This window comes from Capricornis sumatraensis, chromosome 11 (assembly GCF_032405125.1).
Source record: "Capricornis sumatraensis isolate serow.1 chromosome 11, serow.2, whole genome shotgun sequence".
Lineage (NCBI taxonomy): Eukaryota > Metazoa > Chordata > Mammalia > Artiodactyla > Bovidae > Capricornis > Capricornis sumatraensis.
Genome location: NC_091079.1, coordinates 34,953,323 through 35,025,411, shown reverse-complemented (window position 1 = coordinate 35,025,411; position 72,089 = coordinate 34,953,323). Strand labels below are relative to the sequence as shown.

The window sequence follows — 72,089 nt, the reverse complement described above, 5'->3', positions numbered from 1 at the left end:
ACGGTGATCTTGAACCAGCACAACCCATTAGCTCTTGAATTTCCAGAAGACAAGGGACAAGGGTGACATCTGTGGAGTTCAAACTCATCTTTGAAGTTCTCAATTATCATAAATATCCAGCAGCTTGATTCCACCGAGTACTGGCTGTACTCCTGCTGTGTGCAGTAGTTTTGATCACATCAACTGTGAAGTTATATTGAAAAACCACAGAATGGCCAGCAAAGCTGGCAGATGACTCTCAACTTCCCAACAGCTTACATGGGATGAGTTATTTTTGTGTGTATTTGGTTGATTCCATTTTTTTGGACTGTGCTGGGTCTTTGTTGCTTTGCACGGGCTTTCTTTCTCTAGTTGCGGTGAGCGGGGCTACCCTTTGTTGCGGTGCAAGGCTTCTCATTGCAGTGGCTTCTCTTGCTGTGGAGCATGGGCTCTAGAGCACAGGCTCAGTAGTGTGGCACACGGGCTGAATCGCTCCACCGCACATAGAATTTTCCTGGATCAGGGATAAAACCCATATTCCCTGCATTAGCACGTGGATTCTTAATCGCTGTGCTGCCAGGGAAGTCCTGATTACATTTTTTGTTTAAAATAAAATTTTTTTAAAAAATTTTATTCTATTAAGGCAATATTGATTTATAACATTATATAAGTTTCATGTATTACATGACATTTCTATTTCTGTGTACCATATAATGTGCTTACCACCAAAGATTTTGTATCCATTGGTCACTGTACAGCTGATCCCCTTTATCCATTTTGCCCCCCTCCCTCCCCACTTTAGAAAAGCCTAAGTATCCATCAACAGATAAGTAGATAAAGAAGATGTAGTGTGTGTATAATATACACAGAATACTACTCAGCCAACAAAAAATGAAATTTTGCGACAACGTGGATGGACTTTGAGTGTATCGTGCTAAGTGACTTAAGACAGAGGAGGAAAGGCAAGTGCTGTTTGGTTTCACTCATATGTGGAATTTACAAAACTAATAAACAATAAATAAGTGAACAACCTAAACCAAACAAAAACACAGAGAAACGAGTTGTACTGAATTTTTTAACATTTTTGCCCAATTCTCACTTCCACCAGCAGTATAGACAGTACTTTAGATAGTAATTTAAAACAAAATGCCTGCCTGAGTTGAGAGGTTTGCCTGTCTCATCTGGTGGCTCAGATGGTAAAGAATCTGCCTGCAATGTGGAAGACCCGGGTTAGATCCCTGGGTCAGGAAGATGCCCTGGAGAAGGGAATGACAACCCACTCCAGTATTCTTGCCTGGAGAATCCCATGAACAGAGGAGCCTGGTGGGCTACAGTCCATGCGATCGCAAAGAGTCGGACACAACTGTACAGCTAACACTCTCACCAGTCACAGGCAGAGCTGAGAGTAAATACAGGTGCTTGAGGCTGATCTGGGGTCTCCTTGGCCATGTCGTGGGGTCTTATCGAGCCACAGTCTTGGTTGCTCATGGCACTGTCTGTGGCTGCTTTCTGCTTCTTCTGTTAATATTCACAAAAGCTGCTGGGTTTTCATAAAACCAGCCTGCTCTCATCTAAAATACCCACCTCATGACTTAGCTATTATCCTTTGCCAGTTCTCCGTGAAAAGCTCTATAATGGTTGAATGGCTCTAACAAGGCCTTCAGAGGTTTTGAGAATCTTCAGAATGGATGGAGAAGATTATGTGATGGTTTTAGTATTTCCACAAAGTTAGGGGAATAGCAGTTTGTGGAAACCGGGCCAGGGCCCAGATCATCCGTTCCAATTCCATGTATAATAGCGAATTTAGACTTTGGTAAGTATTTCTGTAAAACCACGCTTTCTGGAGGAGTCAAGAATTTCCCAAATTATCTAAGCAAGTTAAGGACAATCAGAGGATTTTTTTCTCTTTTTTCCCCAGAATTAATCATTAATAGTCCCAGATTCCCTCTTTCATTTCCCCCATATGTAAGGTCATGAACAGGAAATTATGCTGAGGGTCAGGAGACCTGGGTCCTAAGTTCTACTCTGATACTAAATGGCCATTCTCCCATCTGTAACCTACAGAGGTTTGCTCTAAGGAGTGAGCCTGTGGTGTAATATAGAAACCTAGGTCCTAGGGTCAAGCAGACCTTGTATTAATCCCTGCTCTGTCCCTTGGACCAGTTATTTAATTTCTCTGAGCCCCACTTCCTTCATTTATAAAACCTGTTTTAAAAGTATTAGTGAAGATTAAAGAATAAAATGGATACAAAACACTGAGCACAACCTTGATACAAAGCAATAGGTAGATAAACGGTGCGTGCTTAATTGCTCAGTCACATCCAACTCTTTGTGACCTCATGGATGGTAGCCCACCAGGCTCCTCTAGCCATGGAATTTTCCAGGCAAGAATACTGGAGAGGGTTGCCATTTCCTACTCCGGGGATCTTCCCCCACCCAGGGATTGAACCAGTATTTCCTGGGTTTCCTATATCTCATGCATTGGCAGGCAGATTCTTTACCACTATGCAACCCGGCTATTGTAACTGCTGTCAGTTTGGATAATCTGGGGCTTCCACTGGACTGTATGAACATAACTAATGAATAGCTCTTGCCTTCAATAACGATGGATTTATTGCCCAGAACAGGAAGACTGCGGAAACACCATGCAGCTGACAGATAAGCTCCTCACAATTCAATTATCAAATGCATGAATTTTTCTAGCTTTGAAGAGTTATTTACAGTGTGCCTTGAAAAAAAAAAAGTCAACCAGCACACCTTTAAATATGGCCAGTTCTTGACTGTTAGTGGAAAAGCAAATCAGAGCAAGTGGGTATAAATAACATCAACAAATAATTATTATTTTAGCCTGTGCCTTTGACTTTTAGGACAGGACATTTTACCCAAATGTGTCCCCCTGATTTGAGTTTCACCAAATACCATCCAGGCTCTTCCTTTGCTGGAGGGAATCAGCCCAAAGTAGTAAGAGGACAGAGACTGGAGGAACCCAGATTGTATTTTGTAAAATGGAGTCACCTGACATATTGCATCAGGGTCACCAGGGTTGTTAAAATGCAGATCTCCCAGCCTCAAAATGAATGAGACTATGTGGATTGGGGATTGAAAGTACACCTCTCTGACTAGCACTTCTGATGCAACCAGAACTTTGAAAACCACTGATCACAGGCCAAGTGTAACCATGCCATTATTGCCCCATATTACTCATGTGTCATCTCAGTAGGATTTCTCCATGTCTCCAGTAGTAATGCATGGTCTAGAAGGAGCAAAACATAAGCAAACAAACCATAAATAATAGAGATAAAAACAAAATATGGGGGTGGGAGAGGTCAGCCTGTTGGGAACACAGAGGACAGTTGTCAAGCAGTTCTCTCCCCAGTGGAAGCTTCGCCTGCACTTTTTCCAGGGGGATAGAGTGGGTAGAGTGTACCACCATCAAAAAGATTCTGACTAGCTGAAGACTCAGATGATGGTTAGAATTTTAGCAATAAGCTATTTTTAATTAAGGTAAAAGCAAAACAAAACAAAAAACTCCAAAACCTCCCATGATAGATGGATTTGTGGCAGGACAAGAGAAAACATTAGACTGAGAATTCAGGAAAGACCTCTCTGAGAATCTGGGGCTGAGGTCTGAATATTGAGACGGGTCCAGTCCTGTAAGCACATCGAAGAGGCGTTTTCCCCAGAGGAAACGGCATGACAAAGACTTTGAGGTGAAAAGTCTGCTGAGTGTGAGACACAGAAAGAAGGCCAATGTGGCGGAAGCATCAAGAGTGAGGGGAAGAGCAGCATGAGACAGTGTTGAAGAGGGAGTCAGTGGCAGGTCATGAAGCAGACAGTCTGTGTCTGGAAGAAAAAATTAGGAATCACAGTCAGTGCATAGCGTGAAGAACAAATCCAAACTGTCAAGGACGCTACATCATGAAATCCTCTTCGCTTAAAAGAAAGATGAAGATATAAGCCTTTATGTCTCTCTTCATTTACCCACTTGCTTGTGTATGTACTAAGCCAAATTTATATGTTTAAAAAGTGAGTGGAGCATAGAGGTTGATGGATGAATTGGGGACAGGGCACAGAAGCAGGAAGAATAACATGAACAAGGCAGAGAGATGTGAGAGCCCCTAGTATATCTGAATGCAATGATTCTTAGGAGCTTCCCAGGTGGCACAGTGGTAAAGAATCTGCCTGCCAGTGCAGAAGATGCAAGAAACACTGGTTCGATCCCTGGGTCGGTAAGATCCCTTGGAGGTGGAAATGGCAACCCACTCCAGTTTTCTTGCCTGGAAAATTCCATGGACAGAGGAGCCCGGCGGGCTATAGTCCATGGGGTTACAGAGTCAGACACAACTGAGTGACTAAGCACTCAGCACTCAACGATTCTTCACATGGCTGGAAGGTGAGGAGTGAGACTTGAGGAGGGAAAATGGAAATATGCCTTCTCAGCTGTGGAGGATTACAAATTAGACCTTCCTTCCTCAGAGGAAAACCATCTCAAGTTTCTGGCATTAAAAAGCATACACAAATCTCTAGGCTCTACTAGGACTTGATTTTTTTCCCCCTTTTCTTGATTTTAAAATGCACACACATCCTACACCAAATCCCAAGATGCTGAATATAGTCAGCATTCTGAACCTGTTCCATTTACTCTGCAGCATCAGTCTTTTCAATTGTGATTTATGCTCAGACTGCGATTGAGTCAATTTAGTCAATTAACTTCAGTCAAACCAGATATTTATTTTCCATTCTTATTCTTATAAGGTATTGTTATTACATAATGATTTTAGTCATATGCTCATGGATCCACTTTTCAAGTTGGTCCTGTTTCATATACCTATTGCTTATAGACAGACCCTCCCCAGGTTGAGTGGCTTAAAACAACTAACTTTGTATTTGCTTACTATTCTGAAATCTAGACTGGGCTTAGCTGGACAAACCCTCGGCTGATTTTGATGGTGGTCACTCACTAGCTGTATTAAGCTGTGAGTTAACTGGGGGCTGGGCGGAGTTGATACTCTGGGATGGCAGAATTTCTCTCAGGTCACTTCACATACCCTCTGGTGTGATCATCAGACTCCTTATAAGGCAGCATAGACCCTCATGAGCACTGAACCAAAGCCGTACTTCCCGACAAGGTGGCACCTGACATGCTGCCACTTCTGCCGCATTCCACTAGTTAAAGCTGGTCATAAGCCTAGCCCAGATTCATGGCAAGAAGACCACAGTGAATGCCAGAAGGCATTGATTCCTGTGGCCAGTGATCAAACAGTCTGCAACTCTTTGCTCTCTGATCCTGAATGGCTCACAATCCCCCCATATTCCAAGACCTCTAGGAGTCGCATCCTATGGCAGCACCAATCTCAGGCTCTAAGGTCTTTTATCTAATACAGGTTCAAGTGTAGGTGAGACTCCCTCAGGTATATTTTCCTTTAGATCTGAAAACCTGTGAACTTAAGAGACAAACAGGTTTTTCCCACATACTGGTAAGAAAGAGATAGGGTAATCATAATAGATATTCCCATTCAACACAGAAAGGAATGGCAGGCACATGGTAATTGCTGGCCCACAACAATTCTGAACTGCTATATTCTGGGGCTATATTGTGAATTTCCCCCCTGCTCCAGGGACAGTTCTGATTCCCGAGAGTTATATTTTCATTGCTCATCTGTTTTCTAAATGATCCTGTCTCTAGACACTTCTGAGTAGAAAATGTATTTGTCAGGCCTTCTGTTCCATGTTTGGTTGCAAGCTCATTCAGTTCAGTTCAGTTCAGTTCAGTCGCTCAGTCGTGTCCAACTCTTTGCGACCCCATGAATCGCAGCACGCCAGGCCTCCCTGTCCATCACCAACTCCCGGAGTTCACTCAGACTCACATCCATCGAGTCAGTGATGCCATCCAGCCATCTCATCCTCGGTCGTCCCCTTCTCCTCCTGCCCCCAACCCCTCCCAGCATCAGAGTCTTTTCCAATGAGTCAACTCTTCACATGAGGTGGCCAAAGTACTGGAGCTTCAGCTTTAGCATCATTCCTTCCAAAGAAATCCCAGGGCTAATCTCTTTCAGAATGGACTGGTTGGATCTCCTTGCAGTCCAAGGGACTCTCAAAAGTCTTCTCTAGCACCACAGTTCAAACGCATCAATTCTTTGGCGCTCAGCCTTCTTCACAGTCCAACTCTCACATCCATACATGACCAGAGGAAAAACCATAGCCTTGACTAGATGGACCTTAGTTGGCAAAGTAATGTCTCTGCTTTTGAATATACTATCTAGGTTGCAAGCTCATTAGAAGAGATCAAGTCTTACTCTCTTTGAAGTTCTCACTACAACAGCCCTGCATCTTCACAGTCCTCTGAGGCTCTAAGTTTTTCTCCTAACTTAGCTTCCATCCAGTGGATTACCCTCCTCATTTGACCCCACTTCTACCAATCAGGCATTATCACGGCTGTAACCCCTCCTGGTCCCTTCAGGGCTGAAAGTGGCCTGACTGCCCTGCACATCCAGAACTTTTGCTGGGACAAAGCAATAGGTGTAACAATGTAATTTACCAATGTGCAGAGACACAATTTAAAAAGTTGCGTGTGTACTCTTCTCTTTTTCCTAACACCTCCTTTCATCTGATGTTTCCCACCTTTCCTTGGCTATCATCTAATCTTCCCTGTAGGCTCTGAACACATGCATCCCAATCTGGTATTCTTTTTCACCTGCAGTACCACCTCAGTAGCATCTGGGTGTAAGAGACTTCACTATCTATTCTATTTTCTTTAGCTCTTGTGCAATTTTGAAAAATTAGCTGAAAAATAAGCTCTAGAGAACAGAAAGAGATGGGCTATTTTTTAATTTTATTTAAAGCAAAATCCATTACTGGAACTGCTATCTGGGATAAAGAAAAAGGCTTTTGGAAAACAAAGCATTCAACTATTCCCATAGCAACAAGGGAATCAGGCTTTTCAACATGACTCAGTAGATGTTTATAAAACTACCGACTTCTAGAAAGGGTTATAAAGCAAAGAGCACAGGATTTAGAGGCCAAAGACCTGGGCACCAGAGAACCATCTCTGTCATAAATTGTATGTGACCTGGAAGTTGTCAGAATTCAAGTTCCTTGCCTATGAAACGGGGTAAGGGATATCTCAGATATGCAGATGATACCACCCTTATGGCAGAAAGTGAAGAGGAACTTAAAGAGTCTCTTGATCAAAGTGAAGGAAAGTGAAAAAGCTAGCTTAAAACTCAACATTCAAAAAACAAAGATCATGGCATCCAGTCACATCACTTCAAGATAAATAGATGGGGAAACAATGGAAACAGTGACAGACTTCATTTTCTTGGGCCCCAAAAGTCACTGCAGATGGTGACTACAGCCATGAAATTAAAAGATGCTTGCTCCTTGGAAGAAAAGTTATGACCAACCTAGATGGCATATTAAGAAGCAGAGACATTACTTTGCCAACAAAGGTCCATCTAGTCAAAGCTATGGTTTTTCCAGTAGTCACGTATGGACGTGAGAGTTGGATCATAAAGAAACCTGAGCTCCGAAAAATTGCTGCTTTTGAACTGTGGTGTTGGAGAAGACTCTTGAGAGTCCCTTGGGCTGCAAGGAGATCCAACCAGTCTATCCTAAAGGAGATCAGTCCTGGGTGTTCATTGGAAGGACTGATGTTGAAGCTGAAACTCCAATACTTTAGCCACCTGATGTGAAGAGCTGATTCACTGGAAACGACCCTGATGTTGGGAAAGATTGAAGGCAGGAGATGGCATCACTGACTTCATGGTCATGAGTTTGAGCAAGGTGTGGGAGCTGGTGACGGATAGGGAAGGCTGGCACACTGCAGTCCATGGGGTCACAAAGAGACACAACTGAGCGACTGAACTGACTGACTGAAGGGATATCTATGTCTTCAAGGTTATTGTGATGGTCAAATGAGATAATTGGTATGAAATCTGTCAACCGGAGAGCTCTAGACAAGTTATAATCATTGCTTTTGAGCAGACAATGCTGAAGTTTAGAGGGGACAGCAACCAAAGGTGAATAACCTAGCAAGGCATATGTGCATGCACACATACACATAGGCACACACACACACACTGATATGGGGTCCAAAACTTGTGACCCCAGCAATATGATGGGGCAGAACCTTGACTCTACCCTGATGCCATAACATCAGCTCTCATCAGGTATCAAAACCAAGAGGTTGGTCAGATCTGGGGGGTTACAGCAGTATAACATGGCAGAACCTCAGTATGCAGCCCAGGTCTGCCACCTTGTATCCCTGGTTGAGATGTGTGATTGAGTGTTGCGCGCTCAGTCATGTCTGCCTCTTTGTGACTCCATGAACTATATAGCTCGCCAGGCTCCTCTGTCCATGGGATTATCCAGGCAAGAATACTGGAGTGGGTTGCCATTTCCTTTTCCAGGGTATCTTCCTGACCCAGGGATTGAAGCCCAGTCTGGCAGTCAGATTCTTTACCACTGAGCCACCTAAGAAGTCCATCCCTGGCTGTGGGAACATCAGTCCAACTAAACTGCCACGCAGATTTCTGCCCTATGTTGGTTTGTCTTAAACTCTCAGCTATAGGTAGTTTGCATGGAGTTTTTCAGAGGCCACTGTGTGAGGAGCCAGTCTTGGGTAAGTCAGCCCTTACTTTTCAGTAGAGTAATAAAGAATACTTCTCCTTCCCAGTTAAATTCTTAACATTTTGAGAAACAAATAAGCCGGACAGTTGAAGATAAAAATAGCAGTCTTATTGCTGATAAAGCCTAAGGTGAAAATATGGTGTACAGAAAAAAATGGGCTTCATAATTCTGCACTCTAGAACTAGGCAGACTAGCTACCAAGTCACATGAGTCTTTTGTAAACTTGGGACTTTTTTGGCAGGAGCAAAATGTTTTCTAATAAAACTATCAAGTGGCCAATTTCTCTACAGAGAGGCAGATACCAAAGGGGACCCAGGAAGTGACAAGTTCCCCCCAAGTCCAACCATCATAAGCCGAATATGGTAGATACACACAACCTAGGGGAGAGAATGAGCCAGGTTAGTGATTGAGAAAGGCTAGAATTGTTAAAGTAGATGGCCCACTGAGAATTTAGCGCTATGAGATTAAGATTAAGTATCAATGTAAGAATCCAGTGAACCGTAGTCAGTCTTGTTTCACATGAGAAAGGAGGTGTTTCTGAAGTATTCCATTAAGTGGAGTCTCATTTCACCCCAATAGGTCTTTAGAATGATTAACAGCCATCCCAATGACAGAGTCATTCCCCATGAAATGTCTCATTCAATCTTAAACCTGTGAGATAAAAAAGTGTGGCTAGTACTCATTCTGCAGATGAGCTGAATGACTTGCTTAGGACCAAACAGCTAGTAAACAAAAGACCTGAGAACTTAGGTTTAAACATTATTTCAGTAAAACTAAAGGAGTTTCATAGGCCCTTAACAGCCTTCCACAACACAAGAAAAATATTGAAAGGCTCCAAATCATTGCACTTCAGTGCAGTTATTTTAGGGGTAGCAGTGGGAAAATAACTTCAAAACCACGTGTTTGATCTGGGTTATCTTTTGGTTGCTTAATTTTCATCAAAAATGTGTCTGATGGACTGAGAGTTCAATACTTACAGTCACACTGTAAATGACCAAAGAGAAAGTGGAATGTTTTCACATTCCCAGTATTTCTCAGCTCAAAGATATTCTACGAGTTCCATTTTTTTCCCAAAGATTTAACCACTAAATTGAAGACAGGAGTAAGAGTTCTAAAAAATGCTATCTTCACTATGACCATCAACTGAGCACTTTCTATATGCCAAGCATTCCACCAGGCATGGTACATAAGTAATCACAATCCTGTAAGGAGGTATTACTGTCTCAATTTTATAATGGGGGCACTGTGAGAGTTCAGAGATTAGTCTTCATGGGTATGTAAGTTCCCAGAGCTATGAAATGATGAGCTTAGAGCTGTAGATTCCAAATGATCAATGCTATTAACATGGCTTCAGAAAAGCAAAGGACTTCAGCTGTGAAAGGAGATCTTCCTCTACAAAGACTGCCAGATGGATCAGCAGGAGCCACTCTACTCAGAGGCTTAGAGGCTGAGGCTTAAAATGAGCATCAGAGATGGGTGCAGAATTTCAATCTATTTATGTATTTTTAATGAATTTCCAACTATCTTACCAAGCCTTCAGAAGTTCATACTTGATACCAAGACTAATAAAAAATATAGAAAGAAGGAAAACCTATAATATACCATTGTGATAAATATCAAAGACAAGAATGAATTATATATATACCCTTGGCCTCAGTGCTGAGGCATCATACAATGGATGTGAATTAATGGTATTCACAGGGAGCCATGGGATCATGGAGAATTTAACTCAATAATTCAAACTAAATTGATGCCTTGCCCTCTAAGATCACTGTGTTTCATTTATATTTTTCCTGAATTGGAATAATTCAGTGTTTTTATTTAAAAGGTTATATTAAGTCTTACTTCAGAGTAAAGATGAATATGAAGAGTGTCAAAGTGATTTTATTGCCCAATATGTTGAATTATATAAAAACAAAAAACCTCTAATAGTGACTTCCCTGGTGGTCCAGTGGCTAAGACTGTGCACTCCCAATGTAGGGTGCCCAGGATTGATCCCTGGTCAGAGAACTAGATCTCACATGCTGCAACTTAAAAAGAAAAAAAAGTGGGGGGGAAGATCCTACATGTCACAATGAAGATCAAAGATCCCGCATGCTGCAACTAAGACCTGGTGCAGCCAAATAAATATAAATTTTTAAAAAATCTATAATATAATGCATTGCAAGAACTAAATAGCAATACTGTGAACCATGTGGATCATGCACTTAGAATCACAGAATTCCAGAGCTTGCAGACACCCAAAGACTGTCCATCTGTCCAATACCAAATGATCCTCCAGGGAAGGGATCAGGTCTCATGATTCTGTTCATCTACCTCCCTCATAACCTGGTTCCTTATTGGACTCTGAACACATAATAGAAGTGAATACAGAAGATGTTTTTCTCTGAATTGCATTTTCAATTTCTGCATTTTAGAGACAAGGAGAAAGGGTGAATCTTGCATTAGTTAAACTATTTATTAGATGTCTGAGTGGGAAGAATATTGAGGGAAGATATAATTGTAAAACCTAAAATGTAGCCGGGATCCAGCCTAGAGTTTTCAGCTTGTTTACAAAACATGCCACATATCAGATGGCAAGAAAAGGGTAATGTGTTAATAGCACATAGGCAAAACATTGGCTGCCATTTCTAGAAAAGACTAAAGAACTTGGACTAAGCTTTTGGCAGAGCTGCCCTGCAACATACTTTGTCTCTTGAAATCCAAGCGCTTACAAATACAAAGGACTTGGAATAAATGAACGCTTATTTTAAGCACCTTAAGCATTGTTCTAAAATCTTTCATCTACACAGAAAAACATAAAACACAAAAAGCATGGTACTAGCCACCAGAATGTTTTTTCTGTAAATTTAAAATCCCGAAGTTATCCACCTGCTCTGCAATTATCTAAAAATATAATTCTATAAAATCTGAAGAAAAAAAAAACACCTAGAATTTCGAATCAAAGAGATCTAATTACGTAAGATCTAATTACTTAAAAACAGTTTAACTCTTCTCATCTATAAAAATTAAGGATTGCATTGCCCTTATCTATTTTGCTACAAAATGCTGTGATTATTAGGATATTCTAAATGGCTTATCAATAGCTGTGGTTTGCTTTTGCTTGCTATGGAAATTATCATTTTAAACACTTTGGGATCTTTTTCACCTTACCATGACAAAGAGAGATTTTAAATTTTAGTTTTTTCCCACTTTCCTTTTACTTCTCTCATCATCCATAAGAAACTCAGCACTTACAAAACAGTGTTCAAGGTCTGTGATGGTGGCAAAGGAAAATAAAAGATGAATAAAAGATGTGAGTTGCAAGGAACTCACAATATAACAGAAGGGATATGGGTACCAAAAAATATGCCCATGATAAAGCATAATCTGGAAGGATAGAGATGTTATCACAGTGGCCTCCAATGAACAATGCTCCCCTGTGTCCATGCCCCCCTGTGTCCATGCTCCTTTGTAACAGGCCATTCTTGATCCTCCCCTCAGAAGGACGGAGTTAGTTTTGCCACTCCTTTGAATTTGGGCTGGTTTTGTAACTTGTCCTGACCAAGGGAAGATAGTATATGATACACTGTAGAAGGTCCAGAGTGTAGGCATTGTGAGACCTCATGATTCTACCTTTACTCTCTTGGAACCCAACTGCCATGCTAAGATTTGGTCATAGACTATGAAATGATGAGAGACCACATGGTGAGAGATCCTAGTCCTCCCTCTGTTTATGACAAAACCATATTAAACCCTCTAGCTTCTGCCAACTCACCAGTTGGACTAGTCTTATGACTGAACCCAGGCAAAACCAGCAGACTAGTTGCACATCCAATCCATAGAAATGTGCTCAACAGCTTTCTTTGACTCAACTATCTCTCTGAAACTCCATTTATATCTTGCATATGCATAAATATTTTATAAACAGTAAAGCACCATATAAATGTATAGCTCTCATATTATTAGCAGATATCAAATCTTTACTGACTTTTACAGTTCTCACAGAAAATTTCTTTATCCTACAGTTTTTGAACATTCCCCTCATCTCCCTGCAAAGTAGTTTTTTTGAGTTTAACTCCTCAGTCGTCATTCTTACAATTTACTCATCTAAACAAAAGGCTTGACTTGTAGTTGTGGAGAAATTATATAATCTATCCTATGCCTATTCCATCTTTTTAATCTTCAGAAGTCAACAAAAAGTTTGCTGAAATTTCTTTCATTCATAAACTCATCAATACCATTAACCTATGTATGATGTTGTAAAATTTCATACAAATACCAATACAAAACACCATGTGCTTCATACAGCTATCAGCATAAGATCAATAGATCCTGAAAGTTCTAAAGCTTCAATGTTAAAATGTTACAAGTTCCTGCTTGAATTCCTACTTCAATCCTAAAAGTTGGAGGAAAAAAACTTATTTCAGTGTTAAAACTCATACACCAATAGCATTTACTACCTTGGTAAAAAAAATTACAAGGTTTCATTATGAGCACATAATAAACCCTAAATCATTTGCTGATAGATTGGTCACCCCCTGCTTTATGAATCCCAAGGTAGCTTCCCCATGCTTCCAAGTCATTTCCCTTTACTGCTGTCAGTAAATATGCAGGGAGTATTAATCTTAATACTTAAATATTAATATTCAGGCTTAATTCTGAAAACATGAATACTGCAAAACAAACAAGGAAATTTTTTACACGCAATCCAACTCCTGGGCATGTATCTGGAGAAAATCAATTATGAAAATTTACATGCACACCCCAATGTTCATTGAAGCACTATTTATAATACCAAGACACGGAAGCAGCCTAAATGTCCATCAAGAGATGAACAGATGAAGAAGATGTGCCACACATATTCAATGGAATATTATTCAGTCATATAAAGAGTGAAATAATGCCATTTGCAGTAACATGGATGGATCTAGAGATTATCATACTAAGTGAATTAAACAGAGAAAGACAAATATCATATAATATTACTGATATGTGTAATCGAAAGAAAAAGACACAAATGAACTTACATAGACCCACAGACACAGAAAACAAACTATGGTTACCAAAGCAGAAAGAGAACAGAAAGGGATACATTAGGAATTTGACGTTAACATAAACAGACCACTATATATAAAATAAATAACCAACAAGGACCTATTGTACAGCATGGGAACTATACTCAATATTTTATAATTAACTGTAAGGGGAGAGAATCTGAAAAAATATATACATATAAATATGTATATATAACTCATAAATATCTATATATAACTCATATATATACACATATATATATGTATATATAACTCACTGCGCTACACATCTGAAACTAACACAGTATTGTATATAACTACACTTCAATTTTAAAAAAATATAAAGAAGGAAATGGAAAAAAGAAGAGAAAGGAAATGGCAACCCACTCCAGTGTTCTTGCCTGGAGAATCCCAGAGATGGGGGAGCCTGGTGGGCTGCCATCTATGTGGTCACACAGAGTCGGACACTACTGAAGTGACTTAGCAGCAGTAGCATAAAGAAAAAAATCGTATGATGCATTCCAAAGTGAAATATGAAAATATTTCATATAGTAGAGATTCTCTAAACATCAACTTTCTGGAACCTAGCATAATACCTTCTCTTCCCTGATATATGTATTATTTATTTCTTACTTCTTTCAGGTGCTCCCTGACCACTCTGTAAAAATAACCCCCTACATATGATCACCGGTACTTTCTATTCTTCTCTTTTCATTTATTTCTAAAGAACTTATCACCACTTATTTAAGGGTACAACTGCTTTCCTGTATTCTCCTCCCTCACTTCTGCTCCCCTATAGAATAAGCTTCCTAAGGATATATGGATGTTCTGGCTGTTCATTCGGAGACTTGAACACTTCCTAGTACATAATATACAGTCAAAAACAAAAGATTTGTTAAATGAACTTGGAGAGTTTTAGTACAATTCCCTTAAGTTATAAGTGAGAAAATAACTCCACAAATATACAGGCAAAAAGAAGACTGAGCAGAGAACAGACATTACAGAGTCCATGCAACTGCTATCCTGACTGCATAGTAGGTAGTTAAAATCACAGACTGCATGCTTGGACAAAGTCAGACTTTGGTCCCCTTATTAACAGTGATGCCCTGTGCAAACTAACCTCTCCATGTCTCCATTTGCTCAACATGAAATAAGGATAATAACAGTACCAACTTAACATTGCTATTACAGAGATTAAGTGTGATAATGTATGTAAAATACTATAGTACAAAGCAATCAGTAAGTGCTTAATGAAAGGGAACTAACATTATATTTATCATCATCACCACTGCCATCATCATCTCACTCAGGCTCCATAGCCTATTTTCTAATACTTCTCAAATAATTTATGGTAAGACTGACTATCAAGTTTCTAAGTCCACACAGCCGAAAAACAGCAAATTAGAGAGAGAGAGCAGTTGCCAGAAGAGAGAGCAGCAAAAAATGGGGGGAAAATTAAAAAGCTATAAAAACCAGATATATACCTAATTTTCTGATTTTTTCCACAAAAAAAGATGTTATATTTTGTCAAATTACTTTTCTGCAAGAATTGAGAAGATAATGTGGTATTTTCTGCTTCGTTCTATTAATGCAGTGTATTACAGTGATTGACCCCCTTACACTGACCCACTACTACATCCTAGGTAAGATCCCAATTGGTCAAGAAAAAGATTATATTTAATATCAATGTAGAATAATTACATTACATTTAATATACTCTTAAAATGGCAAAAAACTATAAAATTCTAAAACTGGGAAATTTTACTTCAAAATGGTTTGCACAAGTTTTTGATACAAAAGATAAATTTTTATTACCTTCAAAATTCATTTTCTGAGGAAAAGGAGTAAAGTAAATGATGCATTCTTACATAGAAGGCCTGGATATCTCTGCTGTAAATAAACAGCCATCAGAGTAATTTATGCCAATCTATCTAAAGTTTTTTTGACATCCTATTAAAGGTCAAATTATCTCAATATGGGATCATCCTGCTCTCATAATCTATAATGTTGTATCTCAAGTGTGGACTTCAAGGAAATGGTAAATAGTTCCATTTTACTGTCTCAGTGACACTGCTAGAACCCTGAAACAAATCTGCATTTATTTATACTATTTCCTTTAAGCTACAGAATAACCAGGATTTTCTGAGATTAGAAAGAAAATCAAATTTCAAAATCAAAACCACATTCCAAAATTTCTTAAAAGGTATTTTTCTTTGTTCAATTCCTTTGTAAAAACACTGGTCACCATTTAACATACAGTGGCAACAAAATGCACCCAATTTACATGCATAAATAAGTCAATAAATCATAATACACGGACAACATGATATCAAATGAACAGTATTGATGCAGCTCATGTTGCATTTAATCATATAGTTGCTCCCAATAAAGAAATAGTTAATGTGAGAAATAAGAATTCCAGTTTCAACCTGAAATAACATTCTCCATGACAAGTAACATGAAACAATGATTATATGAAGTCATTATCTTAAAGGGAACCATTTTTCAGAAGCCACTTTGTGCAAAGCACCATACTAGAAAAAAATGTGTACCTTAGGTTAAGGATGAAAGGGCTCCATTCTTTTAAACTAATTACCTGAATTATGCAAATTGTATTGTAACCACAAATTAAAGTACTTTGCAATATAAAAAGGTTATATATTCCACATTTTGAAATCTTAAATAATTCTACAGATGCTCAGTTAAACTAAAAGATTCTCTGTAGGACTGTGTTACTTTCAGGAGCAGAAAAAAAGAAAAAGAAGAAAGTAAAATCAAAAGCCCTTTCTAAACTCATAGGTAAGGTTTCTGGATATAAGACTTAATAAAAAGAAAATTTAAGCACCACAAAAACATATGTTTTCAGAGAACAGAAAGGGCTGGCAATATAAGTTAGGTACAAAAGCACTTAAACATTTACCAAAAAAAATTTTTTAAATAATCACTCTAATCCTATTATCTGAAATAATAAAAAAAAAAATTGGTGTCTGTGATGTTATGTGGAAGATACAAACCACAATTCTATTTAAGATGTTAAGTTTTATAATTTTAATTTGATCAAACGAGACTGTCACATTATTTGTACATAAGAAGAATGTTATATATTTATTTTTATAGCATATGGTCTATTTTTCCCTCAAAAACCTATGATTACAGGATAGCTCTAAAATAATTTTGAAGTAAACAGAAAAGAATTTATCACAAACTGTCTTGTGAGAGAAACCAGCTCCTCTGAAAATAAGAGTTCAAAGTAAATGTGCAAATAAACCTTTAAAATAAGGTAGCTGTAAATACAGCCATCTTTAAGTTTCCCTTCTTTTTCATCTATTTAGCAAAGTAAATAGTTTCCGTGGCCCAAATAGTCATTTTAATTTGTTTTTCTCCTCTGTGATATATTTAAGTACTCTTACAATTAAGAGTAATTTTTTAGCATGTGTAACAGATCACATGCTAACAAACTTTACAGGTTCATAAAATTAAAATGTATGACTCACAAGTATAGATGTGAATTCTAGCTACACTTAAGTCAGATACACAAGACTGGACATAAGGAACTTCAATCTAGAATATGATTGAAACGCCACAAAAAAAGAAAGGGAACGAAAAATGGGAGAAAGAATTTCTCCTCATACATCTTTCGATTACTAGGCTATATATATATAGCAAAAAGTAAAATATAAAATATTTATTTTTCACCTCAAAAGAAGTTATCCAGAAATAAAATCTGCTAAAGAAGATATAACATTAGGATTCAAATTAATTCAACTTAGATAAGGGGACAACATTTGGAGGGGAGGAGCATTCCCAAACAATATTATTTGTACTTACTAACCTTATGAACATCACCTCAACTTCACCAGTCATATCATAGACCTTCTTAACAGTTTCCATTTTATACTTCTGTGAAAAAAACATTTTGAGCCTCGTAACTTTCCAAGTGTCATGTGAAACCTCTTAGTTGACCTAAATCCCACAATCCCCATAAAAGCACTCTTAATGACTTTCTTTCCCATAGGAGTCAAAAATCACTACGTAATCATTCAAAGTTGAGAAAATAAAAGTATAAAAACCAACTCAAAATAATGCACTTCTTAACATATATGTTCTTATGTAGTAGGGAGACTAAAAATAATTGTTCATCCTAATTAATCTCCGGCTCTTGAGACTAAGAGGTCAGAAAATCGAAATGAGTGATAAGTACTTAAAGTCTGTTCATTTTGAATAGATGTGAGAGTTTTTAAAAAAGGACTGAAACTATATGATTGTAAATGTTTACTGTGAAACAGTACAAAATTGATGTTGCCAAAAAGAGAGTAAAAAAGAAATATTCAACTGATACTAAACGTCTTAAGTAATTTGGAAAAAATTTTAAGGTTGAATTGTAACTGTAGGGGACAACAACGACAGTAAATGCTTTCATGCGTGTACACATGGTAAGTAACAAACAGGCAAATCTCAAGTTAGCACAGTACATCAACGACTGATACTTAAATGGTATTTTGGTATACAAAGAAAAAGAAAAGGTAAAATGTTGACTGCCATTGATGAAAAAGCATTTTACCAATTTACACAAAAATTTTTTTTAAAAAGATGTCCTAAGAAAACCAAGCCACAATAAGTTAGTGTTTTCCATAATACATGCTGAATTATTTGATCCCATTATCTATACACTGTTACTGTCTTAATTCCTAAATGCTGTTGACAGCATATTTGATAACTGAGGTACATTAGTTTACATCTTTTTAAAGGTATTCTATGTGAGTTAATTTTTCTTTTCCAGTTTTTCATCATCTTCACCTCCTCCAAAGAAGATCAAAGGGAACATTCCTAGAATGCAGCCAATAGTCACCCCGACAGCTTTACCCTACGGAAACAAAAGAAAACATTTTTTCAAAGTTATTTTATCCCTGTAAGAGGAACCTCTGCTTAAGTATCTATGATAAAAATTACTATGTACTATATAATTCAACTGTTACTATATTTCTTTTGATCATACTAACTTAAATTTAAAAATGACATTCAAAAAGGTTCTAGAACAAATAATATGTAAAGTTCAAGGCAACCAGGAAAAAAATTTTAAATTTTTTTCAAATTGCTATAACATTAGAGAAGTATTCAGAAAGAAAATACCTTAAAAATGTACATACATTTTAAAGTCAGAAGATAGAAAGGAACGAAAAATCTCACCCAGTACTCTCAACATATTTGGATTTGCTGTCCTTTGTACATATTCCTTTTCAGTATTTATCCCCATGTACACCTAATTATGAATGTAGGTCTAATCATTATGTAAACATAACTTTGTTTACTGCTTTCCTCCTGCCCCCCACCAGTCACACTTAGAATAAACTCTTTTCTCAAACTGTTTCATAAACTTAATACAAAAACTTCTAAGTTTCACTGAATTGATGGGCCTATAATAAATGTAAAAGCTCTTCTTACCATTAAAAATCATCGCTACTGTCAGTGATAGAACAATAAACATTTTGGTGTACAGTTCTTCCTCAATGATTTATTTAAAAATCAAATAATATGAATATCTGTGCATAATTATACTGCTTTGCTGTGTATTTTAGAAAAAATTGCAAATATATGTATATACCCACTGCAATATATTTATATGTCTACATATGCACAATTTTTCTGTGATCTCTCCTATATTATGAAAAATTTATTTAATTTTTGTAAATGATTTTTAAATGTTGCATTCCTATGATGACTATTAAGGTTAAAATACATACCAATTAAGTTTTATATCTTCATATAGACATTTATTGAGAATCTACAAAGTACCAAACTCTATGGTAGGTACCAGGGAGACAGAGATTAGTCAGATGCAGACCCTCTCTCCGCCAGGAACTTCCAGTTAGTTATCATCATACGTTTCTACTTGCTAATCAACATACTTAGAATTCTCTCTCCCACCTAATAAATGTCTCATCAATAATTTAAAAATAACCTTAGATCTGATATACACCAAGAAATCTCCCCACTAAAAGAAATTTCTTTCCACAAAGAGTTATTTCTTCTCCTGGTGCTTCTGCTATATCCAGTGTACATTTCTATTACTGAATATGTCACACTAAATTATAATTTGTTTAATATGTCTGATTCTTTACCTATACAATCCTCAAAAAGAACTATAGTTTATTACTCATTTTATGTCCTTCAGTCTCAGCACATAACTGATACTCCTCAACAGTAACTGAATCATATAAAGATTTTTTCAAAAATCTTTTTCAAGTATGCCTACAAAAAAAGTCAAAGGTTCGGATAGTTTTTGTTAAAAACTCCACTCAAATCAATTTTAATCTCAAATTTCTCAAGGGACTGAATTATATACAGTGTCTTGCTCTGGCTACCCAAATTCATTATCATAAACCACACAAAGTACTCACCAAATGTGAACTAACACGTGTCTGCCACATGTCAACTTGCTTTGGTGAGAGATCAGGAATTGATAGGCCTAACCTGGAAGCCAAAGCTTCAACATAGCCCGCAAGTCTTTAAAAATACAAGAGGACAAGTAAGTCAGAAAGAAAAACACCAATACCGTATATTAACGCATATATATGGAATTTAGAAAGATGACCCTATATCAGTTCAATTCAGTTCAGTCGCTTAGTCATGTCTGACTATTTGCGACCCCGTGGACTGCAGCACGCCAGGCCTCCCTGTCCATCACCAACTCCCAGAGTCCACCTACACCCATGTCCATTCAGTCGGTGATGCCATCCAACCCTATATGTGAGTCAGCAAAAGAGACACAGATGTAAAGAACAGACTTTTGGACTCTGTGGGATAAGGCGAGGGTGGGATGATTTGAGAGAATAGCATTGAAACATGTATCTTATCATATGTGAAACAGATCGCCAGTCCAGGTTCGATGCATGAGACAGGGTGCTCAGGGCTGGTGCACTGGGATGACCCTGAGGGATGGGATGGTGAGGGAGGTGGGAGGAGGGTTCAGGATGGGGAACACATGCACACCCATGGCTGATTCATGTCAATGTATGGCAAAAACCACTAAAATTCTGTAAAGTAATTAGCCTCCAATTAAAATAAATAAATTTAAAAAAAATACAAGAGGACAGAATGTAAGTTTTTAAAGAGACACATATGAAAAACTATGTCCTCACATATGAAAAACTCATGACTTCAACAAAGATAATTTTATATCTGTATACTCCTGAAATGGTGTAAACATTCTTTTACAATTTTCATCTTTATTGTATATACATATATTTGGTTTAAAATTTTCCAGACTGACATACTTAATACACAGGTAAATTAACTGACTTAAGAGTAATTACTCTCTACCATTACTTTAAAAAGAATAATTCAAGGTATATAAAAATTTTACAATTATAATTAATACATTTACTCCAAATTCAAAGCAAAGCACTTTAACATATAATTTAATAACTGTCACCAGAAAAAAAGTTTTCTTAAAATTTATCAGATTGATATACTAAGAAAAACAGCCTATAATTTTCAGGGCAATTTCAAGTATCTTCTAAGTGGCAATTGCTTATTGGATACAATCTTACTTTAAGAACTGGAAGAAAGAAAAAAATTTGCCAATTAAATTATGTATACCATCAATTATAAGATGGATCCCAATATTAGATATGTTAAGCTCTAAAAATCTATGCAACTAAGATTGATAAAATGTGGTATTTATTACATAATTTTTTTAAGGCAGAGAAGAAACAGTTCTTAGATGGAAGAGTCCCAACAAATCTGTAATATTATCATTATAAACCTTAATGTTGGAAACTAGGAAATGGAATGTTTAAGGGATAATATCACTGTAGGTTTACATCAGAAATTGCAGGTTACAAAATTTCTGCTTTGGCCCAGAACAAAGAAATTGTGTTTTGAACAGTACCTGTGGCCCCATACTCAAGTGCAGATGTCTAATATACAGAGTTAGATCATGTATAAAGCTGTCTTTCCCTAGATTATAGGGCTAAGTAGACTGCTCCTAGATCCAAATTCAAATCTCAAAACTTACCATCAAAATGAACCAAAAAAAAAGAGGAAGAAACAGAACCAAAGACTGAGCAAGACAGAGTATGTTTATCACAATAGTTAATGCCAACTCTGTCTAATTCATACTTCCTAGGCTTCCCCAAGCTCAGGAAGCAGCCCAGGCCATCTGCTGCTTAGAAGAGAAGATGTAAAAACAGAAAGAGAGAAAGCTGGCCTTTTCTGAGTAGGCGCCCTCAGTTTGTTTCATCATTCCTTCTTGCCACATGGAATAAAAAGAGCAAAAATTAGCCAAGTTCATGTATGCTTTGGCCATTATTCGCTTTGAAAATTCCTCTCTCTAGAAAACATGCCCAGTCAGTATCCTCACATTTGAGCCATATTTCTTATCTTTGGACTTAGTGGGAGGACGGGGGTTATGAAATAATGACAGGGTTTCTTACTTTTAGTCCTGTCTCACCTGTAGAAATATTTATAAAATACATATAAACATTTTGGGACATGAAAAATTCAACTCTGTCTGCTTACCTTACGGTAGTTTTAAAAAAAATTTTTACACATATCAGAATTGCTTGAGAAGATTCTTAAACTCAAATGTCAGGGCCCCATCCCTAGAGACACTAATCCTGCAAGACTGAGATGTGAGCTAGGCATCATATTTGATGCACACCAAAGATTTAGTGCTGCTGATTTAGAAACATTAATTTTAAAAATTTAGTTCTAAAACACACATGCAAAAATAAATGTCCCTTTTCAAAATCCTTCCCAATCAAAGGAGAATGGAGAATAGAGAGTAAGTATACACATGCACAAGTGAACCTACCCAAGGCCAGCTAAATCTGACACAAGGTTTCCCAAAGCAGCAGCTAAAAAAATGAAAAATGGACAAGTGAATTACTACATAAAAGTCAGAAAAATCACTATAGTAAATCACCGTGTAATCAATAAAGCACTGGTCTAGAAGAGTTACCACCTTTCTAAGCTACAATGACTATATCCAAAGTAACTCATTTGACAGCTCTGAACTTCAAGATCTCAAAATAGAGATCTGAGATTATAGTCTTCTACCTCCATCAATTAGTAGTTTTTTTTCCTGATGTGGCAGCCAGTTTCCATTTTGGTTTCAATATTTAAAAATTTGCATAACATTCTGTAGTTCAACTTTCAGACAATATTTAAGGGAATTTGGATACTTGAAAGTTAAAGAGTAAAGTACAGCTATGACATTCAAGAAAATCAAGGAGAGAAATGTCTCTTTCATTACTCATCTACTTCACATGTTCCATAGTAACACAACACAGAATTGTTCCCAAATTCCACCATCATGAAGAGTAGAGTAGTATTTGTGGGGAAAGAAGAAGACAGAACCAAATCGGATTTTTGGTCTTGTGTTTCCTTCCTTGATTTTTCTTCCCAACTTGAAAATAAATAATTTGATAGAGAAAATGGCCAGGAAGGTTTTAGGGTAACACTGAATTAAGAGAAAAAAAATTTTTTTACACAGTTAATATAGCAGATTATTCTTACTCATTAACTAACATAAAGTACCCAAACCTTCTCAGAAAAATGCATACTACATTTACAAAATTAAAAATTAAAGGATAGGATTAAGGAGATAAACTATTAATGACAGACATCTCAGTGAGTAAATTCATTCAAATGAAGTATCTTCTTCTATACTTAACCTACTAAAATGTTTCATAAATATACAGACAATGGAATAATAACACTACTACTATTAAATACCTGCCATAGTTGAAATTCCCAAAATAATTCCAATAGACAATTCAATATGGGTTCCCTGAAAAACAATTACAAAGAAATTAATCTTAAAAATTAAAACCAAAGTGGCTATAAAATAGCAAAGCATTAATCAAAACAGATAAAACAATGTTATTACAGCAGTTATATATATAATATACATAAATATGCATATACTATAGCAAATCACTTATTTATTACATATATGCATTCATGCAGAAATAACATCAATATTTTATTCATTACAATTAAGCCTTCATAAAATTAAAAAATAGCAACATACAGAGCAATACAATTCATCATTAATAATCTAGAATTTATATTTTCCTACTATTGAAAGGTGCTTTAATGCTTTTGAACACAAAGATAACCAACTCACCTAAATTTTAAATTCTGAATGATATAATTATATACTATTGGTATTTACCTTATAAAAGATTTAAAAGACTAGACCAGTTCCTAAGGACCCAAAAAAATCAGATTTCAAAAATTATCCTTAAAACATTTAACTCTTTAATCACTAGATAATGAGACTATATAATTCATTTACAAGCAACAATAGCATTTAATACAACAGAGATACAGCAAAAATGAAGCTCCACTGAATTTATTTATTGAGAGTTTAAGACTTTCTCTAAAGAAAACAAGGGCTCATATTTTCGCCTCTACTTTTAAAGATAAGGAACTGAAGATTAAACGATTCTGATGGGTTATTATATAGAAAAAAGAAATTCTAGAATCTATTGTGCTAATTCAGTTCTAACCCTTATGCAATGCTGCCAAAAATGGACTTTTCAAAAGTTCTCTTAAATATTGATGGCTGAAAATTTCTAAAAAAATTTTTTTAATATCAATGATACTTGTGGAGAAAAAAAAACACCCTACAAATCTCAGTATTTGTTGAGGAAAAACAAAAAAGATGCCTTATCTGGTATACAGTTATATTGCATTACTCAATTATTTACAAAATGGAAGAGAAGTTAAATTTAACTTCCTCAATTTTCCTTCCCATAGGCCTTTTGATTCCACTCCTTTAAAATATAATTCCTATAGAGTATGGACCAAATAGCCTAATGTAAAGGTTTCCCAGGCATTAAAGTTACAAGGTTATAAAGGAACGCAAAGAAACAGATTTCTGAAGGAAAAAAAAACAGGCCCAAAAAAATATCTTTATACATGGATGCAAAAAAACCCTGGAGTATTAATATAGGAGAGAAGTTCCCGACAGCTACAATGTATAAAAAATAAATACAGCATCTTTAACAGCAATGAATCATTGGAAATTACCTAAAATGAATCTGTCTGCAAACATATGTATTTATAAAGCATTTACATGCTTAATCACTTGGTTGAATTTAAGAAAACTGAAGATGCTTCTAATAGCATGAAAAGCTTCATGTTAAGTCAAAGTTGGTTTGAAGGCAATAAAATCTCTACTCTTTTCCTTTTCCCCATAATAACATCAAATTTCATGTTAACAGGTGGTGTAGAAATTATAAATAAACCTAGTACTAGTTGTCTTAAAGTTGTACTTGGTTCATCACCTCAATCTTATTCATCTATTCTAGAATTCTAATCAAGTCTATCTTAATTAAATTGTAAGAAGAATTCCACCCCCCCCACCACTCACTAAAATATAAGTTATAAGAAGCAATCCAACAACACAAAAATAAAAAAAAACTATGAAATTAAATGCTTAGTATGAACAGCAGCCAATAATAAAGGTCAAATCTACTGCGAGAAGTTATATAGGAATCTGTTTACATGATTGCAATTAGGGTATACCTAACAGGAAAAATACCAAATGACATGATACAAAAAAAAGAATCAGTTAAAAATTAAACATTTAAAAAATGTTTTCTTAACTTACTATCTTCAAACAGTCATAGCTATCCTACAACGGCAATTAGTGTTTAACAAAAAAAGGTAAAAAACATTCTTAAGATAACAATGTTCACTTATTTGCCTTTTCATAGATTCTATAGTTATATTATTTATAGATTTCTAGTCTTAGCAGTCTATTAAAAAAGTCTCTCTGGAAAATTTAACTGTTTCTGAATTATTCTGCAATTATCACAGGATATTTTGCCACACCACTTACTCTTAATCAGTTTTAAGCCGGTAGTTAAAACACTTATTTCAGTACTATATAAATAAAAAACTGGTGATGTCTGTGAAACTGGACTTCAACATAAACCAGAAAAACAAATTTTACTGAGTTAGAGTCAATCATCTCAGGCCTAGAAAAACAGTCACACTAACAATGAGACACAGGCCTGAGTAACACAAGATAGGAACATTGCAATAATTTGACTTTAGAATGTGGGTGTGGTTGTTCTGTCTTAATTGGTATCTTTATTTAAACACAGAAATCTGTTTCTTGGGGCTTCCCTGGTAGCTCAGCTGATAAAAAATCTGCCTGTAATGTGGGAGACTCCAGTTCAATACCTGGGTTGGGAAGACCCCATGGAGAAGGGATAGGCTACCCACTCCAGTATTCTTGGGCTTCCCTGGTGGTTCAGATGGTAAAGAATCTATCTGCATTGACTGAGACCAGGGTTCAATCCCTGGGTTGGGAAGATCCCCTGGAGGAGGGCATGGCAACCCACTCCAGTATTCTTGCCTGGAGAATCCTCATGAACAGAGGAGCCTGGCGGGCTGCAGTCCATGGGGTTACAGAGTTGGGCACAAATGAGCGACGAAGTACAGCACATCAGTTACTTGAGATATTTATTTCAAAGAAATAGTAAGACCATACTGAAAGTTGATGAAAGTGGAAGTCACTCAGTTGTGTCCGACTATTTGCGACCCCATGGACTATACAGTCCATGGAATTCTCCAAGCCAGAATATTGGAGTGGGTAGCCATTCCCTTCTCCAGTGGATCTTTCTGACCCAGGAATCGAACTGGGATCTCCTGCACTGCAGGAGATTTCTTTAACAGCTGAGCTACCAGGGAAGCCCCAAGACCATACTGCAAAGGTCTTATTCAGGATCTAAGAAACTACCCAGTTTCCCTATTCTGCTCCCTCTTCAAAATCTCCCTGCCCTCCCTCTTTAAGCAAAATATATCTTCTCAACACTTCCCTTTAGGATAGCCTTTCATCATTTGAATATCTAAGGTTTGCTCAACTGAGGCCAAAAAAAAAAAAAAAAAGATTATTAAGATGGTAGAATTAAAATACTGAGTGTAAAATTGTCACAAAGAAGCTTTAATCCAATCTATTCAGGAACATACCAAGACTTAAATGACAGTTTATAATTTAATCATAGCAGGTTTTTCTATAAATAGTAAATAAAATTAGATTTTATTTACATTAACAATTTAAATAATCTAACCAACTCAAGGCTTACTAAAGGTTTACTTATTTCAGAAAAGGTAGTATGGCATGGTTGAAAGTTTCTTTTACTCACAGATATATAAATTAATCAACTTGATTCATTAGGAAAATATCATTATCAGCCAAAAAGCTAGCATTTTGAAATTATATTTTAGATGCTCTTACCAGACTACTCTGCTCAAGAATTATCCATCCAATGGGTGCTTATCACTTTCAAATTATGTGCATGCTACAGTATCTTCTATGACTGTTTACCAAGCAAGATACCTTCCTGATGTGTAAACCTTGTGTTTCCTCAACCAGCTGAATGGCTAGAATTTCTGGATATCTGATCCCCATCAATCTGGACATAAAGTAAGACTATACAGCAAAGAAAACCATTCTTGAGTGAACCAATTTTAGATAGTCTTCAAGCAAATTTTATAATCTATACAATGTAAACTATACTTTCATCCCTATTTTAAAAGCAAATATTCTGTTTCTACCCACCTATAGTATATGTGACCGTCAAAACACTGAAACAAAAAACAGAACAAACAACGACAAATAAAAAAAAACAAACCCTGGCATCTCTCAACTATTTTTTTCCTCATATTCAATAATCCTAAAATCACTCCCCTTTTTAATTTTTTGAGCAGTTTTCTATACAATATTTAGAATTTTTAGACTTTTTAAAACTTTGAGTCAGTGAGGAGAATTGGATACAGCACTAGGCAGCTTCAGAAGACCTGCATTTTCCTCGTGGACTAATGATGGACGTGTATTTTCATCACAACTTTATAATCTAGACTTAAAATTGGTATCTATTGACAAAAGCTGTCACAGAAGAGTATGAAAGGTCAATTGACCATTCCTACGATTAAACAATACCTTTAAGAAACAACCTTAAATGAAAATGACTCCAGCAAAAGAGAATTTTTAACACTGTGATGGAACAAAGACTGAAGGCCTTATCATTTACAGTACTGAAACTTACTGAATTGAAACTTAAATCATCTTTGAGTTAAATGGATAGACTAAATATCAAAACACTCTTGTAAATATTTTTGTATGGGAAAACTGGACTAGGAACTAATTAATAACATACAGATATAAGAACTGCTGATAAAATTAAAGAACATCAGAAAATTTTACAAACATTTTTCTTTAATAAGAATGTTGAAACTAGAACAGAATAATATAGACTCAATAAATATCTGTTTATTATTGTCAATGCTTTACCAAAAGTCTTGATGATTAATAGATATAATGCCTTAAAATTGAGCTACAGTCTAATTAACATGAAATACAGCTAAAAATAGTCTTATTCATTATGTTAATTAAAGCTTTACAACTGTAATATATAAATTATTAGGAAAATTTAGACCACATTTCTTTATTAGTTCAAAATAGAAGGGTTGAAAGAACTTACTGCAACAATCATAATTGCATTATCCAAAAAGCCAAACCCTATGAAAGGTATCGCATTGTGGATGAATACTGAAAAACATCAAAAACAGAAAAATATATTTTAAGATTTCTATAATTTTAAAATGACAAAAACAGATCATATGGTTAAAGTCTCATAAGTAGATATGATTTAAGTTTTGGAATTTGCTTTCCATTCCCCACAGCCAAAAGATTCTGCTTCTGCTGTGTTTATATACTTGGTAGAAGCTATAATGGGGAAAAAACAAAATAAAAAACATATAACATGTAAAATTAATTGTGTTAGGCTTTTGTGTTTTCTTACTGGCAACACACATACACATGTACAAATTATGTACAATTAATGACAGAACAAATAAATAAATACATATTATGAGTACCATATTTTACCTGTTAAATAACTATTGACATCAATCTTTTTCTCTCTTAGACCTAAAGACTGGTATCATAAAATTGATCTCCATATTAGAAATAATAAAAAATCAAACTTCCCTGAATCAAATTTCAGGGAAGTTATCTGGTCACATTTACTTATCAAACAATTTTTTAAACACTGTTAGGGAAATGTGATTATGTCATTTTTATTAGCTATCTGGATTCAAAATCCTCTTTCCTTCCTCAACACATCAGTATCTCTGACTGCTTTCACAAACTAAAAAAAACAATATTTGATTTAAATAAAAATGTAACTTGGCCTCTTCCTACCAAAAGCACATCATACCTTATCTACATAATCTGTACATAATCTGGATGACCTGAGAAAACAGAAATGTAACTAGGAAGAGCTAATGTCTATTTTTAAAATATATTTAGCTTCATCTTTTTTTCCTATTAGCATCTTCAGCACATTGCAGAATGCCTAGTGCATAGTAGATGCTCAACAAACATTAGCTAATTAAGTTGAGGACATCTACCTCGGAAAGGAAGAAAATTCCAAACTACGACAATTGAGGAAAGACTGAGAAACAGATTAAAAGCTGAGGATAGTTAAGACTTTATTCTAATTAATCTATAAATCTGCCAAGGTATAGTCAACATCCATTCAACTGAGGACTTTTAAAAAATAGGCATTAAAGCATTCAGTTTTATACCACATCAAAAAATAGTCCCTTAAACCATTGGTTAGTTATGTGTTTAGTGTTCAGTGACTTTACATCTTTTTTCTTTTAATGCAGTTAAGTCCATAGAAAGTACAACTAAAATATAATCCAGAAGTTAAGAAAATTTGATACTACTATGGTGAGTTCTGCACCAATAAGGGAAGGCTAATAAAGAGTAAAACAAGAAATATTTCTACCCACAAGCACTATCAAAGACTAAGAATCAAGGGGGAAAATAGTATATATTCTAGGTCATTTCAGAGTTCTTGCTACCACATAAGAATGTCCCAGGCAAAAACCAGCACCTTTTTAATTATAAAGTATATTGTTTCAAAAGATAATAAAAAAATCAAATGACATTAATGAAACAGGGTTTCTTCGTAAAGGGCTGTCTTAATTCTTCAACTTTTTGCCTAGGTCCAGGTGCTTAACGACCAGACATTCAAAATTTTATAATAATCGGCTTCTAAAATACATACAGAATTTCAAAAAATACTACAAATTGGTAAGTCAAAGGAGTATAATGAAATTCTAATAGTTCACTATATGAAACATTTACAGTGAAGAGAGAGCTACTACTTATATATATTTGGAGAGAAGACTCCCAAACACCTTCTCAATCATCTTTGAAAAGTAAATATGGTAAAATATGAAACTTTTGGAATTACTAAGCATTTTGGGGTTAATCTGATGACATCTCTAAAACTAGATAGTTATAATCATCTTAAAATTAGGTGTCTAGATTACAAAACTAAGATTAAGCTAATAGTTATCTTAGTAGAAACTTGGTCAGTAAACCAAAGCATTGCTACATTGCTATAATAATTACCTGCAACTGTAAAATATATCATGTTTTGATGTTTAGATGTAAATAAATGTGTCCCATAAATAAAAATTTATTTTCAACCCAAAGGAAAAATATAAATTTCAAAAAATTACATAACATGTACTGGACACTCCACTGGGCACTTGAGATACAGAGATAGTTGATTCCAGCCCTCAAGAAGTCTGGGAATGATAACAGAGCCATATAGTTAACTTCAATATGACCCCCTAAATGGTGATAGCATTATACAGTGCTATGGATATAGAGTATATGAATCCAGCCTAGAAGTATCAGAAAAGATTACCAAGGAAAGAAAAATCTTAAAGAATTCTTAAATTGTTTTGATACCTGGGAAAAGCTACTGATTTCTAAGATAAATTATATTCTACCTCTGAGAGAAAAAAAGGAACTAGCTACTAAATTTTAATTATATGTCTGCTCTCCAGTATGTAATGACACACTACCAATTTGTGATTTCTTCAGTTTCCTTTGGAAAATATTATTCTATAACTCAGCAGTTATTAGTAAACCATATCTAATATTTAGCTTTAACTTACAACCAATTCAAATTCACTGCACTGTTAAATAATTCTCTTCTTCCATTGTCTGTATAATAAGACCCTAAACTGTTTTACATTACTTTGGTGTTAGCCCTTGAACAGTTATTCCAATCATAATACAGTAAAGAAAGCAGACCAGCAGCATTATAAGGTTCTTCTCTGGGGTGGCTTAAAATGAACTTTACTTTCTTCATTATCAGAAACAAGTCAGAGCATTTTCTCCACCAAAGAAAATAGCTTAGCAATTCTAGTTCTGAAATGACCCAACTTAAATCCAAACTAAAGTAAACATATCCTTTCTCCCAGGAACTAAGAAAACCTCTACTATAATTTTATCTCTAGATGGTAACAGTATTTAAACACTAACAGACATGGTTAACAATCTTAGAAATTCCATAATATTATGTTTTAAACTAAGTTTACAAACCTTTTGCTTTAGCATAATAAATAGGATAATCTATTCTATCTGGAATGAATTAATTTATTAACTCTCTGTACTATTAATGAATAATATAATTATTTCAAGTCCAAAAGACAGATGCACAAATAATTATAGAACCATTACCATATCTCAGCTGTCCTGGGGTTGGTGGTTGAGCTTCCAACTTTTCTGAAGGGGAAAGAGAGGGTGTGGTCAAGAATTAGTTACTATAGCATGATTTTTTATTACAATGAAGAAAACACTAGCAGAATTACAAAATGAGAGAACAGCAGAGTTTATTCATAAATTATCTTTAGGCGAATGAATCAAAGTTATCCATACAGGAAATATTTCTTGGTATAGATTAAATTACAAGGCTAGAAAAACAAATTGAGCTTTAGTTACAGGCCTACTATGACCCTATATCCCTGGGCAGATCACTTATTTGGGGGTTTTTGTAAGACAATGAGACTAATTAATATCCCTTGATAACATACTGAATATTTTAAGTTTTGAAAGCTATACTACTGGACAATAAAGAACATTTACACAACAAAATGACCCCAGAGAGTAGGGTGTGATTCACCAAATAGTAACATTACTTATATGTCATAATAAACAAAGAAAGTTTTCTCAAGTATATCATATCAAAGTATATTCAGGTGCCATCATTAAATCTAAAAACTAACAATTACAAAAACGCTATCTACGTAATCTCATAACAATAACCAACTCATCATTTGTATAAGAGTAAATTACAGTAAAATGGCAGAGAATTCCACCTTTTTTATCCTCATTCAATCCAACAGAATTAACTGATACACTGTACAAAAGAACCCAAACCATGGGTTGCTCTGCAATAAAGATCTAGTATAACCAAAATGTCCAAAGAAATACATTATAAACTGGATATATATTTTCTAAAATATTTATTTATAATCTGTGACAATATAAGAACTGAAGAGTTTAGTTTTTAAAAAGTGAAAAGCCAATGAATCTCCATCAATAAGCTATTTTACTGAAAAAGCATATAGTATCATAATGACTTTATAATAAGCAATGCGCTAAAACCTAGGGTTTAGGCAATTATTGTATTATTAAGAAAGTTCTATGAATGCAAGTTTACGTTTTGTTTTTCCTTTTCTAGGACAGTAAAGAAATGAAGATACCCTAAAACTTTGCAGTATTTTATATCTGCTTAGAATATAATCTCTATTCTTTAACTAGTACTATTACCTCAAAATCTACTTTGAAAGCATGCAAATAGTTTTCCAAATTTTTAACAAGGAATATAAGATACCACTGTACTCCACAGAGTTTTCTGGTGAAGTAAGCATGCAAAAGTGGTTACATACCAGAACTATTTCCTAGTTGCATTACTCTCATCATCACTACAGTTCTGACACTGTGAGGAGAAGTCCTTGTCAGTTGACTGGAACATCTTGAAATACCTAAAAATTCAACAAGCAGGACCTTCCCAATGTAATGAGAATATATAGAGTCCTTGCTTTTACTTCTTCAAATTCTCTACATACTGAGCAAAGTATTTTAAAATATTTTACAACTCCTAGGATGAAAGGATAAGAGCTAGGCAAATACATAATGTGTAAAAGTAATGAGGGGGAAAAAATCAAATAATGTATGCAATATTTCTAATCTGTCTTTCTAAGTACTTACAAAGATTAAAAAATTGAAGGTAATGAAAAATAACTCTTTTTAAAAGAGAGAAAAAGAAAATAATACAAAGTAAAGGAGACACAGCAGGGAGGAAAACCACTGGCACAGAGGTTAAAGCAAAATCAAAGCATAGAGTTTTGCCTCCTGCATTATAAAGAACCCAAGGAATAATAAGAGGAAACAGAAAAGGAACATTTCCTAGAAAGTGGAAATTTTATTGGAAAGTATCCATCAAAAATTGTGACTCATAAACTGACCATTCTGAGGATTCTGAGACTGTATCTTCTTTACTACATTAATGGAAAGAAGACAACTATATATCAGAAGTGAAAAAACATTAGGTGTATAACACACAATAAAACGCAATCTTTGAAATAAGCCCAAGGTTTCAGCAGTCTGTACCAATTTTAAAATGTGAAGGGAGCTAATATAATCCCCTTGAAAATAATCATAATAAATCCCAAAGCTTTATATCCCTACATACATATCTTAACCTTAAATTTTTTCTTCTGATACATGGTAAATTATGTACATTTACATGGAAATGTACTCCAATCTAATGTTTCATCAAGCAGACTGGAGTTAGAAAAATTAGTTCTTTCTGTTTCAGTGTGCATGTGCATTACATGCATCATAATTTTTCTCTTTTTCTAAATATTTTAAAATAAGAAGACTATTAATATTGTACATTGATCTAGTCACTAAGTTGTATCCAACTCTTGTGACCCCATGAACTGTAGCCTGCCAGGCTCCTCTGTCCATGGGATTCTCCAGGCAAGAATATTGGAGTGGGTTGCCACTTCCTTCTCCAAAGATTGTACATTACCACACCATATTTTCCAACCATTTTTAGCTTAAAAAGTCCTGGTTCTACTTCCAGTATAGGCTGAATTATCTTTTATCAGATCAATCCTATACAGAACAACTATAACCATAAATAAATATTTGAGAGCCCTGGAAAATGACCAAAAAGCAGGTTGATTATGGAGAGGAATCAACAATTACAAGGAAGAATGGAACTAAGTGAGTTACCCATTTTATGAAGCTTTTGGCCTAATCCAGCTCTTTAAAAAAAAACAAAAAAAAAAAACCTGCAGTCTTTCTGGCCTAAAGAAGCAGCAGGCAAGGTGCAAGGTAACCAAAGCCACTGCAAAGTGAGAGAAAAGAGCAGAGTCAGAAAGGAGGAGCCTTAAATTCTGATGTACATTCAGTTCAAATATATGGCTTCTGTGTGAACCACGCCTGTGCAGGGAAAACCACAAAAATCCCAGCGTAAGGTAAAATAGAAAGAAAACAAAAAGAATGAAGAGCATCAGGAATGGTAAATACTGAGTAAATATCAAAGATTACTTTTTCCCTAGTAAATTAAATAAACCTGATTGTCCAAAAACTGCAACACTGCCATGTGGAGTTTATAATGTATGTAGATATAATACATTTGACATCAAAGCATAAAGGATGAAGGAGGTCACAAATGGACCAATTTGGAAATGTGGTTGCAATGTTTCCACAATGTATGTGATGTGGTACAAGGTTCTACGCAGAATTAGCTCTAAGCAGTCTGTAGAGTTCAAGGATGCCTATTTGTAATTCCTAGAGCAATCATACATACAGACAAAATGCATTAAGGATACAGTTAAAAAGCTAAATAAATAATGTGACGAGGATTGCAAAAAATATTAAGTCAAAAGAACACAGGAAATGAGAACAGAAGAAAAGAAGAGGCACAAGCAGAAACCAAACAGTAAAATGGTAAACCTACTTACAACTGTATCAGTAACTACTTTCGATGTTAAAGGACTAAACAATCCAACTAAAAGGCAGAGGTTGTTAAAATGGATAAAAAGGCAAGACCCAACTATATGATATCTGCAAGAATTACACTTTAATAGATTAAAAGTAAATAAATGGCAAAAGACACATACAAACAGTAAGCTTGTAAGACTGGAGCTGCTGCAGTGCTGTGCTTAGTCACTCAGTCACGTCTGACTCTTTGTGACCCCATGGACCGTGGCTTGCCAGGCTCCTCTGTCTATGGGATTTCCCAGGCAAGAATACTGGGGTGGTTGCCATATCCTCCTCCAAGGGATCTTCCTGACCTAGGGATCAAACCTGCATCTCTTGTGTCTCTTGCATTAGCAGGTGGATTCTTTACCACCTGGGAAGCCCCTAAGGCTGGAGTTGCTGCTCAGTTGCTAAGTCGTGTCCAACTCTTTGCACCCCATGGACTGCAGCACACCAGGTTTCCCTGTCCTTTACTATCTCCCGGAGTTTCCTCAAACTCATGTCAACTGAGTCACTGATGCCTTCCAACCGTCTCATCCTCTGTCACCCGCTTCTCCTCCCGCCTTCTATCTTTCCCAGCATCAGGGTCTTTTCCAGTGAGTCAGTTCTTCTCATCAGGTGGCCGAAGTACTGGAACTTCAGCATCAGTCCTTCAAATGAATATTCAGGATTAATTTCCTTTAGGATTGACTGGTTGGATCTCCTTGCAGTCCAAGGGACTCTCAAGAGTCTTCTCCAGCACCTCATTTCTAAAGCATCAATTGTTTGGTGCTCAGCCTCCTTTATGGTCCAACTCTCACATCTGTACATGACTACCGGAAAAACCACAGCTTTGCCTATATGAACCTTTGTTAGCAAAAGCTGGAAAGGTGATGTTAAAATCAGATAAAGTAGACTTAAAAGACAAAGAGTATTACCAGAACCAGGGACATTTCAAAATGCTAAGAGTCAACTCATCAAAGGGCATAATAACAATTTGCTTATTCCTAGTAACAGAGCTTCAAAATGCATGATGCAAAATCTGACAGAATTAAAGGGAAAATAAACATTTCTACCATCATACTTGAAGATACAAAAGCTTCTCTCTCAGCAACTGATAGAACACTAGAGGAAATTATCACTAAGAAATAGATTATCTGAACAACACTACCAATCATCTCCATTCAACTAATATTTAAACATCCATACTCAACAACTACAGAATGCATATTCTTTTCAAGTGCAGATGGTACATTTATCAAAATAGACCATATGCTGATCCATGCTGATCCACAAAACAAGTGTTAATAAGTTAATGATTACAACTGTAAAGAATATGTTCTCTGACCAAAATACAACTCATAATAATAAGATATCTAGAGAAGAAAGTGGAAATTAAGTAACATCTTCTAAATACATGGTCTAAAGAAGAAATCAAAGAGGAAATTAGAAAATACTTTTCAAATGAATCACAATGAAAGTACAGTATACTGAAATTTGTCAGGACAGCTCAATGAAAGCTTAGAGGAGTTTTAAGTACAAATATTAAGGAGAAAGGCCTAAAATAAATGACATATGGTTCTATCTGAAAAAGCTACGGAAAAAAAGACAGCAAGGTAATGAAAAGTAAGTAGTAAAAAGAAGGCTATCACAACAAAAACAGCTGAAATCAATGAAATAAAAGTAAACAATAACAGAAATAGACATAACCAAAAGTTGATTCTTTGAAAAGATTAACAAAATGAAAAAATCTTTAGGTACACCAACCTAGAAAGAGAACACAAATTACTAATGTCAAGGATAAAACAGGGAACATCACTACAGATCCTACAGACATTAAAATGAGAATATTACATATAACTTTATGCCAACCTAGTCAACTTAGATGAAATGAACAAATTCCTTGAAAACTACAACTTACCAAAAGATATAAGCTGAAACAAAAAATCTGAATAGCTCTAACAAAATCAAATTTGTTAACAAGCACCTTTTCATAACATTCACACTAAAAACAAAACAAAACAAAAAACCTCCAGACCCAGATGGTTTCACTAATGAGTTTTATTAAACACTTAAAGAAAAGCAAATGCCAACCCTAGACAAACTTACAAGTTTCTTCAGAAAAATAAAAAATGAAGAATAGTTCCCAACTCATTTTATAAGGTCAGAAGAGTACTAAAAATAAAATCAAACCAAAAAATTACCAAAAAAAGAGAAAGCTACAGACCAATACCCTTCATGAACATAGACAGAAAAATTCTTAACAGAATGATAACTTAGTGGAAAAACAATTTAATGGGATGATAATGGAATGAAAACTGCTTTTCCAAAGTGTGTTTATTTACAATACTGGCAAAAATAATTAACATCCAGACTTCCTTATTTTTTTCTTTTTCTCAGATATTTTGAAGAAGCTGCACTTAATAGGGTTTCATGTTTAGAAATATATCAGTTCAGTTCAGTTCAGTTCAGTCGTTCAGTCGTGTCCGACTCTTTGCAACCCCATGAATTGCAGCACGCCAGGCCTCCCTGTCCATCACCACCTCCTGGAGTTCACTCAGACTCGCATCCATCCATCTCATCCTCAGTCGTCCCCTTCTCCTCCTGCCCCCAATTCCTCCCAGGATCAGAGTCTTTTCCAATGAGTCAACTCTTCGCATGAGGTGGCCAGAGTACTGGAGTTTCAGCTTTAGCATCATTCCCTCCAAAGAAATCCCAGAACTGATCTCCTTTAGGATGGACTGGTTAGATCTCCTTGTTGTCCAAGGGACTCTCAAGAGTCTTCTCCAACACCACAGTTCAAAAGCATCAATTCTTCGGCACTCAGCTTTCTTCACAGTCCAACTCTCACATCCATACATGACTACTGGAAAAACCATAGCCTTGACTAGACGGACCTTTGTTGGCAAAGTAATATCTCTGCTTTTCAATATGCTGTCTAGGTTGGTCATAACTTTTCTTCCAAGGAGTAAGCATCTTTTAACTTCATGGCTGCAGTCACCATCTGCAGTGATTTTGGAGCCCCAAAAAATAAAGTCTGAAATATATAGGTTAGCATATTAACGCATATATATGGAATTTAGAAAGACGGTAATGATGACCCTATATGTGAGACAGCAAAAGAGACAGAGATGTAAAGAACAGACTTTTGGACTCTGTGGGAGAAGGCAAGGGTAGGATGATTTGAGAGAATAGCATTGAAACATGTATATTATCATATGTGAAATAGGTCACCAATCCAGGTTCGAGGCACAAGACAGGGCGCCCAGGGCCGATAAACTGGGATGACCCTGAGGGATGTGATGCGGAGGGAGGTGGGAGGGGGGTTCAGGATGGGGGACACATGTACACCCATGGCTGATTCATGTCAATGTATGGCAAAAACCACTACAATATTGTAAAGTAATTAGCCTCCAATTAAAATAAATTAATTAATTAAAAAAAGAAAAAAAAAGTAACAGGGATCCTTATGGGGTTGTTAACTCTTCTGTATGTTGACTCTATCAATGACAATATCTTGCATGTCACACCATATGAAGTTTTTACAAGATGTCACCTTTGGCGAAAGTGGATAGTTTGTATTATTTCTTGCAATTCCATGCGCGTCTGCAATTATGTCAAAATAAAAAGCTTAATTAAAATTAACAAACAGGAGTAAAAGAAGTTAGGCGCTTTTGAAATTTGTTCTTAAAAGTCTTATGTACACAGGCTGAAAGGCAAATAAACTTTAGCTAAAAATAACCGAATTGATCTACTAAAAATGAAAATGCAAACAAGACACACACACACACACACACACACACACAGAAATACAGAGGTTAGGACAATTATCTGTATGTATCTATGAGATAATATTTACATGTAAATTTCTTTTCCTTTTGATTTCATATTTAAGTCTTTACTAGCAGGAAAGTAAATAAGACATGATAGTTCTTACAAATTACTAATTTATACTGCATCAAACCAAATGAAAATTATTTGAAATAGGACTTTCTCTCCTTCTAATCTATCCTTGAGAACAGAAATATATTCAAGTATTTTAATGTATAAACAAATCTTTACCTAATTAAAAGCTCCCTAGATATTAATTATAAATCCTGAAAACTATAACACTTTGCATGTTTAAATACAAAAAATTTCAATACTTTCAACATTTTGTTTTGCTTCAGTAACCCAGGAAGAATAGAGAAAACAATTTAAAACATGCAATTTTACTTTTACGAAATGACATTCTGGTATTTTAGAATGTACAGAAAATGAGGAATTCCAATTAGTCTTCTAATTAACAAAAGCAACCAAAGACCTGTTGTAGCTTACAAAATACTGTGACTACCTAAGTAATACTGAATTTTTAAAAGAAATATTTCCTTGATGAATTGAAATATTATAGTGCATCAGAATCATCATTTAATGGTCAACTATTATCTATTTAGGAAATATAAAACTGAGGGTCACTGCCATATAAAAGTCAAAAGAGCGTCAGAAGGAAACACAAATTAAGGGTTTTTTTCTCATATCTCAAGAATAAAAATGTATTTAATCAAGCAACTTTTTATATTTTGCTATATAAGTATAAATAATTACTTCATACTATATTCACTTAAAAGGAAGTGGAGGGGGGAGTCAGATTAGAAAGAGAAAGACAAAGGAAGAAATGAGAAACAGAGCAAGGTAACAAAAACAGATGAGGAACAATTGTAGAGATTTTTTAAAAAGAGAGAAAAATTTTGAAAGGAGCCTCAGTGAAGGCCACACAAGAAGGAAATTCTAGATCTGGGCGAATGGAATTGCTGGGACATGGTTTTCTTCAGTCTCTCCACTGTATTTCTTCATTAAGTAGCCATTCTTTATTCGTAATTGTATGTGTGTTAGTCACTCAGTCATGTTCGACTCTTTGGGACCCTATGAACTGTAGCCCGCCAGGCTCCTCGATGCACAGAATTCTCCAGGCAAGAATACTGGAGTGGGTTGCCATTTCCTCCACCAGAGGATCTTTCCGATCAGGTATCAAACCCATGGTCTCTTACATCTCCTGCACTGGCAGGCATGTTCTTTACCAGTAGTGCCACATGGGAAGCCCTTTTTCTATACAGAAGTGCACATAAAATTGTATTCTGTCATTTTCACAAAGCATTATAAGGTGAACACTTCCCCTTTTAATTCCCTAAGGCAATAACTGCATTGATAGTATTTTATTTCATTATACGATACACAATAGTTTAATCCCCTTAACTAGATATTTATTCTTCCTTATTTTTCACTTTAAAAATAACACTTACATAAACCTGTACCTAAATCTTCTTATGTTTCCCTGAAAGTTCTTTAACATAGATTATTCTTAAGTGGCATTACTGAGTCCAAAAAAGGCATAAATTTAAGGATTTTTAAAATTTTACAAAATTTCTCTTAGAAAAAGTAGGGCCAAATTACTCCCATCTTGCTACATTTTAATTTTTTTAATGTTATACTTTTACTAAAAATATTCTTACGCTCTCAGAACATAGGTAAAATGTCATTAAAACAAAATCCTTGAAAGAAATTTTCAAGCCCCAGTCAAATGCCAAGTTACTTTAACTGACAAAAGATTCCAATACAATGAATAAATAGGGCAGGTTCAAGGAGTTTATTATGAAATTTAATTAACCTGCATGCTGCTGCTGCTGCTACTGCTAAGTGGCTTCAGTCGTGTCCGACTCTGTGCAACCCCAGAAGGCAATGGCATCCCACTCCAGTACTCTTGCCTAGAAAATCCCATGGACGGAGGGGCCTGGTGGGCTGCAGTCCATGGGGTCGCTAAGAGTAGGACACGACTGAGCGACTTCACTTTCACTTTTCACTTTCATGCATTGCAGAAGGAAATGGCAACCCACTCCAGTGTTCTTGCCTGGAGAATCCCAGGGACGGGGGAGCCTGGTGGGCTCCCTCCTTAATTAAGTTGTTGTTGATCAGTCACTAAGTCATGCTGTGTCCAGGTCTTCTTTAATTATATTTTCCCATAAAAATAAGTTTTAAAAAGCTTTAGTCCAACATCAACAAACGATTCTATAATATCTTTTAGGATTGTAAGTCATTCTAGTAAGAAATATATATTAAACTGAAAATCAAACTACTTTGGTAGAAGAAAGTAAGTGGAACACTTATAGTTTCTTTAGCCTCCACTATAAAACAATGTGTTTACAAAGTGGTGGGCTTCCCTGGTGGCTCAGATGGGAAAGAATCTGCCTGCAATGCAGGAGACCTGGGTTTGATCCCTGCATTGGGAAGATCTAGAGAAGGGAAAGGCTACCCACTCCAGTATTATGGTCTGGAGAATTCCACAGACAGAAGACCTGGCAGGCTACAGTCCATGGGGTAACAAAGAATCAGACATGACTGAGCGACTTTCACTTTCACTAGAAAACAAAACTATACCCCTTGACTACAGTGTGACATATTACATTATTAATTAAAACTCAATATTTTGTATAATCTAGGAGGGAAAAGAATCTGAAAAAGAATAGATGTACATATAAACATAAACTGCTTAGACTTTTAACAGAACCAAAAGTTCCTACAAGTAAGGTTAAATTTACAATAAATATATAATGCATTAAAGAAGACAAACTTAAAATGCAAATCATGCTGTTCAAAATGATTTAAGCAAAGCAAATCATACCAGGTGCCAAAAAATCAAACATGCATCCAAAAGGGTTTATAAAGCTACAACACAATATTTTTTAAAAGAAATAAATTAATATGGTTGAGCAATATATTTACAAAACCTGACATTCTGAACTGAACATTGAAACACTTTAGAAACTAAAAAAACTTAACTTTTTAATTTTGTAAATTTCAATTAACAGGTCTTATCTTTTAAAATAATGGCTATTAATTATAGTTTTTTAAACACATTCCTTAGTTAAGACCAAAAAACAGTATTTCAGTGTGATTTTGTTATTTAGCATCTAAAAGTTTACTGCAACATGCAAAGAAATGTTTACTTAGATCATGTAATATTGTCACTCACTAAACTTCAGGGGAACACAGCATGCAACCTAGGGCTTCAGTGCAGTTTACTTAAGGGAGACTAACAAATTCCTGGTCTGAGGCAGTCCAGTGGTATAATAGATGACAGGAGTTGGCCAGTACTAATGATGAGGAAGGTGATATGTGCACACTTAGTTGTTCAGCCCTGTCTGACTCTTTTCGACCCCATGGACTGTAGCCCACCAGGCTCCTCTGTCCATGGGGATTCTCCAGGCAAGAATACTGGAGTGAGGTCACCATGCCCTCCTCCAGGGGATCTTCCCAATCCAGGGATCGAACCCAGTTCTCCCACACTGCAGGCAGATTCTTTACCCTCTGAACCACCAGGGAAGCCCCAGGAAGGTGATAGTAGTGCCTCACTGATCATCACCTTTGTTAACTTCATTAATGTTGGCTTAAGAAACAGTAAATACTGGGACTTCTCTGGTGGTCCAATGGCTAAGACTCCTTGCTCCCAATGCAGGGGACCAGGGTTCACTCCCTGGTCAGGCAACTAGATCCCGCCCACTGCAGCTAAGACCTGGCACAGCTAAATACATAAAAATAAATCTAAAAAACAGTAAATACTAAATGTATAGTAATTTATTTCTCTTGTATCTGTCATTTCATGGAGTGTTGTTTTTTTTTTAGGATAATCAAACATACTATTGCTCTGTGGTTGCTTTCACATGTCTAAGTTGTGTATTTAGAACAATTATATACTCAATGCTAACTCAGACACTGTATTCCTTTCCTTCTTGCATGCCAAAGGAAAACAGACGAAGAAAACAATTACTATATAATGATTTTCCTTTTTTAAAAAGGCTAAGATAGTAAACTAACAGTACAAATTTTTTTAAAAAGCAGATCTTACTTTTATGTTTTAGGTATAGAGACAGTACTATACAACTCTAAATTTTAAAATTATATACCTGAGCATATATAACATGGGTACATTATATTGTAGATGGAAAGCTTAAAGTGAATTAAAAAAATCATCTTGGAACATCATAAGTGGTTGACATGTGTGTGGGTATGGTGACATAAATTACTAGAAAACACTCATTTAAAAAATAAAACTGCTTAATATTAGGAGGGAGAAGAGTTTTTCAGTCAGTATTACATTTTTCCCCTTTTAATCATTCCTGAAATAAGAATTGTTTAGCAGAATGTTAGAGCTGAAAGGATCCTTAGAAACAGTTTGCCAGTGGTTCTCAATATGGTGCCTCACTTAGAAGATGCTGGGAAATGCGGGGTTGCTTTTGGATATGATAATGACTGAGAGGATGGGTCAAATGGTAAAAAAATCTGCCTGCAGGAGACACAGGTTTGATCCCTGGGTGGGGAAGATCCCCTAGAGAGGAAAAGGCAGCCCACTCCAGTAATCTTGCTTTGGAACTCCCATGGACAGAGTAGCTTGGTGGGTTAACGTCCGTGGGGTCACAAAGAGTTGGACATAACTTAGCCACTAAACCACCACCAATGACTGAGAAATGCTACTGGTATTAGGGATTCTACACATCCTACAATGCAAGAAAGAGTCATTCCTAATGAAGAATTATCCAGCCCGTATGCGTACTATGCCCACATAGTAGTGTACTGACTTATTTCTCCATTTCAGAGATTTAGCCAGTTAGGTCCAGAGACATTATTAATAAGTGCTTACTCAAGGACACACAACTGTGTCTAGAACCCAGATTCTCTTCCTCTTGTCTTACTTCTCTTCAGTGAGTAAATTCTTAATAGGAAAACACAGGATTTTATATATATATATTCATTGTACAATGAATATATAAAACACTGTCAAAACATTGATCAGGCATTAATATTTGAAACTGAAGTAAAACTGCAATTATCTAAAATACTAATACCTTTTCCAATTGCTTTTTTTCTCTTCTAAGAAATCATTCTTTTTCATACAAATCATTAAAAAAAAATCCATCAAAGTTGAAAGAGAGGGGAAGAAATCAACTCATCTATTATAGTTACCAAATAAAACATTTTCTGAATGGAAAAATTACATGATTTCTGCTGGTTTCAGAACTGGATACTCTTTGTTGTTGCTGTTGTTCAGTTAGTTGTGTCTGACTCTTTGTGACCCCATGGTCTGCAGCATGTCAGGCTCTCCTGTCATTCACTATCTCCTGGAGTTTGCTCATACTCATGTCCATTGAGTTGGTGATGCCATCCAACCATCTCATTCTGTCGCCCCCTTCTGTTCCTGCCTCAATCTTTCCCAGCATCAGGGTCTTTTCCAATGAGTCGGCTCTTTGCAACAGGTGTCCAAAGTACTGCAGCTTCAGCGTCAGTTTTGCCAATGTATATTCAGGGTTGATCTCCTTTGGGATTGACTGGCTTGATGTCCTTGCTGTCCTAGCGACTCAAGAGTCTTTTCTAGGACCACAGTTCAAAAGCATCAATTCTTCAGCACTCAGCCCCGTTTATGGTCCAACTCTCACATTCGTACATGACTACAGGAAAAACCACAGCTTTGACTATATGTACCTTTTGTTGGCAAAGTGATGTCTCTGCTTTTAAAAATACTGTCTAGGTTTGTCATAGCCTTCCTTCCAAGGAGCAAGCGTCATTTAACTTTATGGCTGCAGTCACAGTCCTCAGCTATTTTGGAACCCAAGAAAATAAAATCTGCCACTCTTCTCATTTTTTTCCCTTCTACTTGCCAAGATGTGATGTGACTAGATGCCATGCCACAGCACAGAAGTCAAGATGGCAGAGTAGAAGGATGTGCATGCATCTTCTCCTGCAAGAACATCAAAATCGGATACCCTCTAGTCTAGCACTAATCTCCCCTGCTAACCCTAAAGTAATTTATTACCATGAAAAGAGCACTGAACTAAAAACCCAAAGGCCAGGACGTCCCTGGGGGTTCAGTGGTTGGAACTCTATGCTCCCAATTCGGGGGACCCAGGTTCAATCCCTGATCGGGTAGCCAAGATCCCACAAACTACAACTAAGAGCCTGCACAAAGCAAGTAAGTCCCAGGGCAGCCAAATAAACAAATCAATAATAATAATAAACTCAAAGGCCTTGACATGAATCCCTGCTCTGATATACATATATATATACATATAAAATCAGTCACCAAACCTTGACTACATCATAAACCCTCTATATCTCTGTTTCATGTTACATAAAATGAAGATTTTAGGTCTCTGCATCCCTTCTAGCTCTAATATTCTGACTCTATATTGCTTCCTTATTGTACAACTAGTAGGATTTAAAAAATAGAGGTATACCACATAAACATTTATGAAGAAGCACACTACACAGTGAGTAGGGACATAATTAAAGACTGAGTCTCAAAAGGTAATCACTGACAGGTTAAATCCTATTAGTTATTGTTCAGTAGCACTTTTCCTCCTAGTGATATCATTTGCCATTATGTATAGAATAAGTATCATTCCTTTTCCCTACATTGTCTTAAAAATGAGGGTTGTTTAAAAACAACCTTCAGAATAATCCAAAATTGAAACTTTTTTCTCCAAAAGACATTTTCATTAAATGTTTAATTTCTGCATACACACTAAGATAAAATTTTTAATTTTAGAATAACATTAGAACTGGCAAAGTAGAGCAAATTGGAGGATTTTTGTACTGCACTGATACGTTAAAATATACACAAGTGTGTATGCTTGTACATACACACTACATGCCTCCCCACTGAGAAATCAGAATCTTTCAGTTTATCTTTTGCTCTTGACACTATATATACAGTCTAAGAAACTTTTTCTTACAAAATTTCAATTGGTGCATAAAAAAGTTCTTATTCCTTTCCATACATTGTATTATACTTCTGAGGCAATTCATCTATATTAAATAGTAATCAAAAAATAAAATATGGACAGAGATATTTATTTTTATTTCTCCCTCCATCCCACGCACACACACACTCAACACAATTCCTCCTCCTCCTCCACCACCACCACAGCATACAATGTAAGTCAGATATCAAACTGTACGGAGACTTAATCTATAAAAATGTTGATGAATGGCCTTACAATGAATGTACATAACACTTTCAAACTATTCAAGAATATACTCTTAAAATGTATTTTACTGAAGTTCAATTACTGAAACATAGTTTCTCTTAGAATATTCTGAAGGTTTCTCTGTGTGTGGTCCCTCTGTCTTATTCATCCTAAAGAAATTCATAATCTTTGTTGCTTCTGATGTCTCACTTTGCTGTGGTTATTTCAACAACATTTAAAATATGTTATTTAAATATTAGTGATTCTGCCTTTTAAGATCATAAATGCAATCTTTCAGTCAATTAAACATGCAATTATTAGTCAATCATGTCCACAGGTCTAGGGTTAGATAATAAAAACAGATGTTCCAAAGACAATGGAAAACTGAAACACTGATGTAAACAAACAAAAAAGGACCATCACTATAATCAAAGCATTCTATTTCAAACAAGCAAGAAGTCCTGTCAAATAGATGCTCTTCCACTTGCAATAAACATCTGACAAACAATCAATACTGCAATACTGTACTGTACCAAAACTATCAGGGGTCTCTGCTGATGATAACTCCTTCGCTCGCTTCACAATGGCAATCTCAGGTTTGGGATACCTGCATGCTAAAAATATTTTTAAATCAATGTATTCAAGCAATAACATAAATATGTATAAAACTTTAAATGTATATGAAATTTTGAAGTGAAACATGCTAGTATATGGGCAGTCTTCACTTCATACAATATTGTGGGGACATAAAAATGACAATGTAAGTGGCAGAGCAATCTTAGTAACTGATGAAGAAAATCACCATTGTTCTGTGATTTTTAAATTTCTTTTCAAAACATTAAAAAATTCTCTTACTGGTAGTTATAAAGGGAAAGTTTTTAAACAGTAAAATGATTGACTAAAATATTTGTAACTGAAAATATTAGACACACTGAGAATTACAGTATAGTGTTTTATTCTTGGTACTCACAGATTTAGAGAAAGAACTTATGGGAACCAGCAAGGAAGGGTGGTAGGAAGGGATAGTTAGGGTTTGGAAGTGACAGGTACACACTGCTATATATAAAATGAACAACTAACAAAGACCTTATAAAAAAGTGCTTTATTCTTTGTAAAATAATTAAATTATCAAAAGTTGCTTCAATAGTGCTAGCACTTTCTCATTGTATAACTTACAATATGGAACAAGCAACTTTCCTATGCCTTGGCGAACTGCCACATTCCTTTTTAAGTCTGAAATTGCTTACATTTTACCTTTCATATTTTTAATATTATGAAATAGCTCAGAGAGTTTCTTGAATGTGAAAATTTTACCAGAATCACTTCCTCCCTAAGTCTTCATCCTTTCACCACAACCTTCTCACTTTCCTCATTTACGTTCGTAAGTTTGCCTTCTCTTAACTCTTCTGGCTGAGTATCTGGAGTCTCTCAAATGGCAGGAATTCAACAGCAGTATGAATATTCCCAATGTCAGCTATTTCTTCTATAACCTCATTTACATTTGATTAAAATATCACATCAGCATTACCACTTTTCACCCTTTTTTTGGTCAATTCTCTTTTGATTATCTTTTTTTTTTAATGTGAAGCATGGGACAGTTGGAAGGTCAAAAATGAAAGTAATGAACTGTAACCCATTAAACAGAATATGAATTTATGAACATATATTGATATGAATTCATAACTTTAATAGTTGATGAGGAATGGGGTATTTCATAGACTCAAAGTACCTCCCCACAAAATACTTATCACAAAAGGGAAATAGAAACTCTACAGTGGATAAATCAGACTGATACTACTTAGTCCAGTGTTCAAAGGATATGGTTAACCAAGAAGTGGTTAATATCATCAGGAATAAATAAAAATCATGAGCAACTGACAGGATGGAAAAAAGAACATAAAATTACTTCTGTGATATTCTTGCCTAAGATGCTTAACTGGAAGGTATTCATGAGGAAAGACACAAAACCAAATTGAAGTACTGCTACAACATAACTAGACTATAATCCCCAAAAGTATCAATGTAATGAAGGCCAAGGGAAAGACTGAGAAACTGTTTCAAATAGAGGGAAATCTAAGTGCAATGCATGGTTCTAGACTGGATCTTTTTGATGTAAGGGAATATCAATGGGGCAACTGGTGAAAACTGGAATGACACCAGAGTATAAGAGGGAAGGAATCTATCCATGTTATATTATGGCTTATATAGGACAATGTTCTTGTTTGTAGGAAATATAAGCCAGCTGTAGTAGGCACTGTGATGCAGTCAATCCCTAGCTGCCTGAAGTCTTCCCGAGAGACACTCCTCAGTGACAGTCTTGTGAGGGGACTGCCTCAGCTGAAGAAAGTTGCCTCACTCAAGGCTCTGGTGAGGATTATACTTTGAGGATTATCGACCAGTTATGTTGTAGCAGTACTTCAATTTGGTTTTGTCTCTTTCTTCATGAATAACTAACAAGGACCTTTAAAAAAAAAGTGCTTTATTCTTTGTAAAAAAAAAAGTTAAATGATCAAAAGTTGCTTCAATAGTCTAGCACTCTGTCTCATCCTGTAACTTACAGTATGGAACAAGTATCTTTCCTATGCCTTGGGGAATTGTCATACTCTTTTCTAAGTCTGAAAGAGCTTACATTTTATCTTTCATATTTTTAATATCATAAAGTAGCTCATGATATTAAAGTACTGAAGTATCCTCCTGGTGAGGATTTTAGACAGCACTCCCAATAAACTCCTTGTGTGTTAAGCTTTGTCTCAGAGACTGCTTCCCAAGTAATCTACCCTGTGCCTGGGATGACAGGGTATCATGTCAGCAATTTATCCCAAATGATTTGGGGGAAAGAATTAAAAGAAAAAAAAAAAGCTTATACTGTACTATATGTGAAACTTTTCTAGAAACTTAAGGTTGTTTTAATAAAAGTAATATAAAATTGAAAAAGAAAAGAAAAAAGCAATATAAAATTGAGTGGGGAAAATATAGAAAGAACAGGCTGATGAAAAGCAGAAGAAAAACGTATGACAGAGGGCATGGTTTACCAAAGAAATGAGACTAACCAATGAACAGCATATTCAAGGTAATAATGCAAAAGAAAAAGAGATGAGCAACAAGGAATAAATCTATTATACAGCATTTATCACTCAGTGATCACTGCATGACTATAAATCAGTGTTAACAATGCACACTTTCTGTAATGTCCTTAACAAACCCTTTTGAGTATTAAAAATGTTATAATGTTTTTGAAACCATAAGGTCTTTCTCACACACAAACATAAAATTTTGCAAGCTCACAAAATATGCCACATCTTACATTATTGTTCTCACACCTGTTTGCCTGTTTCCTTTCAAAATGCAAGTATGCCTGAGTTTATCTACATGACCTCAACTCTTTCTCACCTTAAAAACAAAACACTTGCTATACTGTTACAGAAAATATTGCCCCCCTGGACCTGTAGCACTGAACCACTGGGAAACATAGAAACACAGAATTGTCAGAAACACAGAACTCAGGTTCAAACCCATATCTATTGAAACAGCATTTGTATTTCAATAAGATTCCCAGGTGATTTTATATGTACATTAAACTTCGTGAAACAGGTTCTAGTTTTCACTGTGGAATACAGAGAGCTACAAAGAGCACTGCTCCCACCCTTACAGAGAAATAACATCAAACTAAACTCAAATTTATGATTTATTTTTAAGCTTTAAGGGAACTCAAGTCACAAAAACAAATAGCTGGGCCTAAATCAAAAGAGGCCCCTGCAAGGACAAAGGAGATGTCAGCACATGTTTATCTGAGACAGATGCAACCGGACACCATAAGAAAAAGATGGCTAGAATATTAAGAGAACAGGTGAAGGCAGGCTGATGATCAGTGAGTCAGTGTGAAGGATTCAGTTCGAATACTCTGTGGGGGTCTGCACCTTCCTGCAGGTTCTTTCACTAGAAATCTCACCAGACACAAATGATAACAGAGGGAGCCCTAAGAAAGTGTCCAGTGGTTCAGATCTAGAGGAAAGGAAAAGCTGCAGAAGGGACAGGAAACTATCTGAATCCCTTTTTCAATCTCTCCTATGCATCAAAGCCTTAATCTATGAAAAGGGCAAAAATACTGTCACTCTTAGGGTAGGTTTTGCCTCAGACTAATTCAGTTTTAGCACTCCAAGTCCCACATTTCAAGAAAAGAAATGTTTCCCCTAGTCCTTTGGTAATTTAATTTGAAAGTGGAGTTTCAAATCATCTTCCTGATTTCTCTAAGCTTCCTACCAAAGGAAATGAAAAGACATTACTTGCTAAATGGTCTGCATATTTTCTACACCATGCTGCTAAAAAGAGGTGTAATTTGCTTACCCATGCTTAGATTTTTCTCTGATAAACTAGAATTTTACACAGGACTCTGTAAAAAAAGAGTAAACTAGTACCATATGTTTAAATTACTTTCAGACTCCTGACTGATGGTGAAAGAGATAACCTCAGTACTACTCATAATACTGCCCAACACCCCCTGCCCTCCACGTCCAAAGTTCCCTTTAAAGAGCTGAATTCTTCTTTATTGGTACTGCCTCCGTAGTCAACTAAAATCCAGCTTCTCCTCACATAATTCTTACAAAACCGACAAATACATCACTCTCTTTCGAGTTATTATATCCAATAAACCTTCTATACCCCCAGCACCCACCCCTCTCACCAGTCTTCCTCTTACTTGAACTATCTAAAGCATCAGATCATCCCCTCTTTCTTGAAATGCTCTCTTCTTCACTTAGCTTCTGGAATACACTATTCTTGTTATTTTTCCTAACTTTGTAGACATTTCTCAGTCTCGCTCTAGTTTTCATTCTTTTTAATTTCTTTATTTTTAATTAGAGGATAACTGCTTTATAATATTGTGTTGGCTTCTGCCATATAGCAACATGAATTGGCCACAGGTGTATGTATGTTTCTTGATCTTCGTCTTCCCTTCCAATAAACATCATTGTTTTTCAGAGTTCTACCCTGGATCTTCTCCATCTATACACAACTGTTGACACCTACACTTACATCTTCAGCCTAAACTTCAATGAGCTCTAGATTTAAGCATATAAATACATACACACACACACACACCTACTCCCTTGACATCTCCATTTATATTCACAGAGGTATCTAAAACTTCAGATCTATTCTTTCCCCAGTCTTCTCCCTTGCAGTAAATAATATGTTTTATTCAGTCACTATAGTTCAGAAACCTAAGTCATCACTTACTATTTCCTTTCTCTTAATTTCCTTCCCATCAGCAAGTCCCATCAGATCACTCTCAAAAGTCTACTTGGAACCTATCTCTTCCTCTTTATTTCCATGGCCTCCTAGTCTCAGCCACCAATATTGCTAGCCTAGACCACTGTAACAGCTTCCTAAGTGGTCTGCAAGCTTGTGCACTGCACTCTCCAACTTGTAGCAGCCAGTGTGCTCACTCAGTTGTGTCTGACTCTGCTACCCTAGCAGCCAGAGGGCTCTTTAAATACCATTACTCCATTCCTGTTTAAATGGCCTTCATATGGTTTACCCAGAAAGGTCCTGACTAATCTGGCTTCTGCCTACCAACATCTTATCCCATACCCTTTGTTCATGAAGTTCCACTCATATTTGCCTTCTTTCAATTTCTATAACACGCCAAGTCCCTTCCTTGACACTTGCTTTTCCTTCTGAGAATGCTCTTCCATTATGTCTGAATGAATGGCTTCTTCTCAATCCTTTATTTTCATCTTAAATATTACTTAAACAAAAGCCTTCCTAGATCACCTGTAAGTAAAGGCCCTTCTGTTTATACTTCTAATACCACACACTATCTGTAATTATTTCATTATTTACTTTATTTCTCATATCTTTCCACTCTCAAAAATGTTAAGTTTCATGAGAATATTTTCCTGAATTAATTCTCTGATGCACCCACAATATCCAGTACCATGTTTATGATATGGTAGATTAACAAATATTTGTTACATAAATAAATTTTCAAAGTTTAGGAAGGTTTTCTTTGAACAGTATGCTAGGTATGTTTTTTAAAAGCTCATTCAAAAATCTAAAGGAAAATTACAGTAAAAGTTAGAAAGTTAAGAGATCTATTAAGACAGTTAGAAGTCCCAGATATTAGTTTTTTGACTTTTTCAAAATTCTCCCACAATTTACAAACTTTTTGCACATTGACTTTGCTTTGATTTCCCTTATTTTAAAACTAACAATGCCATATTCACTTTCGTATTGAATGTATATATTATGTAAACATATAAAAGGTAGACTAAGTTATGTTACCAGCACAGGTAACTTTTATCGAGCATTTGAGTTGTTACCTTTTTTCCAGCATGTTAAAAATCCGAGATATGAGTATCTGTTGTCATTGTTATTTAGTCCTTAAGTCATGTCCAACTCCTTTGTGACACCATGGACTGTTGTCTGCCAGGTTCCTCTGTCCGTGGGATTTCCCAGGCAAAAATACTGGAGTGGGTTGCCATTTCCTTCTCCAGGGGATCTTCCCAACCAAGGGATCAAAACCAGGTCTCTTGCATTGCAGGAAGATTCTCTACCCACCAGGAAAGCCCTGTGAATATCTAAAAAGGTGCAATAATAAAAACAGGGATTTTAGAGTCAAACAAAGCTAAGCTAAAAACTTACTCTACTTACTCTACTCTGCCACACAGGTTTAAGGATCTTGGGCAAGCTCCTCAGCCTCAGCATCTTAATCCAGAGAATGGAGATGATTCATTCTCTCTCCAAGAGAAGTAAACAGAATAATTACATGAAAACCCACTTAATTAGCTCAGTATATCTATAGCAAATATTCAGTAACTGCTAAGTAATGTAATGAAACTAGTGTCAGCAGCAGCAATAGGGGAGCAGTGGGATGTCTACTATAAAATATAATAACCATTATACAACAGAAATTCAGAAGCTATATTACAAAAATATCATGCTATTTTTAAAACCACAAATGTTTTAATAACCTAATGCCCTAAATACTCTATACTAAGACTCAGAAAGAAGACAGAAAATCTAAATTAAGCCAAGTAAAGAACACCATTCTAACTTCAACTAAGTACCTTTTAGATATTTACAACAATCCTTTGAACGGCCATAATCGTAATGTTAGCACAAATATGAGCTCTTCAGTGTGAGATCTGAAGAGTCAAAGATCAGTATCAATGTGATAGGCACAATGGGCTAGCTGGAAAGACAGAGAAAGCAGTGGTCTGTGTCACTGAAATGTCTATCAAGATTTCTATAGAGTGAGGTAAGTTAGAAGGAGAAAAACAAATAATGTACATTAACATATATATATGGAATTTAGAAAGATGCTACTGATGAAATTATTTGCAGGGCAGCAATGGAAACACAGACATAGAGAACAGACTGTGGATATAAGGGGTAGGGAAGGAGAGGGCAGGATGGATGGAGAGAGTAACATGGAAACTTACATTACGATGTGTAAAATAGCCAATGGTAATTTGCTGTATGACTAAGGGAACTCAAACCGAGCTAGAGGGGTGGGATGGGGAGGGAGGCTGGAGGGAGGTTCAAGAGGGAAGGAACATATGGTATACCTGTGGCTGATTCAGGTTGGTGAAGCATTTCTCCTTCAAGCAAAATATAAATTAAAAAAAAAAAAAAAAGATTAAACTCTACTGAAAAACCTAAGGGTGAAGAGAGAGAGAGAAAATGAAAGAAAAATAAGAATAAGAAGAAAACACCATGGAAGAGTGACAAAAAGCAGACATTAGAAACCGTAACAGATGCCAAGAAGCAGTCCTCCTTACACAGCAGAAAAGTTTACCACAACCACAAGGGATGAATGAGAATAGAGTAGCACAGTCTGAGGGCACTGGAGATAGGTTGGGGAGCGGCACAATAAATCCAACACCTTTCACCAGCACTATGACACAGTCTGAAAAGCGTGCCAACTGAAATAGCACAGTGTTCTGGAGGCACTGAATGTGATGACTAGTGCATCTACAAATAGAAGTAAGTAGCCCCAAAGAAAATCATTGTACAGTAAACAAAACTACAACATCTGGTAGAAGCAAAACTGTGCTCAACACACTTTACTAAGGCAGAGAAAAATGCAGTATATTCAGATATGTTGCCATCAAAAATAGTCAAAGTAAGTATTTCAGAGGTTAAGAAAAATGGCATTTTGCTACCTGCAAAGTCCTTTGTGTAGAAGAGTCTCTCATTTACCAGATGGTTTCAGGTAACTACTTTATTATATTTTAACAAGTAACTACTTGCTTTTATGTGGTTTTTTTCATTAACTTAGAGCAGACATAAACCTATGAATCAAGGACAAGGCTAGAGTTTTACTAATTAATTCAGCTGACTAGCAAAATGCTAATAAACTCTGCACTCAGGAATTTAGCCCCTATTTGTTCCAGTTAGCTTTATACTCTCACATGCCAAAGAAAACCAGAAAAGAAGAGTATAGTTATGCAAACTCATTATTATTTTTAGAAAAACTAAAACAGTCATTGTTAATAGTGGTTCAATAACAGATCATCCCTAACTTTCAAGGTCATCCATTATCGTTAGTTCTGCCTGACCCTTTGGATGACCCTATAACACTGCGGACTTTATATTCTTTCGATTTTCCTATCTACAAATTTGTTTATAAAAATTTACTTGTCACAATTACTATAAAAAGTAAGCAAATAGTCACTACTGAGAGGACCACCACCAAATTACTGGTGAATTCAACAATAGCAGTGTTTGACTTATCTGAAGTCCTATTTTCTAAGTGTCTAACTTTTAGAATTTAGTTAAGAACTTAGAAGTGAAAGGACATCACAATCAAGGAAAACAGTTATTGCAAAGTTCACTTATGATAATGAGGTGAAGAGTCTGATAGTGAACATGTGCTCAGTCACTCAGTCGTGCCTGACTCTTTGTAACTCCATGTACTGTAGCCCACCAGGCTCCTCTGTCTAGGAATTTCCAGGCAAGAATACTGGAGTGGGTTGCCATTCCCTATTCCAGGGGATCTTCCCAACCTAGGGATCAAACCCACATCTCTTGAGTCTCCTGCCTTGCAGGCAGATTCTTTACCACTGATCCACCTGGGAAGCCCCAAAGAGTTTGATAGAGAGGTGAGGAATTACTCTTATGTCCTTATCCAGAGAAAAATAAATGTAAAATGAAGGAAATGAGCTAGAAGCAGAGCATATACTGAAAATAGTAAGTATCAATGGATGATAGGAAAAGGAGAGAGACAGGGACAAAGAGTGAAGAAGAAATCGTCTTTTCTTTTTATATATTTATATGAACTATAGCATTTCATATGAAGCAACGGCCGCTGATCAGACTGGTTTTATTTTACTAAATTCCTCCCCTTCCTCCCATTCAATGTCTCCTCCAGGGACAGCTGGCAATATCTAGAGACATTTTCGGTTCACAAAACTTGGGGTGAGGAGGGTGGGAGGGGGCTATTGGCATCTAGTGCCTAGAAGACAGGGATGCTGCTAAATATCCTATGTAAAGGACAACCCCCACAACAAAGAATTATTCAATCCAAAATGTCAATATTGCCAAAGTTGAGAAATCCTGATATAGAGGAAAGGTCCTATACATATATATATATATATATATATGTATGTATATATATAAATCAATATATTAATACATAACAAAGGAATCACTGTCACTACACTGGCACTCAGAATGTTGAAAAGTCTTAAACAAAAATTCAATATGTTACTGGTGTACATTAATGAAGAACGATACGATATAAAATTTCTAACAGAAATGATTAATTTTTACACATACTGAGAAAAAGGAACAAACTACAGTTATCAGTTATGGTTACTACACAGAATATCTCCTTCTAATTTTCTTTCCCTTCAATCTACACTGGCCTTAGCAATTTGCTTGATCAATAGCACGCAGCAGAAATGACATTTGGGGACTTCCAAGGCTAGGTCATAAATCTGTGGTAGGCTGAATACTACTGCCCCCTCACCATATGTCCACATTCTAATCCTTCTACCTGTGTTCACAGCAGAGTTTGCAGATGTGACTAAATTAAGGATTTTGAGAGAGAAAGATTATCCTGAATAATCCAGGTCAGTTCTAAATGTAATCCCAAGGGCCCTTATAAGAGAAAGGTAAAAAGGTCAGTGATGTGACAGCTGAAGCAGAGATTAACGTGAGCAGGAACGAGCACATGCCAAAACCTGGAAGAAACGAGGACCAGGTTCTCCACTAGGGCCTGGAGAAGGACAGAACCTTGGTAACACTTTTATTTTAGCCCCTTGAGTCTAATTTTGGCCTTCAGACTTCCGGAACTCTAACGAATGAATTCGTGTTGTTTTAAGCAGATGGTGACTGCAGCCATGAAATTAAAAGATGCTTACTCCTTGGAAGAAAAGTTATGACCAACCTAGACAGCATATTCAAAAGCAGAGACATTACTTTGCCAACTAAGGCCCATCTAGTCAAGGCTATGGTTTTTCCTGTGGTCATGTAAGGATGTGAGAGTTGGACTGTGAAGAAAGCTGAGTGCCGAAGAATTGATGCTTTTGAACTGTGGTGTTGGAGAAGACTCCTGAGAGTCCCTTGGACTGCAAGGAGATCCAACCAGTCCATTCTGAAGGAGATCAATTCTGGGGTTTCTTTGGAGGGAATGATGCTAAAGCTGAAACTCTAGTACTTTGGCCACCTCATGCGAAGAGTTGACTCATTGGAAAAGACTCTGATGCTGGGAGGGATTGGGGGTAGGAGGAGAAGGGGACGACAGAGGATGAGATGGCTGGATGGCATCACTGACTGGATGGATGTGAGTCTGAGTGAACTCCAGGAGGTGGTGATGGACAGGGAGGCCTGGCGTGCTGCGATTCATGGGGTCGCAAAGAGTCAGACAGGACTGAGTGACTGAACTGAACTGAAGCCACTATATTTGTGGTAATTTGTTACAGCAGCAATAGGAAACTGATACAAAGTCTTACCACTTCTACTCAGCTCTCTTGGAACATTTTCTCTGGGAGTACTGATTCATTTTAAGACTGTCATGCTGGTGAAATCAAATGCATCTACACTGGTCAGTAGTTCCATTTGAGCCCAAACTCCCAGTCATGTCCAACAAAGTACCAGACAAGTGAGTGAAGCCATCTTGGATCCTGTAACTAGCTCATCTGCCAGCTGTTTACTACATGACCCCCACAGATACTACATGAAAGGGACAAATCACCCAGCTAAGCCCTGCCTATATTCCTGATCCATAAAACCATGAGCTATAACACAATGGCCACTGTTTTATGTCACAAATAACTCTAGAGCTCAAGTTACATGTTAAATGATGATTAAAGATTGTTAATAGAATATATCCATTTTATAATGGAAGGGAAAAAAATTCTATTTATGTTATCTGTTTTCTAGGCAGAATCCCTAGTTATAGGGCTACTCCAATATGCTCATTAACTCTTAAAACTATTCATAATTAAGGCTGTTGGGATATACTGCCATAATCAGGCTCTTTCCATATTGGAAAAATAACTGATCATAACAAAGCTTCATTTACTTATCCAGGGCCAATATATAGAAGTTCCCAGCTTATTAGAGATGACTCACTCCTCCTGATTCAGTCCACATTTCATATCCTCATCTGTTCTCCTCTTGGAGGTCCAGTTATTATTTTCTTTTACTGTTTCACTAAGGCACTGAAATATCTTTACTTGCAAATGTTAAACTGGAGTATGAAATGTTTTCTTGCCCTCTTTCCTATTCTCTCTCAGCAAAAGCCAAGATTATCTTCAATTTATCCCAGAGGCTAACAGCTTAACAGCTTTGCTACTTTCTTATATAATCCTATACAAAGGGTTGACAAAAATCAGAATACTCTTGTTAAGAGTCCAAGATCCCTAGTGGATTTGAACTCCAGGAAAAAGTCATTTTTGTTTTTATGTATTCCAAGTATGCTATATGGCAAGTTCTCAAAACAAAACTCCTTATTATACCTTAAGTAAACAATCACAAAGGTGGGGAACTACAAGATTAACTTTAGAATTATACGGGATATCTATATGAATGCAGATAAATGGTTAAAAAAATTTTTTAAACATATACAATTACCACTTATACAGAGAAACAAAAAAATGCAAGCTGATTAGGATCTAAGATTGAATAAAAAAAAAACTGCCCTGTTCCCCTCAAAACATCCTTTGTAAGTGAAGTCACTCAGTCCTGTCCAACTCTTTGCAACCCCATGGACTAGCAGCCTACCAGGCTCCTCCCTCCATGGGATTCTCCAGGCAAGAGTACTGGAGTGGGTTGCCATTTATTTGCATATATATATAAAGAATCTCATTTTTAAAATAACATAAGTATGCATTTAAAAAAAATATTTTCTAAGAAGCTCCTTTTTTCAAATCATGTCTTTCTTTATGCCTCCCCAAAAGCCAGCTCTTACTTTTCTGTGTAATTCTCCAACGATCATTAATTACAACAAGTTAATAAGCATTCAAGGTAGCCTCCAAGATGACCCCAATTATTTCCACCTCCTGGTATTCACATCCTATATAGTATCTCCCATAGTGTACAACTAGGGCAAAAAAGGATGGACTAGCTCTTCTAAGACTGGGTTATGAAATACTGTGGCTTCCAGCTTAGGTCTCTAATCACTCATTCTGGAAGAAGCTAGCTGCCATGTCTTGAAACAATCAGACAGCACTGTGGGGATCCACACGGCAAGGAATTGAGACTTCTAGCCAACAGCTATGTGAGTGAGTGTTCTTGGAACTGGTTCTTCCAGCCCCAGTACAAACTTCAGATGATGCAGCCCCAGCTGAAAGCTTGATTAACACTTGATGAGAGACCCTGAGCTAAAAATAACTCCCTAAGCTGCCTCAGGACTCCTAATCCTCAGAAACCATGAGAAAATACATATTTGTTTTAAGTCACTATGCTTTGAGGCAATTTGTTGTATAGCTATGTATAACTTGACGTACTCCTTTTCCTATTTGGAACCAGTCTGTTGTTCCATGTCCAGTTCTAACTGTTGCTTCCTGACCTTGAATATAGGTTTCTCAAGAGGCAGGTCAAGTGGTCTGGTATTCCCATCTCTTTCAGAATTTTCCACAGTTTATTGTGATCCACACAGTCAAAGGCTTTGGCATACTCAAAAAAGCAGAAGTAGATGTTTTTCTGGAACTCTCTTGCTTTTTCCACGATCCAGCAGATGGTGACAATTTGATCTCTGGTTCCTCTGCTTTTTCTAAAACCAGCCCGAACATCAGGAAGTTCACGGTTCATGTATTGCTGAAGTCTGACTTGGTGAATTTTGAGCATTACTTTACTAGCATGTGAGATGAGTGCAATTGTGCGGTAGTTTCAGCATTCTTTAGCATTGCCTTTCTTTGGAATTGGAATGAAAACTGACCTTTTCCAGTCCTGTGGCCACTGCTGAGTCTTCCAAATTTGCTGGCATATTGAGTGCAGCACTTTCACAGCATCATCTTTCAGGATTTGAAATAGCTCCACTGGAATTCCATCACCTCCACTAGCTTTGTTCATAGTGATGCTTTCTAAGGCCCACTTGACTTCACATTCCAAGATGTCTGGCTCTAGGTGAGTGATCACACCATCGTGATTACCTTGGTCGTGAAGCTCTTTTTTGTACAGTTCTTCCATGTATTCTTGCCACCTCTTCTTAATATCTTCTGCTTCTGTTAGGTCCATACCATTTCTGTTCTTTATCAAGCCCATCTTTGCATGAAATGTTCCCTTGGTATCTCTAATTTTCTTGAAGAGACATCTAGTCTTTCCCATTCTGTTGTTTTCCTCTATTTCTTTGCATTGATTGCTGAAGAAGGCTTTCTTATCTCTTCTTGCTATTCTTTGGAACTCTGCATTCAGATGCTTATATCTTTCCTTTTCTCCTTTGCTTTTCACTTCTCTTCTTTTCACAGCTATTTGTAAGGCCTCCCCAGACAGCCATTTTGCTTTTTTGAATTTCTTTTCCATGGGGATGGTCTTGATCCCTGTCTCCTGTACAATGTCACCAACCTCATTCCATGATCTAGTCCCTTAAATCTATTTCTCACTTCCACTGTATAATCATAAGAGATTTGATTTAGGTCATACCTGAATGATCTAGTGGTTTTCCCTATTTTCTTCAATTTAAGTCTAAGGAGTTCATGATCTGACCCACGGTTGGCTCCTGGTCTTGTTTTTGCTGACTGTATAGAGCTTCTCCATCTTTGGCTGCAAAGAATATAATCAATCTGATTTCGGTATTTACCATCTGGTGACGTCCATGTGTAGAGTCTTCTCTTGTGTTGTTGGAAGAGAGTGTTTGCTATGACCAGTGCAGTTCTCTTGGCAAAACTCTATTAGCCTTTGCCTTGCTTCTTTTCGTATTCCAAGGCCAAATTTGCCTGTTACTCCAGGTGTTTCTTGACTTCCTACTTTTGCATTCCAGGACATGGAACAACAGACTGGTTCCAAATAGGAAAAGGAGTATGTCAAGGCTGTATACTGTCACCTTGCTTAGTTAACTTATATGCAAAATACATCATGAAAAACATGGCTGAAGAAGCACAAGCTGGAATCAAGATTGCCGGGAGAAATATCAATAACCTCAGATATGCAGATGACACCACCCTTATGGCAGAAAGTGAAGAGGAACTAAAAAGCCTCTTGATGAAAGTGAAAGGGGAGAGTGAAAAAGTTGGCTTAAAATCAACATTCAGAAAACGAAGATCATGGCATCTGGTCCCATCACTTCACAGCAAATAGATGGGGAAACAGTGGAAACAGTGTCAGACTTTATTTTTCTGGGCTCCAAAATCCCTGCAGAGGTGATTGCAGCCATGAAATTAAAAGATGCTTATTCCTTGGAAGGACAGTTATGACCAACCTAGATAGCATATTCAAAAGCAGAGACATTACTTTGCCAACTAAGGTCCGTCTAGTCAAGGCTATGGTTTTTCCAGTAATCATGTATAGATGTGAGAGTTGGACTGTGAAGAAAGCTGAGTGCCGAAGAATTGATGCTTTTGAACTATGGTGTTGGAGAAGACTCTTGAGAGTCCCTTGGACTGCAAGGAGATCCAACCAGTCCATTCTAAAGGAGATCAACCCTGGGTGTTCTTTGGAAGGAATGATGCTAAAGCTGAAACTCCAATACTTTGGCCACCTCATGCGAAGAGTTGACTCACTGGAAAAGACTCTGATGCTGGGAGGGATTGGGGGCAGAAGGAGAAGGGGACGACAGAGGATGAGATGGCTGGATGGCATCACCGACTCGATGGACATGAGTTTGAGTGAACTCAGGGAGTTGGTGATGGACAGGGAGGCCTGGTTTGCTGCAATTCATGGGGTCACAAAGAGTCGGACACTACTGAGCGAGCGACTGAACTGAACTGAACTGAACTGAATGTATAACTAATACAATGAATCTGCTCACTGAAAAACCAAATTGATATTTTAAATGTCTAGAAATAATTACAAATAGAAATAGTAGTTGCAGAAATTTGAAAACAAATTTGTTTTAAAAAGCTCAGCTAAAATTAAAAAGCAATAGTAATAATATCAGCACAACAATGTACTGTCAGGAGAATACGGACTCTTTCTGGAAGAAAGACAGTGGGTTGAACATCTACTTTAGAAAAACTTAGGAGGAAATCAATTTGTAATTTAAAAATCACAATATCTTACTTAACAATAACAAGACATCCCACAAAGTTTGCTTTATCTATACAAATTGATTATAAGGCTTTATCTTGCCACAGACTATATCAAATGCCTACTGATAAACACATAAGAAAGATAAGGGCCAATGTGACATATTTCAGCAGTAGACCCACTTCCATTTCAAAGCATAGATGTTTTCCTGTCATGTTTCCACACCACATCCAAAACATTACATTAGATCATCCAAGCACATGCTTTCCAAAAACATATAAGATTTCCTATTATAAGAAACAGCTCTTTTAATGATTTATTTCATTAGAAAGTGCAGTTAGTACACACACATTTAATACACAGGTTGAGTATTTAAAAACACTCAAAAAGCAACAATAGAAGAAAAACATGACAATTTTTCATTCGTCTGGGGAAAAATTTTATTTCAGCAATAGACTGAGCTGTATGCATTCTTGACATAAGAAATCTCTTTACCTTAAATGGTTAATGAATAGGGTAATTTACTAGTTTTGATTCCAGTTATCTCCCTCAAAACTATATGCACTGACTGGTATCGAAAACTGTATCAGAATTAATTCTGTACTAAAAATTAAAGCATCATCATCAATAAATGTCACATGAGTCAAAGGGCACTAATTTAGTCATCAACATTGGTAAAATTAGTTGACTTAAACTTTACAATTGCTTAGCTTATAAGTCAAATAAGCATTGGCTACTACATTGTTTCCTATATCCTTGCTTGTTTATCTTGAACAAACACAATTTAAATTACCAACTTCTCTCTCATGTAACTTATATATTATTAAGTTTGGCACTAACTGATCTCCATTGACTGAAATTTATAGGTCCCTTCCAGTATTTAAAACCATGTTAAATTTTAAAGCATTACCTTCACTGGAAAATGTAGCATTCCTACCACAATACTATTGGCATGTGCTAAAACAATAAGATACAAGGTAAAATTTATCCATGTGTATCACAGAACATGCTTTTTATGAACTGTTATAAAATCATATTAAGAAGGCCCTCCAATCTTGAAACAATGTTAATGCAGAATTTCTAAGAAATTACTTTAAAAAGGCCAAATGTGAGTTCAAACAGTCTTATCCACGGAGAAAGATTCCCAAAACTAATGCTCTGGCATGGATGTCTTTATAGTTTTTTCCAATGGTCACATTTTTGGAAATTATTATTTTAAAACTACACACTGAGTGCACATATAGCTTACAAATATGCTAATATCTGATTATGACTTCATATAATATCATGATTACATATTGAGTAATCGAATTGATTGGGATGTTACATTTTTCGTATGGAAGCACTGTGAGTAGACAATGTCTGGAATGATCCAATACCATAAATTGTTCCACAATTCCCTGAACTGAGGAAAAGAAAGCAGTTAAAAGGCCCAACTAATAAAAAGTTTCTGAAAAAGTAGTATAGAAAAATCATGCTTATGAGGTACATAATTCTTTCCTCCATTCCTATCCACAGATCAATGAAGCACTTTCAAGTGCCTCTGGCAAATGAAACGTCTTTTTCCAAATAAATGGGCTCTTAACGTAAGGAATCTATGAAATGTTTATTTACCTACCAACCCTGAAGGAGGAGAGGTGTAAACTAAGGGGAAAAAAACCACAACTTTCAAACACACCAGAATGTAATATAAAACAGCAGCAATGTATTTTGTTTGTATCAGGGTATTTAATTGGCAAAGGTATTTTAAGAATGAATGATTGATCACTGGTCCCTTTCACCTCTTCTGGTTTTCTGACTTTTTAGCTTTTTCAGTTGGACTCAAATTCTGACCTACCAGCATTCTGCACTAGTTTTAAAAATATCCTCTTTTAACATGTTAGCTTAAAAATAGCTTGGTTTTCACCATTCCAGATTATTTTTGAGCAGAAGTCTGCTTTTTATTGTAGAGTCACAGATTTCCAGAAAAAAAAAAAACCTTCCTATCTACTGCATTCTTTCATCCTCTGAGGAAACAACAGAAAGGGGAGTTTAACTTGGGTAGCACCAAACCTATGATGGACTGACTTGCCAGTCTGTATGTGCTATTGCTGGTCTACTCCACTCTTTCCATTTCCCAGGAAAATGTTTCCTTCGGCTGTTCAAATGAATCCAACTGGAGGGGTGTACAAACAGGCAGCTGAGAGTATCTCTGCCTTAAGAAGAAACATCCCTTCTTTCGGACCCACACATCTTTTGATAACCATTCAACAAAGTTTCCTCCTGCCTGTCGGCTTAGCCACCTGCACGGCTGCACGTTCCCAGAAGCAGCACGAGCCTAGGGGACAGGACGACTGGGGGGTGTGGGGGGCGGGGGAGAGTGAACACGGCAAATCTAAACAAAATCAGATTCTCGTCGGTTGGTAACTGGGGCTGAAGCTCCGATTCTGAGGCTGGGGAGGAACCAGCCAAGCGTTGGCCCCGGCTGCCTGGCACGATCCGCGCCTGTCCTACCTGCCCCGGGGACACTCAGGAGGCGGAAAGTTCCCCTCCTCTGACGTCCCAGGCGCGAGGCCAGGAAGGCGAAGGGAGCGGCGGCCAGGGGCCCAGGCCGAGGGGCGGGCGGGGGAAAGGAGGGCGCCGGGCCCCCCGGATCGCCCCCCTCGGGTCCCCCTTACCTTGGGCGATGGCGATCGATTCGAAGCGGTGCAGCTCCTTGAGCAGGCAGCTCCTCTCGCTGGAGTGCAGGCTGTAGATGAAGTCGCGCGCGCCCTGAGCCGTGTTCAGCGCCTCCATGGGCTCCTTCTTGGGGTGGGTGCCCAGCGCCCGGGGGCCTCCCGGGGCCGCGAGCGCGAGCAGCCCCCGCCCGCAGCAGCACCAGGAGGGCGGACGGGGCGCGGCGGCGGCGGCGGCGGCGGCCGGGCCCGGCCTCAGGCTGCGCGCGGTCCAGCTCCTCAGCAGCGGCAGCAGCCGGGACATGGCGGGCTGAGGAGCGGGGACCCCGCGGCAGTCCGGGAGGGCGATTTCTGACGAGGCCGCGGGAAAGGAGCTGGCCTCAGCCCGACCCCGCCCCAATGTCCTCCTGACAGGCGACCGAGGCGCCGGCCACCATGCGCTCCCTGGCCCGCGCGGCTGGAGCCTCCTCTTGCGTCCTCCTTCCCTTCCCCGAAGGCCCGCGGCGCCTCCGGTCCCTCCCGACGACGAAAACTTTCTCTGAGGCGGCCGGGCCGGGAGAGCGCTCCAGGAGAAGACTGGCTGGCGGGCGGGCGGGCGGCGCGGGCGGGCGCCTCCCAGCCGACCCGGAGCAGCGCGGGCGGGCGGGCGGGTTCGGCAAGGGTTTGCGTCTGTCAGTCTTATCTTCCAGAGGGATGAGTCAGCCACGCGCCGCCCTTCTCCGGCACCGCCCTCCCTTATCGCCGGTTTTCCCAGCCTCTGGCCGGCGCTCGTCCTCACGCCTCAAGTCTGCCTCAAAGGAGCCGCGCTCTGGGGCCCCAGCCGCCGCCACTACCCCTAGCGGCAGGGTAGGGGGTAACAGGGCGGGGCGAAGGAAAGGGGCGGGCAAGGGGCGGGCAAGGGGCGGAGCTGCGCAGGCGCAGTGCGCGGGCTCGCGGGCGGGCTCGCGGGCGGGCGCGCGCGCGCTCCCGCGTGAGGCGCGTGCACGCGGGTCCTCCCGCCCTCCGGTGCTTGAAGGTGTAGGAAGAGGGCCGTGGCTGCCGGCCCTGACCTCTGCCACGTTTGAGTCCAGACTGAGGGGTACGGAAGATGCTTGAGCCCCTCGCTGGGCTGGGTAGTGCGACTGCCACCCGTCCCGCCCTAGCGTCATACCTGAATCTGAGGCTGGTTCTGAATGATGGTCCAGCGTGTGGCCCCCTTCGCTTGGCACAGGCCTCACCACAGCGCCTTGCTTTGGGTTATTGAAGCCCTGAAGCCGCGCCGTTTGCCAAGTCACCGCACACCCCGGCTTCCGCCGGAACCCAGTCTCTGGAAACTGTAAAGGGAAGGCGAAGCCATGTCTACCCCTTCCCAAGAAGTATTTGAGACCTTGACACTGAGAACACTTTTCCCCGTTTTGATGCAAGCACTTTGCAGATTGTTAATGCTGGAGCCCGAGGCAAGAAAGTCGCAGACCTTTTCCAGGTATTTGTTCAGGTCTGTTGGGTTGATTTTTTTCACCTATGCTGAAACGGAAAGAATTCTCCGATTTTCCATTTCCACGTGTCCTAGGCATTTTCGGAGTCATAGGGTCTCCTTTTACAAGCTTTCATTTATCTTTTCCCAAGGGAGGAGATCTCTGCTCTGTCTGAACTCTCTGATGACGCTTAGGCTTCCTGGCTTCTTAGAGAATAGATCCACTTAGAGAATAAATCTGCTCAAGTGTAATCAAGACCTAAATCCTATCCTTATATCCGCTGCTGCGCCCAGCCCAAGACCATATATGCAGATGTGCTGTAAAAATGTTAGTACAAAAAATGTGAGTCATTGGAGGAACTTTATCACCAAATCCTTCTACTGCTCTGACTCAGTGGTTCTCAGAGTATGGTCCCTAGACAACAGAACTTGTTAGACATGCAAATTCAGGTGCTCCACCAGAGACATCCTGAATCTGAAACTGGGTTTTGGACCCAGTCATCTGCGTTTTAACAGACCCTCCAGTTAATACTGATTCCTTCCCTGGTGGCTCAGATGGTAAGAATCTGCCTGCAATGCGGGAGACCCAGGTTTGATCCTTGGGTTGGAAAGATTTCCCTGGAGAAGGGAATGACAACCCGCTTCTGTATTGCCTGGAGAATTCCATGGATAGAGGAGCCTGGATGGGGCTACAGTCCATAGGGTCGCAAAAAGTCAGACACGACTGAGTGACTAACACATCACATACACGCACAGACAGAAGTTTGAGAACCACTGCTCTAACTTAAACAGGGAAAGCATTAAAAATTTTTTTTAATTTCAGGGCAATGTTCCTGTTGTAATGATAATTAAGAATGTTCTCTTGGGAAAACGCAAGCCCTTAAGAGTGAAGAGACTCTTGTCTTTGAAACCCCCTACATGCCCCATGGTGTGTTGGAATCTTCTACAGAGTTATTTAAGTCTCAAATTCTTGGGATTTCTACCACCTCCTCCCATATATACCTTTTACCCCGAAGAGATTCTGATTCATTGGGTTTGGGGTGGGGTCTGGGAAGAGAGATTTGAAAAAGCTCTTCAGTAAGAATTCCTAGCAGTCTCCAGGACACCAGTTTTGTGTGTAGGCTCCAAAAGCATAGAGTGCTGAAAGCTCAATAATTGGATCAGTCGCTTCCTAGCTATGTGTTAGTGTTCGATTGTTCCATTATGGTCCCAACAAATCATGCTTTGTGGTATACACCCCCTTGTGTAGACTTGTACCATATGATTGTGGGCATGGCCATGTGATACTTTCAGCAGTAAGTGGGACATCACAACCATGTTCCAATAAGTGTTTGTTCCTGGAGGCTTGCTGAAATGTGTTTGCTGCATGCTTTATGAGTAATCATCTCTGCTACAGAGAATAAGAGAAACGAAAACATAGATACAATTTGCTTATAAGACATGTTACACATAGACTGAATGGGTTTGTGTTAAACATAAAAAGGCTGGAACAAACGAAAGCACTACTTTAGGGACTTACCTGGTGGTCCAGTGGTCAAGAATCCGCCTTCTAATGCAAGGTACGTGGGTTGGATCCCTAGTTGGAAAACTAAGATTCCACATGCTGAGGGGCCACTAAGCCCATGCACGGCAACTAGAGAGAAGCTACGTAGATCCCACATGCCACAGCTAAGACCCAATGCAGTCAAATAAAGTTCTACTTTATATAGAAAGAAATAGACCAAGTGAACTTTAAATATTAATAATGCATGGATCATACTACCTCTAGACTGACAGCTATGTTATCACCAACTCGTGATATCCATTATGCCCACATTACGGCCTTATATAGTCTCTGCACAGATAAATCTAGCAGATAAATTATTCTAGCAGATGAATCCCTAGCTACTCAGCCAGCTGATGGACAGCTATAGTTTTGACAAGACACACTTGCCTTGTGTTGATTCCAGGCCCCTTCAATCTGCTGAAACCCCTCACTTCCTCTCCACTCTGGTCCTTAAAACTATGCCATCTGTAGAGAAGACTGGCAGAGAGTGTTAACACATATGAACGTCACATAAAACAAAATGGTTTTTACAATGGTCCTTCCACCCTGCTTATGTCTCATCCTAAGCTTGTTTATCTACTCCATCTCTTTCTCCTTGCTTCTCACTCTGTTCTAAATTGGTTGATAAACTGGGTTACTCTTGTTGCTATTTGAGTGAACATGTTAAACCAAACTTAGTGGCTTAACTAGGCAGTTTATCCTGCTCCAGATATTGTAACAGGAATTCAAGGAAGACTTGCTTGGGCAGTTCTTTGTTGGAGTCTCTTATCAGATGTCACTGCAACTGCAGTCATTTAAAGGCTCATCAAGGTTGGATATCCAAGATGGCACAGTTATGTGGCTGACAGCTGATGCTGACTGTTGTCTGGCTGGAAGCTCAGCTCAGACTGTGAACCAGAGTACCTTCACATACCCCTCCCACAGGTCAGACGTCTCACATGGCAGCTGGCTTCCCTGAGAGCAAGTGTCTAAAAAAACAAACAAACAAACAAACAGGTTCATGACCTTTAATGATTTATCCTAAGGAATCATACAGTATCACTTCCACTTATTCTACCAGCCACCAGCAAGCCACTAGGGCCAGCCCATGTAACAGGGAGATGGTAAAGAACAGGAGAGGCTGGCATGCTACAGTCCATGGGGTCAGACACCACCAAGAGACTGAATAACAATGGACCTCCGCCTCTCAATGGAAGAAGTGTCAAAGAATTTAGGGAAATGTTTTAAAGCTGCCACCTAACAATCTGATTCATGCATCTTAATTTAATCTATAAGCCTATCTGTTCCATGACCAGTGGTACAATCTCAGAATTCAGCTGCAACGTAAAGAGGTATGGAGTATCCTGCTGGAAAAGCCACTGGGAGGACGAAGTGACAGCCAATCAGTTCAGTTCAGTCGCTCAGTCGTGTCCAACTCTGCAACCCCATGAATCGCAGCATGACAGACCTCCCTGTCCATCACCAACTCCTGGAGTTCACTCAGACTCACCTCCATCGAGTCAGTGCTGCCATCCAGCCATCTCATCCTCTGTCGTCCCCTTCTCCTCCTGCCCCCAATCCCTCCCAGCATCAGAGTCTTTTCCAATGAGTCAACTCTTCACTTGAGGTGGCCAAAAAACTAGAGTTTCAGCTTTAGCATCATTCCTTCCAAAGAAATCCCAGGGCTGATCTCCTTCAGAATGGATTGGTTGGATCTCCTTGCAGTCCAAGGGACTCTCAAGAATCTTCTCCAACACCGCTGTTCAAAAGCATCAATTCTTCGGTGCTCAGCCTTCTTCACAGTCCAACTCTCACATCCATACATGACCACTGGAAAAACCATAGCCTTGACTAGGACGGAGCTTTGTTGGCAAAGTAATGTCTCTGCTTTTGAATATGCTATCTAGGTTGGTCATAACTTTTCTTCCAAGGAATAAGTGTCTTTTAATTTCATGGCAGCAGTCACCATCTGCAGTGATTTTGGAGCCCCAAAAAATAAAGTCTGACACTGTTTCCAGTGTTTCCTCATCTATTTCCCATGAAGTGATGGGACCGGATGCCATGATCTTCATTTTCTGAATGTTGAGCTTTAAGCCAACTTTTTCACTCTCCTCTTTCACTTTCATCAAGAGGCTTTTTAGCTCCTCTTCACTTTCTGCCATAGGGTGATATCATCTGCATATCTGAGGTTATTGATATTTCTCCCGGCAATCTTGATTCCAGCTTGTGTTTCTTCCAGTCCAGCGTTTCTCATGATGTACTCTGCATATAAGTTAAATAAGCAGGGTGACAATATACAGCCTTGACGTACTCCTTTTCCTATTTGGAACCAGTCTGTTGTTCCATGTCCAGTTCTAACTATTGCTTCCTGACCTGCATACAGATTTCTCAAGAGGCAGGTCAGGTGGTCTGGTATTCCCATGTCTTTCAGAATTTTCCACAGTTTATTGTGATCTACGCAGTCAAAGGCTTTGTCATAGTCAATAAAGCAGAAATAGATGTTTTCCTGGAACTCTCTTGCTTTTTCCATGATCCAGCGGATGTTGGCAATTTGATCTCTGGTTCCTCTGCCTTTTCTAAAACCAGCTTGAACATCTGGAAGTTCAGGGTTCACATATTGCTGAAGCCTGGCTTGGAGAATTTTGAGCATTACTTTACTAGCATGTGAGATGAGTGCAACTGTGCAGTAGTTTGAGCATTCTTTGTCATTGCCTTTCTTTGAGATTGGAATGAAAACTGACCTTTTCTAGTCCTGTGGCCACTGCTGAGTTTTCCAAATTTGCTGGCATATTGAGTGCAGCACTTTCACAGCACCATCTTTCAGGATTTAAACTAGCTCAACTGGAATTCCATCACCTCCACTAGCTTTGTTCGTAGTGATGCTTTCTAAGGCCCACTTGACTTCACATTCCAGGATGTCTGGCTCTAGGTGAATGATCACACCATCGTGATTATCTGGGTCATGAAGCTCTTTTTTGTACACTTCTGTGTATTCTTGCCACCTCTTCTTAATATCTTTTGCTTCTGTTAGGTCCATACCATTTCTGTTCTTTATCGAGCCCATCTTTGCGTGAAATATTCCCTTGCTATCTCTAATTTTCTTGAAGAGATCTCTAGTCTTTCTCATTCTGTTGTTTTCCTCTGTTTCTTTGCATTGACAGCCAATAGCCCTAGCTAACTACCAGACACATGCATGAGGCCATCTTGGACCATTCAGTCCCTGTCAAGCCCCAGATGACAACATTGCGAAGTGGTTGAGATCATTCTCTCTGGAGGCAGACTAGGTTTTGAGTCCCCACTCTACTACTTACTAGCTGTAAATGTATAACCTTGTATAACCTAGCTGTATAACTGTTCATGTCTTTGATGGTAATAAGAACATGTTGCTAAGTTTGCTTATGTGTTAAATGGAGGTAAGAGTATCTGGTTTAGAAACTTACAGTGAAAGTAAATATCTGTAAAACATTTCAAACAGCACTTGAAACATGTAAGTGCGCAATACATTATTATTACCTTAATTCCTGTGGACCCCTCAGACCTCTAGGGTTAGGTCTTTGGACCCTAATTTGGGAAATACTTACCTAGCTATCATCATTTGATACATATATCATGTGTACTACCTGGATCCCCTATCCACTGTTTCTCTGAACACTTGAATACCCTAAATATAAATAAATGAAGGAGATGGGGCAGGGTTCGTGTATAGAGCTATGGAGAAGGGTAGGATAAAGCAGGTCTAGCTACGGGCAGCAAGAGGAAGGCTGTGAGGAAATGGGAGGGTGCTGAGCAGGTAGCTTCAGCAGATTGGAGAAGGTTACAGAAGTGAAAGATGGAGAGAAGGAGGGCCCAGAAGACAGTCTTGGCCTGGGCTCAGCAGAAGCTGCTCTTCACTTTTCAAGATGACAAAGATGAAAACATCGTGCCTCAGTTAACAATCACTGTCTCCTCCTAATGAAAAATTGTTGCTGAATCAGCAGTCCGGAATAGGTTACATCATGCAGGTGCTCTCCAGAACTCCTGGCATCCCTGTTCATGGTATGGCACAAGGCCATGTTCTGTCTACATCTTATGATATGTTATATACCCAGCTATTGCTGTCCACTTTATTTTATTTTTTAAGAATTTTTTTAATGTGGACCATTTTAAAAGTCTTGATTGTTACATATTAGTTCTGTTTTATGGGTGTTTTTTTTTTTTTTTTTTGGCTGTGAGGCATGTGGGATCTTAGTTCCCTGACCAAGAATTGAATCTGTGGTCCCTGCATTGAAAGCATGGAGTCTTAACCACTGGACCTCAAAGGAAGTCCCTTTTGTTATTTGGTTTTGAAGGAAAATAAGGCATCAACTCAGACTTTATTGAATAACTTTTAAATAGACATTTTATTAAATTATCTTCTAACACGTTGTTGTTGTTTAGTGACTAAGTCATGTCTGCCTCTTTTGCAACCCAACAGACTGTAGCCCACCAGACTCCTCTGTACATGGGATTTCCCAGGCAAGAATACTGGAGTGGATTGCCATTTTCCTTCTCCAGGGAATCTTCCCAACCAAGGGATCAAACCTGCATCTCCTGCATTGGCAGGCAGGTTCTTTACCACTGAGACACTACGGAAGCCCCTTCTAATACATACCTGTGTTATCTGATATTCAAATAATATTGACCCTTCCCCTGTCTGTACCAGCCACCAAGCTAGGACTAGAAGTATAAAAATAAAAAATATTTTGTTTAAGGCCAGATTTTCCATTTCAGACCAAATATTTTCACTGTTATTAGTCACTACTGCTCAACAGAATTGATTCTCAGGGCATGAGAGGAGTATTCTTCCTTGTCCCCTTAAAGTTGAGGGTGGCCATGTGACATGCTATGGCCAATGAATGGAAACCTGACTGACACATTTTCACCTCCAGATACAGGCCCTTAATTGCTTGTGCTTAGCATGCAGCTCTGTCCTCCCCTAGCATGGTAAGATTCACAACATGTGTTGAAATGGAAGTTCCATGAAATTGAGGCAGTAAGACAGAATGTTCTCTGTTCATCTCCAAGGCAAACCATTCAATATCACAGTTATCCAAGTCTATGCCCCAACCAGTAACGCTGAAGAAACTGAAGTTGAACGGTTTTAAGAAGACCTACAAGACCTTTTAGAACTAACACCCAAAAAAGATGTCCTATTCATTATAGGGGACTGGAATGCAAAAGTAGGAAGTCAAGAAACACCTGGAGTAACAGGCAAATTTGGCCTTGGAATGCAGAATGAAGCAGGGCAAAGACTAATAGAGTTTTGCCAAGAGAACGCACTGGTCATAGCAAACACCCTCTTCCAACAACACAAGAGAAGA

At 37.6% G+C, this 72,089-nt stretch overlaps 1 protein-coding gene across 1 annotated transcript; it reads right to left on the bottom strand.

The window, feature by feature from the left end:
• Positions 1-15,617: 15,617 nt before the first annotated feature.
• Positions 15,618-64,076, bottom strand: TMEM65 (transmembrane protein 65). The gene is made up of 7 exons (XM_068983661.1): positions 63,776-64,076; positions 31,195-31,239; positions 28,127-28,194; positions 23,361-23,415; positions 22,438-22,480; positions 20,021-20,126; positions 15,618-18,486 (listed from the first exon to the last, which is right to left on the bottom strand). The coding sequence occupies exons 1-7, from the start codon at positions 64,074-64,076 to the stop codon at positions 18,385-18,387; spliced, it is 720 nt and encodes a 239-aa protein (XP_068839762.1). The 3' UTR covers positions 15,618-18,384.
• Between the last annotated feature and the right edge of the window lie 8,013 nt (positions 64,077-72,089).

Bases quoted from the DNA above. Each gene is read 5' to 3' on its own strand.
- TMEM65 (XM_068983661.1), bottom strand. From the start codon at position 64,076: ATGTCCCGGCTGCTGCCGCTGCTGAGGAGCTGGACCGCGCGCAGCCTG. The intron at 28,195-31,194 runs GTAATGGTTCTA...GATGTTTTTCAG, and splicing joins CCCAGGACAGCTGAGATATG to TATTCATCCACAATGCGATA. The intron at 20,127-22,437 runs GTAGGTTCACTT...GTATTTTTAAAG, and splicing joins TCAGATTTAGCTGGCCTTGG to ACTTGCGGGCTATGTTGAAG.